The sequence below is a fragment of the Tinamus guttatus genome, unplaced genomic scaffold, assembly GCF_059628265.1.
Source record: "Tinamus guttatus ecotype Peru unplaced genomic scaffold, ASM5962826v1 Tinamus_guttatus_pri_ptg000364l, whole genome shotgun sequence".
Lineage (NCBI taxonomy): Eukaryota > Metazoa > Chordata > Aves > Tinamiformes > Tinamidae > Tinamus > Tinamus guttatus.
This window is the reverse complement of record NW_028288898.1, coordinates 4,203,972-4,257,952: the sequence shown is the minus strand read 5'-3', so window position 1 is coordinate 4,257,952 and position 53,981 is coordinate 4,203,972. Positions and strand designations below refer to the sequence as shown.

At 55.7% G+C, this 53,981-nt stretch overlaps 3 protein-coding genes across 3 annotated transcripts; 1 reads left to right on the top strand and 2 right to left on the bottom strand.

Annotated features, from left to right (window-relative positions):
- The first annotated feature begins 10,133 nt into the window (after window positions 1-10,133).
- TSPEAR (thrombospondin type laminin G domain and EAR repeats) lies at window positions 10,134-19,384 on the top strand. The gene is made up of 12 exons (XM_088530179.1): window positions 10,134-10,203; window positions 10,978-11,198; window positions 11,476-11,714; window positions 11,986-12,076; window positions 12,428-12,584; window positions 12,952-13,083; window positions 13,756-13,988; window positions 15,619-15,805; window positions 17,370-17,599; window positions 17,903-18,090; window positions 18,595-18,696; window positions 19,198-19,384. The coding sequence occupies exons 1-12, from the start codon at window positions 10,134-10,136 to the stop codon at window positions 19,349-19,351; spliced, it is 2,004 nt and encodes a 667-aa protein (XP_088386305.1). The 3' UTR covers window positions 19,352-19,384.
- Window positions 19,385-22,163: 2,779 nt separating this feature from the next.
- Window positions 22,164-23,061, bottom strand: LOC104573190 (leucine-rich repeat-containing protein 3). The gene has a single exon (XM_010220373.2). The coding sequence runs from the start codon at window positions 23,031-23,033 to the stop codon at window positions 22,275-22,277; it is 759 nt and encodes a 252-aa protein (XP_010218675.2). The 5' UTR covers window positions 23,034-23,061; the 3' UTR covers window positions 22,164-22,274.
- A 2,654-nt stretch (window positions 23,062-25,715) lies between these two features.
- Window positions 25,716-41,276, bottom strand: TRPM2 (transient receptor potential cation channel subfamily M member 2). The gene is made up of 32 exons (XM_088530284.1): window positions 41,012-41,276; window positions 40,596-40,681; window positions 40,004-40,172; window positions 39,346-39,526; window positions 38,795-38,961; window positions 38,174-38,354; window positions 37,731-37,792; window positions 37,271-37,471; window positions 36,783-36,885; window positions 36,255-36,376; window positions 35,721-36,071; window positions 35,125-35,262; window positions 34,510-34,639; window positions 34,051-34,196; window positions 33,568-33,680; window positions 32,920-33,133; window positions 32,226-32,344; window positions 31,757-31,889; window positions 31,442-31,613; window positions 30,719-30,902; window positions 30,281-30,462; window positions 29,986-30,118; window positions 29,702-29,789; window positions 29,385-29,472; window positions 28,860-29,011; window positions 27,938-28,014; window positions 27,758-27,859; window positions 27,333-27,419; window positions 27,018-27,123; window positions 26,683-26,784; window positions 26,163-26,279; window positions 25,716-25,859 (listed from the first exon to the last, which is right to left on the bottom strand). The coding sequence occupies exons 1-32, from the start codon at window positions 41,210-41,212 to the stop codon at window positions 25,734-25,736; spliced, it is 4,533 nt and encodes a 1,510-aa protein (XP_088386410.1). The 5' UTR covers window positions 41,213-41,276; the 3' UTR covers window positions 25,716-25,733.
- Window positions 41,277-53,981: the final 12,705 nt, after the last annotated feature.

Sequence of the window (53,981 nt, the reverse complement as noted above, 5' to 3'; positions counted from 1 at the left end):
AGGGATATGGTTGGTGGCTTGGTGTCACCATTGGCTGTAGGATGTGATGGCAGGGAAGGGATAGAAGGTCTGGGGTGGGAAGTTTGCTGAGGGAACTGGTGCATGGAAAGCCAAGGCTCTTTCCTGGCTGGAACAGGTCTGGACTAAGCCACGGGTGTGAACTTGCAGCTCTGCATGGCTGTGCACACAGGAGACGAGGGGAAAGGTCTGTCCCTGCTGTGGCACTCCGTGATCTTCTCTGTCCCTGTCCTACACCAGCAGGATCAGCACTGTCCTCCCCGGGACCCTGGTGGATCCTGCTCTTGGTATGCCGAGAGCCTCGGTGGTGGGATGTGCTCAAGGTGTCCCTGCTTGAGCAGGGGGGTTGGACTAGGGGTTCTCTAGAGGTCCCTTCCAACCTCAACCGTTCTGGGATTCCCATCCGCGTTTGGGTCTCTGCTCTGGCCCTCTTCCCTTCTGTCTGCTGGGAAGCACAGTCGGGATCACGCAGCTCCAGCGTGACCTCCCAGAAAGCCCCAACTTCAAAGGCAGGGACCGTTCAGCGCTGCGGCGCTGGGCTTGCTGAGGAAGGGCTATAATTAGAGCTGGGCTCGGGTGTGATCAAGGGCTTTGCTGGTCCTGCTGGTAGCAGCAGTCCCCAGCTGTTATCTCCCGGTCTGGTCTCCAAGGGGGAGGCCTGTGTTTAGGGCCGTGCAGGCCCATTAGCAACAAAGGAGGCTCTCCTTTTGATGTGGATTGTGCGGGAGCTGGAAAAGGGGGAGGAAGAGCCGGGTTTGCTGGGACGACCTGCTCTTTCCTTCTCCTTCCTCCCTGCTGGGAACTGTGGGCCGGGCTCAACCTGCCCCGCTGCAAGGAGAAAGTGCAGGACGTGGCCAGCTGCCTGACGGGGAAGAGCTGAGGGTGTCAGGGTGGTGGCATCTGAGGGGCTTCCCTCTAGGGTGCCTCAGTGCTGGTGCAACCCACAGTGAGGCTCTTGTGGCAGGAGAGGACATGGAAGAGCTAGTCCCAGGGTCCCTTCTGCTCTTGCATGGCCTCTGATGACTGGAAGGTACCCTCATTTGCCTCTGTCTGATTTCAGCAGTTTATGGAAGTCACTGGGTGCCAGTGGGTCAATGCAGTGTGCCTGGATGCCGGGGGCTTTCCTGGACTGAGGTGGACCACATCTACCTTCCCTTCAAGACATGTCTGGGGTAAATCCATGGGTCCTGGGACATGACTTGGTTCATGGGGAGCAGACAGGGCTTTGCTCATCTCCGTCTCCTGGAGCCAGACACATGGCGAGTAGGTCCTGAAGGAGAACTTAGGTTTAGGTGCTGGCTGCCTTCCCTCCATGTCTGAGCATCTCACCAGCATTGAACAGTGTTAGAGGCAGGGGGAGAGCCCAGCAGGACCACAGCTGCCTTCAGCACATCGAAGGACTGCTGAGGAAGCCGATTCCTCCCTGGTAGAAGGAGTCAGGCTCCAAAAGTTGGGTGGGAGATGCTTTGGGATGGAGGCTGTGCCTCTGCCTGAGCTTGTAGAGCTCCTAGTGCGGTGGGGCCTCTGTCCCGTAACCAGAGTCTCTGGGCAGCAACAAAGCGCTGGAGGAATCAGTCCTAAGAAAGCCTAGAGAAACAATAGCAATTGTTCTCCTGCTTTGTTCCCATCCCTCCCCGGATGTCGGAGGAGAAGACGGAACTGTGCCCCGGCTGCTCGCGGGTGGCCAGAGCGGGCTGCGTGTGCTCCCAACCTCGCGCTGGAGCCCGAGGCGGAGGCGACTTGGCCACGGGGATGCAGCCAGCTTGGCCACCCGCTCCCGGATAGCGGCGCGGATGGCTGCCGTGCCGGTATTTAGTGCCTGCTCCAGGCTTTTGTGGGGCCGGGCAGGACCTGGACACAACTGGACGTGCGCCATGACCTGTGGGTCCTCGTGTGCTGCTCTGCTGCTGGACCCGGGGGTGCTCTGATTGCACAGGGTCTGCGTGGCCTTCACCTTTTCCTAATGATCTGCAAGGAAGGAAATGGATTTTGGTAGGAAGAGCAGGCTCGCCGAGCTGTGCTGCCTGGGACTGAACCTCAGAGCTGTGAGCTCCTTCCCACTCTAAGCAGCCTTGTGCATCACCTCTCCCACCACTTCTCCCGTCCCTGCAGGTCCTCAGCTGGCCCCGGCGTGCGGAGGCAAGTCCCAGGGCTTCCCCAGCTCGGCTTTCCCTGCCGCAAGCTCGAGCACGTGGCCGGCCGCTCGCTGCCTGCATCAAAGCGGCGAGCGCCGAGGCTTCCCCGCGGGGCCGCGCGGGGCTGCGCGGGGACGCGGCTCTCCCGGCTCCGAGCCCCGCGAGCCAGCGGCCCCGGGCTCAGGCGTTGCCCCGGGACGGCTGCTCGCAGAGACGCGGCGTTTGGCACGCGGGGCTCGTGCAGCCAAACCCACTCCCGTTTCCCCAAGCAAGGCCCTCGGTTGGCATATTCCTCCCAGTTAATTGCTGCTAAGACGAGTGTTAAGCGCTCAGAAACCCTTTCCCTGTCTTGCCTTGCAGGCTGCAAGTGTGCGCCCTGCAAGTCCCCCCAGTCCTTGGCCAAGTGCCATGGCTGAGAAGATGCTGCAGAGCTGGGGAGCGGGGAGCAGACCCGAGTGCTCCAGGCACTTCCGAGCATTGAGCCTTGCTTTGCCTCCTGCCTTTGGGTCTTAGGAGCTGCGTTTATTCCTCTTCCTGAGGAATAAAGTGGGTCTTTCAGGTTGCAGACCAAGTGGGGAGTCTAGGCAGAGCTCCTGGGTTTCTCCATGCCACAGAACTGGATTTTTTTAGACCTTCCGCTATTCGTTTACTTCTGTGCAGAGCTGAGATCTACAGCAAGTACCTGGAGAACCATTTCCGTAGTCAGAGGCATTCAGTTTGGATGGTCTCTGTTGAGATGGAGCCCCTTCCTTGAGAAGTGTGTCAGGTCTCCACTCTATGGCGAGTGGGTTGGTTGTGGTTCCTTCCCCGTGTGCATCCTTAGTTGCAGTGATGGGGGCTAGGAGGGACAAAAAAAAAAGAAGTCATTACCAGCAAGGGTCAAACAGAGGTAAAAAGGCTATTTCTTGGACGTCGAGTAGAAGCCAGGGAAAAGGGGACCCCAAACATTGCAGTTAACTTAACCCTGGGGAGAACTGGTGCAGAAACCGGAGGGAAACACACATTTCTAATGTCCTTGTGCTGGATAAACTCAGCCGATGGCTTCTTGGAGATCTCAACCACGAGCACTGAGGCAGCCGTCAGTCCTGCCCGTGGCCAAACCAGGGAGCCTCTGTCTGGGATGCTTGTTTCCAGCTCCGTCAGCATCGCGGCCGGGCTCCTTTCTCCGGGCGCCGTGGGGCGAGCGGAAGGCGCGCGGGCACGTGCAGCGTGCTGGGACGGGAGCGATGCTGGTGGCTCTCTGCAGCAGGGTGGGAATCGCCCCCGGACGCCGCTCCCTGCCTGGGAAGCTGGTGGCAGGACTGGCAGCGTTGGGGCGGCTTTGTGCTTATTTGGTGGCATTCCTAAAAACAGTGGCTTTTGCAATCCTCACGCTGCCTGGACCAAAACTTCCTGGCAACCCCCTTTCCAGATTTTGGGGAAGGAAGTTTTTGAAAGGCGGCTGTGTGAAAAGCAATTACTGCTTTTGCACGATGCTGACGGGTTTACTGGTGTGGAGATTTCCTGTGGGAAGTCTGGCTGATGCCAGTGGGTCGTGCTCAAAACTGGAGTTACTCCAGGAAATACGCTGGAGACTTTCTGCTTAAACCAATGGGCCGAATCTGTGAAGGAGGAGGCCAGGCCTGGCTCCTTCCTCCCTTCCTGCCTGCTCCGATCGCTGATTTGCCTCCTGTGTTTACTCTGCGTTGCTCGTGGGACTTGCGGGCTGGAATTGTGCTTATTTGCGCAGTACCTCGGTGCCGCCTGGCCCCAATCTGCCTGGCCTCCGGGCACGGTTGCAACGGGGGGCGTTAAACTAACAGCAACCCCATGTGCTGAGCGGCCCCTTGGTGCTCGCGGGGCTCTTGCAGGCGGCGTTCAAGCCATCGCTGCTGTTTTTAAAGCTGCTTTGGGCACTGGGGAGTTGCAATGAAGGAACGCAGCGGAGCGCAGGGCGCCCTGCGGGCTCAGCGGGTGCTTTCAACCTCGCTGCGTGGCCGGGGTCCTCTGCATTTTGGGACTGGTGGCCACCTTTCACTGCCAAGGGGTCCTTGCCGAGCGAGGGGAAGCCTCCAAGGACTGAAGTTTCACCCACAATGTTGGAGGGGTCGTGCAATCACAGCAGATGCTGGCACAAGGGTCCCCCCAGGCTGGTCTCCCGCCCAGTGTCCCACTTGCAGAGGGTCTTTGGCCAGCCCTGGGTGACACTGGTGGTGACTTTATCTAGGTGAATCTTCAAAAGTTCGGTCCTTGGGATGCAGGTGAGACCAGCTCTGCATGCCCAGCCTCCCCTGGACAGGGCTTCCTTTCCCAGGAGGTCAAGCTTCCTTCTTCTCCAGGGAAGCTGGAAGCTCCAGCCTCCAGCCCTGGCGCAAGCCCAGCAGCTCCAAGAATGACTCGGGAGCTCTTCTTGCTGTACTTTATTCACTAGCACCAATGTGAGCTCTCCTTCTTTCTTCACTCGGAGGTTTCCCAGCTGCTGGGAGAGCAGCTTTTGAAGACGACACCTGCATAGTAACTGCCTGGGCTGTCACTGCAAGAGCCATGGGACACAGGGAAGACTCCGCTTGGCTGCCCACGGCACTTGCCAGCCTCTCAGGAGGACGGATGCTCTGCTGACCGCTGCCGGCCATAACCCATACCCTGCCCTGAAAGGACGGGCCCTTCCGTGCTGGCCTATGGGTTGCAAAAGCTCGAGATTGGGATGACTTTGAACTGGAGAGCAGCTGATGGTTGTCTGAGAGGGGAACATTGCTGGCCAAGGCTTGCGTCCCAGCTCTGCTTCACACCAGGGTTGATCCCTATGGCAAATCCTCCATTCTGAGGACTGGGAACCCACGGAAGATCCCATCTCATGGAGCGTGAGCTGATGAAGATATGACCTGGAAAATAGTCGACAGCCTCTTCCAAAATCCTAGTCAATGGAGCTGGGAGGCTGGATTTGTCCATGCAGCCAATGGAAGAGGGTCCCTTTAGGCTTTGCCACCAGTGGTCTATATGTGTGCGCGACATTTAATGTTAGAAAGCGCCTTTGCAAATTTCAGGAACGAAGGCTGAAATGAATAAGGCACAACAAACACTGCAAAATGACTCGGGTCTGCTAATAATAAAGGATGAGTTATGATCTTGGAAAAGTAGAAACATCGTCCTGTGTGCAGGGTCCAGCATAGCCCTGGTCTTGATTAGATGCCATTCTCACACCGTCCTCTGCATGTGAGCGCTGCTTGAAATGTATTGTCTACAGAAGCATTTCTCAACCCTTTCTTGTCCAGGGACAGCCAAACCTTTTTGGTAGAGACCCAGGGATCATTTTGTTCAGAGCTGCCACATGGTTTTATTTACAACCCATAAGAATTAGGCGAACGTCTGGCTGTTTGTCTCTTTTATTTCATCCTCTCTCACTTGCTTGTGCACATAGGAATGCGCGCGTGTGTGTTTAGGAACAATTTTTGTCGACCACTTCCTAGTGTTGCTGAGACAAGGAGCAGAGCCGGGACCGAGCATGACAGCAAGCGAAGCGATGGACCCGGTTGTCCTTATTTAACATTGCAGAGCCGTTCCCCTGGTAGGTCCAATGAGGGAGAAGAGCCACAGATGTGGTCCAAGCCACCTCACCAACCATTCTGCCAGGCCAGGATCCTAAGCTCAAGGATGCTGAAAATCCTTGAGAACCATCAACCATCCTCATATTCACCCTGCAAAGAGCTTCAACCTGAAGCTTTGGGGCCATCCCGTTCATTGATGCCCAAGACGCAGAGCACATTGCTAGACCAGTACCATCTTTCTCATCCTTTTATGCTGATTAAACAAGACTTTTGTTTTCTCCACCTTCTCCTTTGCCCTTCACAGGTTCCCCCACTTCTGGATGGAGCATCCTTACCTGGAGGCCTAGGTGTCCTTCAAGAGATGCTGAAGTTGCCCCTGGTGCTGCTCACAGGGTGATGCACTCATCAATGTCACATTGGGACCCAGCTGGGAAACAGAACGGCCCCTGCTCAATGTTTCTGGGCAGATTTCCACAACGTGTTTCCATTGCGGGACCTCTGCAGACCCAGGGATGCACTGGTTGGCATTAGTGGGTGCCACCATGCTCAGGGGACTTCCAAAAAAACAGGCCATTTATATAAGTCCCCCACTAAGGACAGCAGGGCGGTGCTGCCAGCTCTCAAAGCCCTGCTTGACTTGGCACATGTGTGCGGTCCTGTTAAATGTGCTCTCTCTGATGCTCGTTTGTGCCGAGTCCCTTTGCACCAACCTGCTCGAAGGGAAGGGGCCTTCCGATGGGTGCGCTTTGTGCCATGGCCGTTCCCTTCCCAATGTGCTGCTCCATCTGCCAGTAGACCAAGGGTTGGTTCCTGCTGGAGGCACCGAGGTGGCATCCTGGCGATGGGAGATGATCAGCCCCTGAGCTTGCCAGTGTCTGCAGGGTGTTGGGGAGCACTGCAAAGGGCTGAGACCATTAGGTAAGGCCATGCCCTACACCTTGGATGTCCCTTGTCACCCTGCAGATCCCATTTGGGGATGGCTCCTGGCTTTGTGCAGCCGGTGGACAGGGAGGTGATGCCCACAGTGGTGTCCCCAGCCTGGGGACAAGGGAAGAGCGTTTGGAAGAGGGATTGGGAGCCAGGGCACTCTTGAGATAGCGCTGCTTAGAGGTGCTCCATATGGATCCCCTGAATTGGGGGACAGCACTGGCTCTCCTCTGCCACGCACCTGTATCCTGCAGGGGTTGCATCCACTGCAGTCCTGCATGGATCTTCCCTGGATGGGCAGCTCTCAGAGAAGCCTGTTTGCGGATATGTCTTTGGCCATTCCTCACTGGCGATACCCTAGTATGCAAAACTTCTTGGCATTTTGTCCCGGCCATCCGCTTTCTATTCCGTAGTTTGCCCTGGGGAAAAACTTGGCGGGGGATACGGAGGGAAGCTAATTTCAATTGTTTGGAGAATGGAAGTAACTTGTTTTGTGGCTAGAGAAACCAAGTGGAGCTTGCTGTGTGTCGGGCGTTTTTCCACTGCTGTCTCCTGTTTGAATATTGTGACCTCGGGGGTTTCTAAGCTCACGCTTGGCACATCTCTGCCTTTCTTGGAGCGGATTCTGGCCTTTGGGCTGGGAGCACGGCCCTGGATGCCAGCGCTATGGCTCTGCATCATCTGCACAAGACATTATTTTGGTGGGGGGGACAGATGCACCTTGTGAGGTCTGACTTTTTGGGGGGCAGGGTGGAGCGAGCCAGAAGAGGCGCAGGATTCCCCCAGTCTGTTTTGGGATGATGCTGCCCAAAGCCAAGGGGCTTGTACGGGCAGCGAGCTCTTCACCTTGGGCTGCTCCTCACTGGGCAGGGGTAAATGTCCCACCTACTCCCACATGACCCCCCAAAAAAACGAATCACCATAAATGAAAGAGTAAAAAAAAAAAAAAAAGCAAAAATCCCTCCCCAAAGCCGCCTTCCAGAGGGTTGGGCAAAAGATAAAAGCTCTCCAAGGAGACGGGGCTCCTCCTCTCCCACCCTGACTTCGCATTTAAATGTCGGTGAGCGCCGGCCGCTGCCGCCGACGCTGCCTTGGCGGCCGCGGCGCGAGAGCCCCGTGCGCCCATGCGCCCGCCGCCCGCTCCCCGCGGGCCCCGCTGCCCCGTGGGGCCGGCAGCCCGCGCTGCGGACTAGCACCTCGGCACCCGCGGACAGGCCGAGCATCCCCGCGGAGGGTCGCTCTTGGCGGTGCCTTTGGGTGGCCCCGCGTACGGACTATGCAAGAGCCCCGCGGGGGAGATTGAGTGGCGCAGAGCAGGTCCTGGTGGATGGACTCAGCGAGGGCAGCTCCCTGATGTCGGCTCCGCTGCTGCTCTGGGCTGTCCTCCTGCACTGGGTCGCCCGCGGGGACCTCGGTCGAGGAGGGAAGACGTGGCAGCACTGCACAGGTAGGAGTGAGGGCTGGCGGGGAGGGACGCTGCCAGGGCTGTCCTCATCGTGCCGGGGATGCTCCTGAGCCCATGGGCTCCCGTGATCCTGATGTCCCCCAAGCCACTGGGCTGGCCAACTGGAGCAGAGCCTGGCAAGTGGGCTCTGCTCTGGAGAGGGGACGTGACTGTCCCTCGCCAGTGTCTTCCCAGCACCAGGGTTTCAATGGGGTATTGATGGACTGAGTCCTGGGTGGATGCATGGTGTGATGCCCAGCACCGCTAGAGCTACCTCCTTTCTCCGTACAACCCCTGGGATAAGCAGGGGCTGTCCCTGGGTCTGGAGTCCCTGAGTGCAGCGTAGGGTCAGGGGGAGCTGCAGGGGCCTATTGAGAAAAAAGCGAGCCCTTGTCCTTGTCAGTGGGGACAGCTTTGTGTCTGTCCATCCCCTGTGGTCACCTGTCCTGTTGCCACAGGAGAGACCCAGACCCAGGTCAAAACGTGGGAAGCAGTGGCCCTGATGGGTGGGGAAGGGCTGTAGGGGAATTTTCTGATTATTTTGGGAAGTATCTCCCATCCCAGCTTCTTTAATTGCTCCGCAGCTCTCTAAGAAACCCTTTCAGTAGCAAAACATCTAGGAAATTTACTGTCCTGTCTTCCTCACTTTGCCTTTGATCCTGCATCTCTTGGGTTTGAGCTCCCCTTGCTGCATCCCGGGCAGCACATGATCCCTGCTGAAGGCACCAGCCTCACTTCGCCTGGCTTGGGCAAAGCTTTTGGCTCTTTGGGCTCAAATTCAGAATGTCTCTGGCAGTTTGAAAGATGCCTCATTTATATTTTGTTACAGCCAGACTGGTTTTGAGAAGAAAAGCTAGAAGAAACCACCATTATTCTCCCCCTTGGAGAACATTTCTGGTCATCTTCTCTCCTAAATCCTCCAATCTTTCCAGGAACTCACGGGACAGCTGGAGTGGCCTCACCTAAATGGGAGCTCAGTTATTTGGAGTTAATTTGGAGTTTATCAGCTCCGTATTCCCTCCTTGCAGCACTTCTCCCCTCATCTCCAGGCCCAGCTTGGCCAACGGGGCGGCCCCGGCAGAGCGGACGGGCTCCAGCCCCTTAACGCTGGCCAACCTGCACTCAAACACTCCCAGCTGCTCTCCGAGTCACTAGGGGGTTTTGAGCAACCGCCAGCCGAGCTTTAATCGTTAGCAGCGACTCTGATGTGGGAAGCAAACTGGGACTTGTGGCTTTGGCTTTAATTAAAAACTGCCTTCGGTGGCGGAGGCTCCTTTGCTGAGCGCGGTGGCATGGGAGACGCCGAGCGTTGGAGAAGTCCCAGGCTGTGCTGGACTTAGAGGCTGCCACGTGGAGCTGGTTCCATCCCCGGGCCCCTGGGCTGTGCCCCAGCCCGGTCCCCTGCTGCGTGTCGCGCTTGGTGGGACGGATGCGCGGGGCTGCTGCCAAGGGCTGGGGAAAGCCGAGCGGGGCGAGGGGCTGAGTCACCGCGTGCGGACCCAGATGCACGCACGCCTTTGCACAATGTCACTCCGACTTCAGGCCATGTGTGCTGGAGATCACGAGGTGGCCGTTCCCTCTGGAAGAGGCAGGAGAAAGGCCTGGCCATGTGATGCTGGACAAGGCTGCGTTACTGTGCTGCTCCTGGGGTTCCTTCCTGGTTGTTTGTGCTGTTGCTCACGTTGGTCCCCATGTCCAGCCCCAGGGCACTGCCTGTGCTGGAGGAGAGGACTTCTCATTCCCAGCCAGCGGCAGAGCCCATGCATGGGTTCTGCTGTCCTCCAACCCACTGGGAGACGCGGAGGGATGGAGAAGACTTCAGGTTGGGCCAGAAAGAGGTGTATGGAGGTGGAAATACTTCCCAACTGCAACCAGTTTGAGTTGTTGGTCCAGCCTTGCCCACCACCCTCCCCTGTTTGTCTTTCCCTCGGTGCCTAAGCAGTCAAGATTTATGAGTGCCAACAGGAGCTCAAAGCCTACGTTAAGTTGGACGCGTGGGTATCCCAGCTGCGGGCTCCCAGCTGAGAGCAAAACCTGGAGGGTGGAAAGGTGCCGCCTAATTTCTGCACCTCCCCTTGCCCAGCGATGGCTGCATCTGGTCCCATAAATGAGGCCGTGGAAACGCGTTTGTGGGATATGGGGGATGAGGAGCTTGGTAAGCCAGGAACCAGCGCCGCTGCCCTGCCAAAGGGGCTGGGACGGGGAAGGGCTGCCAAGCACCTGCCCCAGGTCCAGCCCTCTGCCTGGGCAGCTCCTTGCAGCGTTTTTGGGTTTTGCCGGGCCCTGCGCGGCTGCTGCTGCTGTCCCGGGCTGTCTGCTTCCCAGATGTGCAAGCAGAGGGTTTCCACACAGCGCTGTTTTCATCCAGGCGATGCCCCCAGGGCGGTGCGTGTTGTTGTCTCCTCTGGGGAGAGGATAATTGTTTAATGAGGGCTTTTTTCGGGTGTCTGCCAGCAGAGTGCGTGAGCGCAAGCGATTAGGGCTGGGCTGGGGAGCGTGGACCTGGGCTAGAGGTAGGGGAGCGCTGCACTAGAGCACCCTGGGGACAATGACACTGTAGTCAAGATTGGCTGCCCCTCTAGGGAGCTGCACAGCAGAGCCCCAAGGATGCTCAGAGCTGCCAGGCTGCTGAGTCCCGATCCCAGTTGGAGATGCATCCCTGTGGGATGGTTTGTGCTGGTGAGCCTGCACTCTCAGCACAGAGTCCTGGCTCTGGGGATGGCAAGAGGCCAGCAGCACCACGCAGAGGGACCCACGGGGGTCCCAGGATGCAGATGCTCAAGGTCCCTATGGTGTCACCAGCCAAGGTTGGAGAAGGGTTTGCTACCCAAGGGCTCTGGAGCTGGTGGGAGGGCAAAGCCTCCACAACACCTGGGCAGATTGGGATTGGTGCTGGGGCCATCACATGCTCTGTCGTCTCTCCGCACAGACCTGCGCCCTCTGGACATCCTCGCCGAGGTGGTCCCTGCCAGTGGGGTGGGCCGCACCATGAGGGTGTTCCAGGTGCAGGGAGTGCGCGGCTTCCAGCTCACCGCCTCGCGGCCCCGGGCCTTGAGCTTCCCGGCCTCCCGGCTCTTCATCCACTGTGACCGCTTCCCCGAGGAGTTCTCCATCATCGTCACGCTGAGAGTCCTTAATGTCCCCGCCAAGGTAAGCACTGCTGGACAGGGGTACAGCCTGAACCTGTTGAGTTGGAGCTGGAGGTTGGGAAAGGAGTGGGCGCAACCTGGCCCTGGAGCTTGTGGCAGTAAGACTTGACCACGGTGTCTAAGAACCACGAATGGCCCCGTCCTCATTGTCTTTAGTGCCTATCTGACTGTGCTGATGGCCCACGTACCCCCGTGAGCGCTGCTCCCATCAGCTTGCTTGCAACAGCTCTTCCAGCCCAAATCCCATCCCGCAACATGCCATGTCACCTCTTTTGCAGAGAAATGAATACCTCTTTACCCTCATGGCAGAGGAGAGCCACAACGTGCTGGTGGGGCTCCGCTATGCGCCCAACAAGCTTCACTTCCTCTTCTGGAGCCAGGAGCACTCCAACGGCTGGCAGACCCGCGTCACCTTCCGCAACGTCTCCTTGTCGGACAACCAGTGGCACACGCTCGTCCTGGCTGTCTCCGGCCAGTCCTTTTCCCTGACGGTGGACTGCAACGTCCCCAGTGATGTGTAAGTTGGAAGGGACGCAAAGGGAGGCAGTTGCTGAGGGCTCGGAGAGGCTGGAGAAGGTGCCAGGTTCTTGGTCTTTCTGCCAGGTCCTTGCAGCGGGCAGGAGATGCTTGTGAAATTATCTTCTGTTTCCTCTCTGTCTGTTCGCAGGATGGTGGAGACGCCATTTCCAACTTCTCTGTCTGTGAAGAGAGGTCTTTCTGCCAGGTCCTTGCAGCGGGCAGGAGATGCTTGTGAAATTATCTTCTGTTTCCTCTCTGTCTGTTCGCAGGATGGTGGAGACGCCATTTCCAACTTCTCTGTCTGTGAAGAGAGCCAGCTTTTATCTGGGCAACAGGAGGAGAAGGAAAGGCTTGTTTACAGTAAGTGTCACCCATGGTGCCCAGCTGTCCTGGGACATGGATGTCACCATGGCACTGTGGGCCTCTGGGACAGAGGTTCCCAGGACAAGACACCTGGCTGTGGCGCAGGACGCACCTCTACAAGCTTCTCACCAGTGTTGCTGTGGTGCCACCTGCTAAATTGCCAAAGCCTTGAAGGCTGAAGATGTAACAAGGATCTGTGGATGAATCATGGGGAGGCTTTCAAAGCCCGACGGGGAGGGAGACGAGTAAGATTATGGGGGGAGATTCAGGCCATGAATCACCTGCAGTTTCCATCACCTCTTGGTCTTGCTGTATTTGGTCTCTGTCATGCTTTTTCCTCTTTTCCAGGGCTTGCTCAGACAGCTTGTTCTGTTGCCAGGGGCTGATGCCACCCCTCGAATATGTACGTCCATGAATTTTAAAGTCACAACACTCTCTGTGCCTGTTATTCTCCACGACCTGCCGGTGAAGCCAGCAAGCAATGAGGTGCTGAAATACCCTTATGGTCAGTAATACCCAGCAGTGAGGGCTTGGAGTTTTGGGCCTTTTCTGATTTTGTGGTGAAGGGCTCCTTGTTCATGACTGGGTGAAGAGCTGGGGCAGAGGGAGAGAGGATTTCCCAAAAAACTCATGTTTATGAAAGTATGTTTGGATGCTGGAGTCCACAGGAGGATTTTGTCCAACCTATGGATGCCTGAGGTCTATCTGAAGTGGTGTGAGCCCAGGAACATGGGGAAAGGTTGAGAAGCTGGATATCCCAGGGCATGGTGGAGAGCACGGCTGCTGAGCCCTCCCTGTGTGCTGGGGTGAGTCACACTGCCTCTCCTTCACAAGAGCTAAGAGTCTCCTGCTTTGCTTTTGCCCACGCACAGAGACTGACATGAAAGTAACCCTCGGATCCCGCCCGCCCTGCACCAAGCACGACAAGGCGCAGTTCTGGTTCAATGCCTCCCAGAGAGGGCTCTACCTGTGCAACGGCAGCGCCTGGATCTCTATGCTGGAAGGTAACGGTGTGCGTCACCCGTACAGCAATCTGGGCTGTGGAGTGGAGCTTGGGGAGCAGAGGTTTGTCCTGGCAGAACCTTGGGGCAGGAGCCAAGTCTGCAAGGAAAGGTCAGGGCAGTATGGTGAGGCTGCGGTGCCCCTGCTTGGCTCTGTCCTGCTTGGTAGGGTTTTGCTCTCTGTAGCCATGTGGACGCTTTTGGTGTAGCTCTTGACTCAAGAACATCCAGGAGCCAGACCTCCTTGGTTTCTCTTGTGCCTAGACCTCCTTCTTTTCTCTTGTGCCCAGACCTCCTTCGTTTCTCTTGTGCTGCAACCTCATGCTGGGTTTGGATGTACTTTTTTGTCCCCTGGGGGAGTTGCAAGTGGCTGGCTTCCCCCTCCTATCCCTTGAGGATGCCCTTTTGGCCATCAAGGATAGGTGCCACGTTTTGGAGTGCCACCCTGCAGATCAAAGCATGAGGATTCATGGCGCGAATGTGCTGCTCAGCAAGACAGAGCCTGTCCATTCACCAGCCCTTCAGGTCTGGGCCCTTCACTGTCCAGGATGCCACAACCTTTCTTTCCATCCTAAAGCTCCATGCAGAAACAAATGCCACCAAGCCAGCTATGCAACACCAGACATATCTGAAGACAGGAGAGCCTGACTCCTCATTTTTTATATCGTACCCTAGCCAAAAAAAGGCTTGACTATGTGGAGGAGTACCAGAATCTGGTGACCAACTCGGAGACAATGGGCCTCGAGGTCTTCACCATTCCCAAGGTGGGGCTGTTTGCAGCCACCGCCAACCGGTACACCCCACCTGGGTCAGCTATCTACAAGTGGACCGATGGGAAGTTTGTGCCCTATCAGAACATCCCCACCTACCAAGCTCAGTCCTGGAAGTATTTCACCATAGGGAAAAAGGTAAGTCTGTCTAGAAGGTTATTTCAATGCTATAACAAACTGCAAATGCCAAACACTGTCCCACACTGAACCTGAGTCTCAGGCATGGTTTTGGGGGCAAATCTTCATCTGTGCTGTGTTTGCTGGAGTTATGCTGATGCACATATTCAGCAGGTAATGGTTTGTCCTGGGGGCTGCCTGATGATCTGTGTGCACAGGCTGGACTGCACTATGTATATTAGTACTCTTGCCAAGACAACAACAGCATCCATTCCATGTTCAGCAACTGATGTGTGAAGCATAGAAAACCACATGTCCAGATAGCTCAGATCTCGTCCCTGAGCTGTGCAGCTCTCCAGGATGCACCATGGATGCTCTCCCAGAGCTCCACTGTGTCCAACCTCCAGCATTTTTAGGTTCTTCCATGAGTTTGGCTCCATCTCTCCTGCCCTAGGCAATCTGCCTCGTGACCTCTGCAGAGGATCTGCCTGGCTTCTCTCCCTGGGGAGCTACTCATCACCTTTCAGGGATCCCCAGGTCAGCAGAGCCAATGTTTCCCAAGAGCCAGCCCTGTGCAGAGCTCCCAGAGAAATCCCCACCACGTCCCCTCTAGCATAATGCGCCTTGGCTTGTGGCTGCACTAGCGCTGAATGTCCCCACGGGGCTGCAGGCTCCTCATCCACGAGCCACGTGTGCCAAAATATGGAGGGATGGGCAGAAATCCTGCCTCCAGGATTTTCTGGCACTGGAGAGAGCTCTGCTTTGTTGTGCAAAGCTCTGCATCCTCATGGGCAGAATGTGGAGACATCCTTGACTGCACTGGTGGGAGCCAACGTGGCTTTTCCTACTCTCCCTCTAAACCCACAGCACCCCCTCAGAGCAATCACTGCAGCTCAGGAGAAGGAAACCAGGCTGGTGGCTCCCAAGAGCAGCCAGAACAGGGCCAGAGCACCCAGGGCCTCTCCTCCTCCCTGTGCTTTTTACACAGTGAAGTTCCCACAGTTTCATTAATCAAGGCTAAGGTGCTTCTTTGCCTTCAGCTCTTCACAGTTTTCAGCTATCCTGCTGTGTCAGAGCTGTGTAAAACATATTTCCATGCATCCTTATATAGGATCTGTGCATCTGCATATCATGTTGGAAGCAGATTGGCCCTAGGTTTATTAGGCAGGGGAGCCTCCTCCCTTGACAATTTGGGGGAGATTTTCTAGCTGGGGCCTTGTCTGAGCACTCAGAAGCTGGAGGAGATAGAGGCACATGTAGCTGCAGCACCTTGTGCTCAGCTCAAAGCGCTCAGGGTATGAGATGTGTCACTGGAGAGTCTGGAACTGTCAGCTCCTGAGTCTCGGTGTTGGATCCGGGGCTTTCTCTTCTCTTTAAAGAGAAGGAGACGCCCTGAAGCAGGAAATCTTAAGGTGGGAGCTCGTTGGTGTGCACAGGAGACCTTGCTGGGGCTGTGTGCAGGACATACCTGCTTGGGCCGTGTGAGACTGGGGGCTTCATGAGCCAAATCTTCCCAAAGGTCCCAGGTGCTTCCTGAACACTGGGAAACCCTGGGCTCTCCCAGCCCTGCATCCTGCCTTCCCCTTGCCTGTGCTTGACTGTGCCCCTGCAAGAAGAGAAAAACAAGATGTCCTGGCTTGTTATTTTTCAGATCTTCCTAGCAGTGGCTAATTTTGAGCAGAATGACAGGGGTCAGGAGTACTCTGTAATATACAAGTGGAGCCGCAGGAAAGAGAAATTCATCACGTACCAGCGGATCACCACGCACAGCGCTAGGGACTGGGAGGCATTTGTCATTGAGGGAGAGGCTTTCCTCGCGGTGGTCAACCACAGAGAAGGTACCCAGCCCTTATTCCTTCCTGGCCCAGCTCCGGCGGGTGTGTGGCCAGGGCAGGGGGCTCAGCGGGGGCATCACAGGGGACCCACTGCAGGGATCGAGCCTCAGCGCATCCTCCTGCGGCTCCCCTGGATAACAGGCACATGGGGCAAAGCCAGGGAGTCGGTGGACACGGATTGGCCTGCGGTGTCCCCTGGGAAACTCAAACTGCCTCGTTTTAGGAGAGGAAAATATCTGGGAAAGTGGTTGATGCTGTCCCCCTCTCTGCTCCCAGCTGCAGAGGATGAGGACAGGAGCAGGGGCAGAGATTTTTTTTGCTGAATCTCTCTGCTTCTTTTCATCTCTTTGCCCAGAGCTAGATAACATGGTGGCATGGGAGGGGCAGGAGCCTTTGGAGCAGCCAGAGTATCAGCCTTGAAGGTTCATGGAGAAAACCAAGGGAACGATGGTTGCTGCCTCCAAATCAGCCTGCTTGGCATGTTCTCCCTCCCTGGCCATGCTGCAGATGTGATTCACCCTCATCGTCCCCGCAAGCTATGAGCTATTTGGGGTTGGGGGCTGTGTCACCTGCATGTAGCATGATGGGGATGACGCCATGGCCCTGGCTCTCCAGGGTGACCTCAGCTGGATTTGGAGCCTGGGTACCAGTTGTGACATCTCCTGTCCCACTCAGTGGACCTCCACCATAGCCAATGCAGACATGACCTACTCCTGCAGCAACAGGCAGGAGGGTCCTGTTGGGGACCATGCACATTGTGCAAAGGTTAAGACCATCCATGGCCAAAACAAACCTTGCCATGATGATTGCCCATAAACCCCATTAACACGTAGCCCCACTGCTGCTCAGACATCAGAAGCATCAGTGGGGCAGAGCTGATGTGAGTGTGGGATGGAAAGGGCTGAGGCCAGCTCTTTATTGGAAGAGCAGCTCCAACCAGCGCTGGGTGGAGATGCCAGACTGAAGGCACAAAAAGATTGTCAAATTTAAATGCCACCTGGAGCTGCCATGGGCATGAGGCCACAACATTTGAACAGAGATCAGAAATGGAATAGAGCAAGTGCTTCAGTACCTGATGGCCTCCAACGGAGTGCTCAGGGTCTTGCAGGACTTTGGGTTACTGTTCCGATTGCCCTTTCTGGAGTTGTGTGAGCTAATGCATGAGCTTGCATGCAGAGGGAGACAGCAGCCCCAGATGTTTGTATCTTAGGGGCTGGTTCCACCACACACAACCGCTCTATGGGGCAAACCACAGAGCTTGGTTGCCTTAAGGTGCTGGCACGGTGCCACCCGGTTTGCATAGTACTTGTGTGGGGTAATAGCATCCTTGCTTTTCTCTGCTGGGAAGGATGGCTGTGAAGCCGCCACCATGTGCTTGAGAACCTACTGCCAGTGTTTCGTAGGGGTGGAGGCTCTTTGGCTGATCCTTGAGCATCTGTCCCTAACAAACAGCTTTGCAAAGTGCAAAGTATTTGCATAGCTGCACCCATTTCTGGGTCTTATTTCTCATGTGAGCTAAGTATTCATTCCTTTTCATTGTCTTGCTTGTCTTTCTGTCTTCCTCCAGGGAATAATCACAACATAGACAGTGTGATATACAGGTGGAACCCTAGGACGGGGTTGTTTGAGACCAACCAGACCATCCCTACCTCTGGAGCCTATGACTGGGAGTTTTTCACCATCGGGCCATATTCCTTCCTGGCCGTGGCCAACACATTTAATGGCACATCCACCAAGATCTACTCTCACATCTATATCTGGCTCAGTGGCTCTTTCCAGCTCTTCCAGTCTATCCTGGTAAGGACTAACAACTAGTTAAACTCCGCTCCTCAGTGTCCCTTCTAAATCCATGTCACTGGGGTTCAGGTAAGGCCAGGGACTAATTACGGGGAAAGTTGTCTGCAAAGACAGCGATACTTTCCCAGGAATTCTTCCCTAGGGAGTGAGCAAGTAAGGTTTACTTCAAGGTTTACTTCTTTTCCGCTAGAGAGTTTTAAGAGCGGGTAGCCTCTCCCTGCACCTCCTGCCACACTTACCAGTGGGCTTGGCTTGCAAAGGTTTCTCTGCGTCCAGCTTCTCACGTGGCTTCAATCCCTGCAGACATTCGGGGCTGCTGACTGGGAGGTGTTTCACATCGGGGACAGAGTCTTCCTGGCTGTGGCGAACAGCCACAGCTACGACAGCGGCACATCGGTGCCTTCCAACTTCTATGCCATAAACTCCTCCATCTATGAGCTGAACGTCACTGCCCAGATGTTTGTCAAGTTCCAGGACCTCCTCACCTACAGGTACCTGTGCAAGAAGAGCTGAGGCACCCCATGTCCCTCCTATGAGTTCCCCAAACTGTCTCATGTTCTTTTGCTGGGCCCCAGGGCTACCTGCAAGGTTGTATATTGAGGGCATAAGGCTGGTGGGGAGGGCAATGGGGTCTTGTCACCTCTCACTGGAGTGGTGGTGGCATTCTTGTTGGTCTGTGCCAGCAACCCCGCTTCATATGAGCACCATGTGAAGCACAACACGTGCAAGCACCTACTCTGCTGCCCCAGGCTAAGGACTAGCATGTTGGGAGCCCTCAGCCTGGGGCTTTAGATCCCTCTCTCCCAGTGGGTCCCGCTCAGGGAGGATGAAGGAGGCCAAACGCTAAACACCTTGAGCAGAGTGGGCCCAACAGGCGTCAGGGCAGGCTGGGCTCAACCCTGTGGGCAAGGCGGATGTGTCTGCACGCAGCCCCTTCCTCAGCCTGGCTGTGGAGGGACCATCTCACCTCATCCTGTGCTTCCTTCATGCCACAGCGCCCTGGACTGGGAGTTCTTCTCGGTGGGAGACGACTCATTTCTGGTGGTAGCAAACTCCTTTGATGGCTTCACCTTCTCTGTTGACAGTATTATCTACAGGTACTGCTGCACGGCCTGGGCAGGGCGAGCTCTCCTGCAGGCCCGGCCCTGCGTGGGGAGGTGAAACGCAGACGTGCCCGCGGGAGCAGCAGTGGGGACGTGTGGCACCTCTGCTCGCTGCCATGGAGCTGTGGCAGGCCCTGTGCCTGCGCAGGCCCGGGTCACGCGCACTGGGAGGGCACAGGACAGCCCACCAGGAAGACATGGCTGGGTAGCTGTTCCCAGCCATCTTCCCACTCGTGCTTACCCCAGCAGTTCCTGGAAGGAAGGCGGAGTGGGAGTGATGCCCATAAACTCTGGGGCCTCTTCCCAGAGGAGGTAGATAGGAGCATTCCCAGTTTTTGTACGGGATGAGCAAGAAGCCCCAGCGAGGGGCATCCTCCGGCCCCAAACCACAGTGTGGACATGGAGGATGCCAGCCCCACAGCTTGTCTTTGCTGGGTCTATGCCAGGCGGGGTGCCCAGCCCATGTCCCGAGCGTTAACTCCCATCCCTGCACAGGTGGCAAGGCTATGAAGGCTTCGTAGCAGTTCATCACCTCCCCACGGTGGGCTGTAGAGACTGGGAGGCGTTTAACACTACCGAGGGCTCCTACCTCCTCTACTCCAGTGCCAAGGAGCCGCTTTCCAAGGTGCTCAAGCTGAAAACCACCTGAGGTGTCCGGGATGAGTTCAGCTCACCACCAAGACCAGAGCAAGTTGTGCACCAAGGCCAGGAGAACCTCCTGCCTGCAGTGGATGGACCATGGTGCCTCAGGACACCAGCAACAGTGACCTCGGCGTCGGCCCCAAGGCTGCTTGGCTGGGTGCTCTGCAGGATGAAGAGGAGGAGGGGAGCTCCCTGCAGCCCTGATCGTGGCCCTGATCCTGCTTTTGGGCTGTCTCTCCTGAGTAAACTCTCCTGACGTGCCCCAGAGCCATGCCACATGGACCAGGGCCTCCGTAAGGTGCCTGGATCCAAACTGTTTCCCCAGTTATGCGGCATGAGGGGCTCATCCAAGACCCCAGCATGGGGCATTCTCCAGCTAGGAGATCTCAGAGCTGCTGTAGGCCCTGCAAGAGCCTTGGGAAAGGCCAAGCAGAGCACACGCTATTGGGATGACTGTGTGGTGGTGGGGAGGAATTTGCATATCAGAGATTGGGGTGGGAGGGAAAAAGTGCCTTCAGGCTCAGCCTTCACAGTGGTTGGGGTTATGATGTTATCAAGGACCAGGCTGACCCATCAAACTTAGTGTCAGTTCTCGGAATGTCCCTGCGGGGTGCCCATCCGGAGACACCCCGTGTCTCCAGCCATCCATGCTGGCTGATGACTGTGCCAGCATCTTTGCACTACACCAGACCTCATTCCGGTGCCCTGCTGCTGCACGGTGCTTGCAGACCTGCCTGCTCCACCATGGCTGATTGCAGTTGCCCTCGCTGAGCAATTTGTGTGTATTGTACAACTCCATAGATATATTTTACAGGCAGATTTGGCAAAGGGAGTTTATCGCAGTTGGCATCATGCAGGTGGTGGGGCAGGGGATCTTCTGGAGCAATGACATTTGCACTCAGCTTGAAGGGTTTTACAGACTCACTTTGATATCATACTGGTGTCCACCACAGGATGAGTGACCTCCAGGCAAATCTTCCATGAATTAGGGTGGACATGTCCACTGCTGGGATGGGAAAGACCAAAAACTGCTCCAGATGACAATGTAGCCTCTTTACCTCACTTATCTGTGTGGTGGAGAAGGGAGGGGACCTCTACTTAACTGGAGCTCTAATAAACCATGAGCACAATAAACCAGCCTGCATCCCACAGACAGGCTGCAGAGCGGCTCTGCCCACAGGGTAGCCTTTTCCCTCAATCCATGCAGCCCTTTTGGGGAATCTCTGTGCACCTTAGCCTCCTCTGAGCTCTGGCAGGGCTTGGCAGGGGCTAGGATCAGGGAAAAGGTGGGAACAGATAATGCACCAGTGCCCCCAAACCCAGCCTAAGGTTGGCCTTAGCCTTGACCTGGGCTCAGACAGTAACCTCCATTGCTGAGGATTATAGCACACATAGCAGGGGGGGATTTTGTACCTGGCTGGCTTGTACAACCCCGTGTGGGTCTGTGCCCCCTCCAGCACCAGCAGTTCCCAGAGACCAACTCTAGAGCTGCCCACTGATGGCTCTGAACAGGGCCACCATTTGCCTATGAGGCTGAAGCAGTCCTGAGCACATCAGGGTGCTGGGGGTGAAGGAGACCCTCTGCCTCGACCCAAGGTGGCTTTTCCTGCCTCTCCCAACCGACCCATAGCATTGCTCAGCTATTCCCCAGCCTCTGGGCTTCTTACTCAGGCCTGAAGATCACAACCTGGACCCCAGACAGCTGTGGAAAGACCACAAGAGGTGCAAATCCCCAGGGAAGAGCGCACTGCCTGATCCGCCTTGGGATGCAGGCCAAAGCGAGCCCATTTCCCCGGCGCCGCAGGTCGCTCCATCAGCTCTTCCTGGCAGCGCAGGGCGCAGGCTGGGGGCAGATAAGGCTCGCTCTGCTGGGAAGGCTCATTTCCTCCTGCCTCTGAGGGAGGTAGAATTCAATTTGGTCACACTGCTCTGAGCAGCATCTGTAATTCAGCCTCAAGATGGAAGGCGGGTGAGACAGGGTGAGATGTCCCTGTGCTTACTCAGTGAGATGTGGAAACATGATTTTGTCTGCAGACAAGCCCGCTGGCCCCTGCTCGAAATGCGGGCAGAGAGGATTTAATCTAATGGGAGCTGAGCTGGTACATTAAATTCAGGGCTTCAGACAAGAGCACCATCACCCTCCCTCCCCACCTGTGGGGCAGGACCCCTGGTTTTTCTTTCCAAATGGGGTGTAGGTGGATGCAAAAGCTTGAGGACCATGCCTGGAGCAAGCCTGTGAGTGGGGACTCACCTCTGGAAGCAGGATGAGCCCAGGAAATCTTGCCTGGGAAATCGGAGAAGGTTCAGAGTCCGCAGCTCCCTATCTGCACGCTGTCTCCCACATGCCCAGCTCCCCGTGTAAGGAAACCCCAGGGGCTTTTCCCAGGTACAGGGCTTTATTGAGAAAACATAAGTTTAGGAGAACATCTGGATGCTGCTGGGAGCTATCAAGATGCTGTGGGTGCTGGGGACGATGTCCTGCTCTCTTCAAGGCCGATCTCTTGTTGGAGCCATGATGGGATGATCCTGCTGCAAGGACCAGCCTGTCCCTCTCCATCGCAGGCTTTAGGGAACAGAGCTTTCCTTTGATAGGCAAAGTGAACACCGTCTGTGTTCCCATGGACCTGTTGTCTCCAAACCATGTTCCTCACAAGTGGTGTGGCTGGGGTGTTTTCCCTGCTAGCCTGGCTGGCAGTGGGTCTCCTGTGGGGGAGAAGGTTGCTCTGCACCGGGGAGATGTTCTGCCCAGGCCCCTGTGCCCCATAGGCAGGTCTGCATCAGCGGCATCCTCTGCCTTCCCCATCACGCCGCTCTCCCACGCTTGCTCTGGGGCTGCTGGAGTTGGCTCCAGGCCTCCATCCCTGCTGGGGTGGTCACTGCTTTGCAGGCTCTCTGCAGAGGTGCTGGGAGCAAAGCGCCCCAACCTTGTACTACAGGACAGTGCTGATGGTCTCTGCAGGGTTCTGGGTGCTTGGTAACGATTTCAGGTACTCCACATGCTTGCGGGCATCCTCTCGATTGTGCCGGACATAGCAGACCACGTAGGTGATGACCATGGCAAACCAACCAAACATAGTGATGAACATGGCCACGTCCGTGGTCCTCTGGCGCACGCTGCAGAAGTTGACACCAGCATCCAGGACCTGGAGCAGCGGCTTCCCCACATACTCCTCCCGCGGGGCCGTGTGGCAGGTGATGTCCTGGACGGAGTCGGGGTCCAGCTGTGCCTCCCACAGGACCTCCTGCAGGGCGCACTCGCAGTGCCAGGGGTTGTTGGCCAGCCGGAGCTTGGCGTTGAGCATCAGCAAAGCCTCTTTAGGGATGCTGCGGATGCGATTGCTGGAGAGGTCGAGGGTGCGCAGGCCGGCAGCCACCCCTTTGAAAGCTGCCCCGTCGATCTTCTCAATGGCGTTCCTGGAGAGGTCGAGCTCCTCCAGGTGGGACAGGTGCCTGAAGGCGTTGCTGGGGATCCTGGTGATGCTGTTGGTGTCCAGCTTGAGGAACACCGCATCCTGGGGGATGTCCTTGGGGATCTCCTCCAAGTGCCGGGCACTGCAGAGAACGGCCTTTGCCCCTGCCCGCTCCGTGCACTGGCAGCTCGGGGGGCAGCAGCTGCCCCAGGACAGGCACAGGAAGAGGCAAATGGAAACCTGGGCAGCTCTGGCTGCTGCTGCGATGGAGAGCGTCATCGTGCACCCGGGCAGCTCGGCATGGCTGCTGGCAACGCCTCGGCCGCTGCACGAGCTCGGGGCTGGCCCGGCATCTCCTCCGTGCTCCTGCAAAGCCTCTCTCACTGCCGGAGGGAAGCGGAGGGCAGGAGGTGACGTGGCATTATTACTTCCCTCAAATGCCGCTTACATCTGAGGTACCCTGGAAAAGCAAGGAGATGTTGGGCTCTGGAACCCTACAAACAAACGCTTAATGATGCTGGCTTGTCCAGGACAGTTTAATTAGGCTCCAGATTAACTGCACCTGGACAGAGAGCTGCAGAGAACCTGCACCTCCCCTTCCCTTTTTCTCCACTTGCTCCCTGCGCATCCCACCTGGGTGGGCACAAGGATGCGGGTAGATGCGGGTGCTGAGATGGGTGCAGCCTGGGAGCTCGCTGCCGGCTTCCGCGCGGAGCATGGGGATTTGCTGCTGCAAATCACAGCAGAGGCAAATTCCCATCTCACCCCAATCCGGGCGTTAAAATAAAACCGATGACTCAGACTCCCCAGATCATCAGAGCAGCTTAATCACCCCCGGGTTTTTAAATAACAAGATCTGGAGCTGTTCTGCTTTCCTCATCTGTGAGCTGGTACAAGTCGCATATCTAAGGGCTTTTGCCAAAGGAAGGATTAAGAAGTGAGTGCTCTTTCATTCTTCATTTTTTTTTTTAAATCTAAGTGAACAGTATGTATTAATACCTGCCTCTAGGAGCTGGATCTTAGAGAGGAGCCGCTGAATATCACAGTAACGGGAGTAATCCAGGACTCATAAAGCTCACCCAGCCCTGCTGGATATGAGACAGGAGATGGAGCAGGTGGCCTTTTATCTGTGCATCTGATGCTGCAGCCGAGCCGAGGGGGGAAGAGACCTCCACGGCGGGGCTTGTTGGTGGGAAGGGACCCCATAAGCCCCAGGGAGCTTCTCCCCAGGGATGAACTTGCCTATGGTGAGCTCAGCAGATGAACTGGGCAGTGAGCAGCAGGTAGAAAGTCCTGTGGGAGAAGACACCCTCCCTTCGGTACCAGCGCTCGTAAGTCATCATCCTCCCTCGGTACTAGCATCCTCCAGGTACCCACATCCCGCTGGTAACAGCATCCTTTAAACGTCGGCATCCCCTGGGAATCAGCACTGCCCCCTGTGCACCTCTCACCCCGGGCAGCCTCTTACCTGCTGCTCCGGGGGCGTCCCGGCTCCGTGCGGCTCCAGCTCCGGCTCCGTGCGGGCGCCGGCAGCAGCCGAGGTGCTGTCCCCACTTGTTGCTGCGGCTGCTGCTGCCGGTGGCCCGGGGACGGGCGGTCCTTGGCTCGGTGCCAGGGCGGCACCCGGGCCCGGGGCGGCGCGGGGGGAGCCGGGGCGGTGCTGGGAGGTGAAGGTGGGAACGTGCAAACTGGGCTCACCCCACAAGTTTGCTCTGAGCGTGGCCTCTGGACGTGTCCAGTGGTTAAACAGCTATAACACCACAGCTGTTGGTTATTTAATACACAGTTTATTGAGCTGGGTTGACTAAATTGCCAGTCTGCCCCTCTCGCTGAGTCCCCGTGCATCACCGGTGAAGCTGAGGTTGTGCTGTGATGGCCATCAGCGTGGGAAGGATGGCTCCATCTGGCCAATGTCCGATCCTTTGGGAGTATTTAGAGGAAGGAAAATCCCTCCCTGAGCAGCCTGGTCATAGTAACAGTCCCCATGGGACTGTTCTGGGGTTATTAGGAGCCCCTGGAGACTGTCCCCACTCTGTTTTGTTCTTCTTGCACCAGAAAAAGTAAGTGAAGGACCCCTTAACAGCAGAGATGTCTGAGATGGCCCCACTGATGTTCTCACTTTGGGTCCTACTTGCCCGAGGGGCCACAGAGCACAGCCACCTGAGCCCCAGCAAGTTGTCCTTTTTCCTTCACACATGTGAGAAGTTGGGGCAGGCAGGTGACCTTTAGTACAGGGCATCCGTGCTTTGGCTCACACAGAAGGAAGGAGTTCAGCTACAACACGGCCCTTGGTGTATGCAGGCAGGCAGGGTCAGGCAAAACGATTGCATGTGTGGGCCACCTGCATGGAGGTACGAGGCTATAAGCACATAAGCTGCAAGGGAGGCACTCACACCTTCACAAGAAGCACTGCATCACAGGTTGGGACCACGGTGCTGGGTCTGGGTTGCTGGAAGTGGAGACAGGGCAGTAGGGCTGCCAGAGCATGGACAGGGGAGCAAAGATGCCTGATGGGATGTCCTGGGTGGAAGGGCTGCTGGGGCAGGAAAAGCTCCAGCGCTGGCACCAAGGCCAGCAGATGGTGGAGCTGAGTGAAGGAAATCCTTACAGGAATGGTCTTGTGAATCTGCTTGGTAATAGCTTGCCCCTGGGCTAATGACTTGGCTGATGTGGAAGCACCAAGAGATGGGCTGGGGTTGAGCTCTGCCCCTTCAAAGGATGGGGCCATGGGGTTCCTGCCCCAGCAGTGACCAGCATGCTGCATGGGCACTGCCTAGATAGCCCTGGCCCCCGAGACCTTGATGGCTGCAGTGAATGGTGCTGGGTAAAGGGCATTTCTTCTCCCAGGGACCTGAGATGTACATTCATGAAGGGAGAGAGAAACCTGGTCTCCATTAGCTGCCTCTGGTCTCACAGCAGCGCTCTCCCAAAGAGGGTCCTGGTCCAGGGCAGCATGAGCGCTGGGCTATGCTTGAGGACTCAGTAGTAGGACCCTAGGAGGGCTGAGACCTTGTGCAGGAGCTCCTTGTGGTTGGCATGCAAAGGCATCCTCTTGTCCAGGACCTGCCAGCGGATGCACAGCTCTGGGTCACAGCCTTGCAGGAACTGTGAAGGACAAAAGATACTGCATGTTGTAGGCAAGGGGCCATACCAGGCATATCTATCCAGCCCCCAGCCTCCCGCCTGTTCTTTTGGGGTTCTCCATGGCTAGGCCACCCCATGATTGGGCCCATGTTTCTGCTGCATGGAGAAAGCTCATGCAGCTGGAGAAATCTGTTCTTGATGAGGGTAAGATCTGGGTCTGGAACCAAATGGATTTGGTGGAAGGATCTGCCTTGCTTGTGGTCTCATCTGCTCCATGCTTGCTTGGAGCCAGGTCAAGGACCTACGGAGGCAGGAAGGCCTTACCGAATTCATCCGCTTCATCTCCACATCGTTCTGGTCATCAAAATGCACGCTGATGGCAACAGTCTCGACCCAAGCATTGTCCGTGTTGCGGGGATCATCGAGGTAGCCCTTATGTATCTGTGTATGGAAGAGGATTGCTTCATTAGTGGAGCCCTGGACACTTCTCTGACAGCACCGAGAGGTCCCAGGTGTCTCTTAACTGAGTGGGTGTGTGTGCTGAGGTGGGGGGATATTGCTTCACCACCTCTCTGTCTCTGCTGGAGAGCTGTGACCTGTTTGCACTTTGTGTCCTCTGAGCTACAGTCATGAAAAACGATTGCAATGGGTGCAGACACCCACCAGTCCGCTACGATGGGTTGGTACCCTTCAGACCTGGACATGGTCTCAGGCCATTCCTCCTCCATCAACTATTCCTACCCCAGCCTGAGGGCTCTGCATGAGCTTCGGCAAAAGGGTTTTTACCCTGCTGCCCTACCGCTGTGAGCCTTGTGTAGTGCCATGACACCGCGTGGCCCCGTACCTCCGTGCCTTGTTTCAGCAAGTTCTGGAACTGGGGCCAGAACTCCCGTCGCAGGATCCACTTGAGCTTCAGGGGTAGCAGCTCACCCGGCTCCAGTGACCCCTGCGCCAAAGCAGATGTCACCAAAGGGGCCTGACCATGGGCCAAACCTCATTGCAGCCAGCTTGGTGCATCAGAAACCCCGTGGTCAGACATTCTGCTCTGGGCAGAAGATACCTCAGAGAGAGCTGTGAAACCCACCTCCATTTCTGTTCTTTTGAGGCAGATCTTGGCCTCAGATGGGCACCTGGGCTACATAGACCCTTCTGAACCAGCGGATTTCAACTAACTCTTACCCCAGGCAGCGCCCAAACATCCGACAGCGGGTACTGGGCAACCAAGACTTCCAGCATCTTCTTCAAGCTCTTCCTGATAATGGATCCATCCGAATTCCTCCTCCAGCTGTGAGAGAGACCCCTGTGATGCTGCAGAAGACCTTGACTCCCTCCTCCCCAGCACGTTGGCAAAGGTTCCCACTTTGAGCAATGGGTTTTGCCAGACAGCCCCATGTCCCGGGAATGGTTTTCTGTCCCCTTTCCCACTTGCATCCCTGGCACCACTTCCCCACACCAGTCCTGGAGCAGGACACCTCGCAGTTTCCATGCACTCACCGGGTCACAACTGGGTGCAGGGCATGGTTGGGTCCAAAGCAGTGCAGGATCCCGCGGCCTCGTAGACCCGTTCTGCCCATGGGATTCCTAGCAGGAAAAAAGCACGAGAGAAGGCATCAGGATGCCTCATCTCAAACTGTGAAGCTGATCAAAGCCAGAATTTGCCAGCATATCACTGTGGGTGTTCTGAGCTTCTGGGGATGCTTTGGAAAGGCCCTGAATAAAATGTGTCATTTCCATGCTCCATCATTAGCTGCTTGGAAAATGGAAGGGATTTGATGCACCCAGGCCCTCCTGCCATGTGTTGCCAGGACAGCATTTTTTTGGCCTTGGTGGTGTTTCGCAAAGGTTCTTGGTAGCACAGGCAGGTTTCCCATCTCCCTATTCCCACTTCACCCATCCATCCCTGTGGCCAGCAGACTCACAGTGGCAGCCCATCCTGCACCTCGTAGAGGCCGTGGAAGCTCTGCCGGTTGATCAGCCCATCCATGGCATTGTAATTGATCTTCAGCAGCGACTCTGAGGACCTGGACAGCAGGACGCAAACAGTCAGGGCAGGGGAAGGGGGAAGGAGCTCCAGGCAAAGGACTGGGGAGGACACTCACAGGCTGAATGGGTCCTGCACAGACATATCATTGTGGTTGGCCGAGTAGGAGACAGGGTTGTAGAGCAGGAACTCCACCTGCAGAGCACATGGTGGCATCAGGCTCAGCTCACATCCCTGCTCTGGTGACAGCATCATTTGGGGGCAGGCAGGGACCAGAACTCATGGTCCCTTTCTATCCCAGTCCCTTTTTTACATCTAGCTCTTGGCATCATGCCTGGAAGCACGTAGAGCCCAGGACCCTGTTCTGTCCTCTCTGGGGCTGAACTCAGGGACTTAGCTGAAGGACCAGTGTCTCGCTTGTGTACTCACAGCAGCTGGTGCCAGATGCTGCTCCTGGCCCACACAGCCCCAGAACAGGCCCTGATTCAGGAAATGAGGTAGCAGATGTTTTTCCCCCTCTATCCCCTAACAGTGTATCCCTGACATCCCTGGCACTACAGGTCTCAGCAGGAATGATGCCTGCTTCTCCCTGTCTCTCTGAGGGCTCCAGAGGAGCTGTTTGCCTTTCCCCAGTGCAGAATTTTGATGATGGGGCAGCCTCATTAACAGTGAAAAAAAAGCAGGGCCATCGCCATTTGGAGCAGCCCTGGACATGCCAAGCGAGTCGCAGCGCTGTTCTCCTGCTCACAGCTGCAGCACTTCCCAAAGGAGGCATCTCAAGCCATGGATGGGCCCTCTGCCAGGCAAAGACTCAGCTCTGTGTTGCTGAGTCCTAGCAGCATCCTCATGAGGCTGCTTGTCCAAGGACTGCGGAGAACATACGCTCCCAAATTTGACTCTTCACTTTGGAGGCAGATGCAATGACACGACCGCTCCCCTTGACATGGTCTCATGTCCTACTGTCCGCTGGAGCAGCCCAAAGCCCCCTCCTGTTCCTGCTGAGCCTGCCAGGCCCTGCTCCCCAGGGTCAGAGCTCCTACCTCCCAGGGCACCTTCTCATCTGGCACAGGAAAGCGGACAGTGTGAGACCCTGGATATAGGAGGTTTCGAGCAAGCACATGGTATGGGGGCTTCGTCTCTTCTGTTTTCTCCTCCAGGTCAAACTCTCTCATCTCCGAGGCTTTGCTGGAGACTGCAAGGCAGAAACAGATAGCGAGATCCCACCAGACCGAGTGCTGATTCAAAGTGATATTGGTGCTACGGGTTGTGGCTCTGCTGAGTGGTTGCTGGTCATGAAAAGACTCAGTAATGGGCTCTATGGAGGGCTCCAAAGTGGGGAACTGAGGGTGAGAATGGCCACAGGACACGCTGCACCATCTCACAGAGACCTCCGTTCTGCAAGTGGTCTGAAGGATGAGGCAGGTCAAGCATCTGTCACATGAGGTGGCCCCCAAACCTCCCAGACCAAAGGAGCCCAGAGTCTGCGCTTTGCTGTTTAACACAGTGGCATGAGGTTCTGCTCTGCCCTGGTCACCAGCGACAGGCTGGAGACTAACTCTGCTTACCCAAGGGTGGCATGTCCTTGTCTAAACCAAAGCCATTCCCGTGTAGGGCTTGCATCATCCAGTTCAAGGCTCGAGCGCCCTGATGCATCTGTAAGGGATAGGAGAGGTCATCAAGCCCTTCCCACGACGCTGGAACCAGCAGGCACTGGGGCACACAGACCCTTCCCTCTCAGCACTGCACTGCTCAGCTTTGGACTAGAAATTGCCAAGAAAGATCTCTTTGGGAGAGGAGTGAGACTCTGGGCTGAGTTTTCTCTCACTGGTGTAGTCTCACCTAATCTCACCTATCCAGGGCAGTTGTTCAACTTCTGTCTCACCTGCTCTTCCAAGGCGACAAGTCTCTGCTCCACAAGCCCTGTCCTCTTCATCCGATCCAAGTCCAAGAAGTCTGCTAGAACGTCAACTCTGAAGGGGCAGCACAAAGAGGAGTCTCCTTTGGAGCTGGGTCTGGTGCAGGTGGCCAGCAGCCTACTCCACGTTAGTGCATCCCCATCCTCGGGGGTCCTGTGAGCATTCCCTCCCTTGCCATGATTACAACAGCCCAGAGTACCAGTGATTCTCTTTCCTGCCCAGGACATCCCTGCCTCGGGAGTGCTGGTACCTCTGCGCAATGTCTTGGATCTTCTGCTCCATGTTCTGCTTCTCCTGGCACTGCTGGTGCTGCAGGTAGTTCTCCTTCAGATACATCTCCCAGGAGAGAAGGGCAGCTTCTTCATTCTTCTCCAGCTTCTCTTCTGCCAGAGGAAGGAAATGGTGCTGCTCAGAGCAGGGAACTTCAATCTCTGAGCACCTCAGGCCATGGTACCACAGCCCAGAGGCCAATCCGAGTGCCTCGGTGAACTGCACCATGCCTCACAGAGGGAGGGATGGAAGGGAGGAGAGGGGTTGTTTCTCACTGAGCTGCTTGTGGTGGGTGGCTGGCCTGCGGAGCAGGATCCGCTGGACCACGAGCTGCAGGTGGTTGAGAAGGATGAAGGGGGGAGGCGCAGGAGGGCGGCCATGGTACTCCTCAATCAGATCATGTCGCTGAAACTTCCATATCTGATCCGTGTGCTCCTGGACCTGCTGGAATGTGTAGCTGCGGAGGCAGAGCCTGGACATCAGCCATGCTGTAAGGGCATACAGCACATCTGTATGCTGCCACAGCTCCTGCCCTACTTCCTGGCTGGTTCTGAACTTATACTTCTTCCCTCTGCCTACAAAGTGCCTCCAAGGTCCGGTCAGTGTGTTCCCAAGCCCCTCCTTGCACTCTCACAGCATGTGAGGCCTGAGTCTGCCTGCAAGCAAAGCGAGCTTGATGCACCATCAAGACCACAGGGCCAGGTCAGACTCACTTGAACATGGCGATGAGGAGGTTCAGGAGGAGGATGTTGGTGAAGAGCAGGTACAGGCACAGTAAGATGACGGTCAGCCACTCTGGGAAGATGGGCTCCTTGCTGTCCTCATTGGTTTCTGGGCACTTGGGCTTGTAGGGGTCGGTCCCGTTGGGGCTGCATTGATCAATGTTAAAGTTGACCCCTGCAAGAGAGCACAGCATAACTCCACCACTGCCAGACCTCATGGTATCTCCGGGAGCATGTTGTATTGAGAGTAGCCAGTGGCAAGGGAGCTCAGCACCTTGCAGAGATTTTTTAGCAGCTGCCATGCACACAGGGTTTCTAAGCTTGATCTGCAATATCTGCTCTGTCCCAACTGCTCTGCTTACTTCCACCGGGTTTATAGCTGTGACACTGAATGAGATCAACTCATGCCAGCTGGCAATCTGCTCTCATGACTGTCAGTGTGATATCTCAACCAGCTGGTCAACTTCAGCCCCTGGGTTTGGCATCACATGGATGCTCAGGACGCGCCAGAGCAGGACTCCAGCTCCATGCTCCATATTATTCTCTCCTGGTCTCCTGCCTACGATACGCTGGGGGAGGACAGTCCTCCGTGTGACTCCTGTGGGCAAGCAGGGCAGGAGCTAGACAGACTGCAGGATGAGCATGGTATCCCTCAGCCTTGTCACAGATCCACACTGCTCGTGCCACCTGCATTGACAAGCGAGTGTCCCTTACCATCAATGTAAGAGGGGATTTGCCCAAAGATGGTCAGGTAGGAGTGGTAGATGACTCCACGGAAAATCCATTCCACGCGTTCCTCATTATGGATCAGGATAGCCTGCTTGGCAACCCCAAAAGACACCACCCATACTGCAAGCAGGAAGAGGAAGAAGAAGACATCCTTCATCTGCAAAGACACAGGCAAAGCAAAATTGTGTCTTGGAGCAAACCACTCTTTGGGATAGCATAACATGGGTGGCACATCCCATGCAGGCATGTGGCTGCTTGAGCTGGGAGCCCTGGCCTGGTGGAGTGGAGGGAGACTCTCACCATGCGCTTCACAATGATGATCTTGGGCCCCAGCGTCTTACTGACGGTGAAGATGTGCATCAGGCGCAAGCAGAAAATAATAAAAGCCAGTGACAGTATGATCCGCCCAGGATACAGAGTAGATGGGATCAGTCTGAGCACAGAACAGAGGAAAGGAAACATCTCAGTGCTACCAGCCTGGATTTTCTTCTGAACACATAGTATTAAAGCTCTGCAAAACTACTGAGATTTCCCAGAGTACTGAGTGAGAGTTGCAGCAGGGAGAATATCACTCCTAAAAGCAGCTGAAAATATAGGGATGTCAGTAAGAATTAATCTTGTGACCATGAAAAACTTAATTGGCCTTTTGAAGAAGAAATTGCAATTTGGAAAATATGCATAATTCTATAGCCCCAGATTAAGGTTGCCTGAAGCCTAAAACAGCAGCTTTGCATCTTTGTGCTGCCAGGCAAACAGCCCTACAACTCACCTGCAAGTCAACCCTGTGATAAAGACCAGAATGGCACAGACATCCAACCTATTCCAGAAGTCCTTGAAGTACAGGGAAGCCTTTTTCAGGATCCCAAGCCCATCTGGGTCATATAGCAGCTGTTGGGAAAGGAAGTTGGGTTAGCAATTTGGTGAATACCTTGTAGGATATTCATGTGCAAGGTACAGAATGGGGACTGCACAGATCAGCCGACCATCGCTGGACTCTCTTGCTTACCTGGAGTCAGCCTTAGCCTACAGGGTTTTCTACAAGGGCATGAAAGGAGCTTGGGAAGAGATATCTGAGGAAAAAAAGAAGCTCCTTTGTCTAATGAAGATAGACAGAGAGAGGTGCTGAAACAAAAGCTGAAAAAAAGAAATGCAAAGCAAAGCCTGGAAGTGCTCCTAGCAACAAAAGCCCAAGGGAAGAAGTGGTCCCTTCATCTCCTGACATACTCAACGCTAGACAGACTCTCTTTCTGCAAGTACCCAGGGCCAGGCCAGTTGTAGCTGAGGAAATTCTGTGACACCTGGTAGTTTCTTCTGCCCCTCTCTGACTGGATGGATACACAAGAGGCAGCACAAGAGCTACATAGAGACTTTCCGAGAGCACCAGAGGCGTTGCTCTCCCTTGGGCTGCCGAGCCTGGATCCTGCCACCTCCTCGCAAGATGTCTCTCCCTGTCCACGCTGTACCTGGCGGGTCTCCTCACACACCAGGGAGAAGAGCCAGAAGTAGATGAGGTATTCCCGCCAGGATGGCAATGGCTGGAAGTCAACCATCAGGACGTAGGCGAAGAGCAAGAGGAAGGTGAAGTAAGACAGGATGTTCATGTGGAAGATGACGACGGGTGCCGTGAAGAAGGCCCGCAAACGTGCCAGGCAGCCCAAGGGCTGCAGCCTCTTCTCCCTGGAGGAAGAGATGAATGCTTGACTCAGCCATCTGAGACCTACGTGCTAGCAAAGCCCATGAGGAGCACTGCTCCAGCCTTGCGGTGTGTTGCTAATAATGAGCTCCCACAACAGCCTGCTGGGGAGATCTTGTTAGCACATCTGCTCCCAAGCCACACACTGCCCAAAGAGACCTTACAATAACTTCTTCCAACCTATGCAGTGCCCCATGTAGACTAACCCTCCTGAAGAGGATGTCCCCTGTGATCCTGGGGGCATTTCAACCGCCCAAGGGGCTACCACAGTGGGCCTGAAGGTGCAGGCACACAGGCTGTTCTTGGGTGCATGCAGGACTGGCTCTGTGAAGGAAAGGCTCCTGAGCGAGCCCGCTGAATGGTGATGCTTGGAGGAAACCCCTGGCACAGTGCACATTCCTCCAGCTGTGAGAGGTACCTGAAGGTGATGAGGTTGGTGTAGAGAAGTGGGAAGAACAGCATGCACACAATGACCCGCCAGAGCCCGTTATCCACACACATCTTCCCCCACCACACTTTGGTTAGAAAAGCCTGCAAGAAGGAAGAGGAGCACCAGTTACAGAGGGCCTCTCTCCACACAGGGCACAACTCATGCTACGGTTGGCTAGCCTGGCTCAGGGACAGGCGCTAGGCTGGGTCTAACCGCTGAGGGGGTGGGTACTCTGCAGGAGTACTGGGGACAAGTGATCCGCACCAGCACAGAGCAGGAAGGAGATCAACTGTGCAAACCTGGCACAGTTCACCATGGGGTGCAGGGTTGTATCAACCTCTGAGCCCTGGGAAAGGGGACGCAGAGCACAGCCCAGCTATCTGAGTCTCAGCTCTGCAAATGGTAAGCCTTTAATCTGGAGCAAGGGAGAGGTAAGTATGCCCCTCACAGGCACCACCACTGGAAACTCACCTGCACACCCCCATGAGATACAAAATTCATGTTCTTGGCCTCCAGTGCCAACTGCAGGCATGTTGTCTTCCCCCAGGCTTCAGACACACGGGTGAGGAGCTTCTGGGCTCTCTCTTCATCCTTGCGGTAACACTCTGTGAACACCCCTAGCCAAGCAGAGATCAGGGAAGCATGAATGAGCTCCAGGGCCAGCTTGGCACTCAGCAATATGCCTGTAGACTTGTCCTTTGTAGCAGGATCTGGACACTGCAGCACGGTCTGCCCTTGGCACTTCCTTCTCCACACTTGCAGTGTCAGCTGCAGCACAGCCCTCGCCACCACTGCCATGGTTAGGGGGCCCTTGTTTGGCATGTCCTCTCCACCCATCACCCCAGTGTACAGCCTGTGGAGATGGGCAAAGCCAGCTGGTGCTGCAGGACAAGGGAACAACCCTGTACTGCCAATCGCCCTCCCACTCACCGATGGCTTTGTGCTCATACTGCTCGGCCAGGGCCAGCATTTCCTCGGTAGTGTCGGTGTCGTCTTCTTCCTTGGCAAGCTCCTTCAGGATCTTGCTGCAGGCCAGACCAGCCGCCATGCAGTCCTGGCTCTAGAACAGAAGAGGCCAGAGGAAGGGTGGGATACTGGCCCCATCCTGCATATTCCCAGGAGACCTGTTGAGCCCTTCAGGTCTCCTGCAGCATGAGAAGAGGGTCTCTCAAGCTGATTGCTGCATGAGGAGGATAGATTTCCATGCCAAGGGTTGAGCAGCCTTCCCTTCTGGGAGCAGGTGCTCTGGGGTATCTGGGGACAACCATGCTTTTGTGCTGGCAGTTTGGGGGTGATGGGACAGGTGACCCTACTGCTGAGCCTGGCATGCTCATGGTATGCAGCTGGGACTAAACTTCAAGCACACATGGACAGTGGGGAGCTGTCACAGGGTGGCTCGCTGGCTCTCATTTGGCTTGGGCACTGGCACGGGCCTGTGGGTGACTCGCCTGCCATCCTGAATCCCAGGAACTGATACCTTGAGGATGGGAGGTTTGGCTCCATCTGAGCCTTAGAGCTGGGACTAAGAACTTTGCATTGTAGTACCTGTGTCCAGATGATTTCTGCCAGCTCCTTGCGATTCTGAACCACAGCCCAGAGGAGCAGGTCACGGACTGGGTCCATGGTGAAGGCAACTCGGTTGGCAGAGCGCTTGTAGAGGGACCGGAGACTCGATCCTTGAACCTGTAGGACATGGAGCAGTTTGACCCATTCCCCATGCTAACAAGCAGCCAAGAGCAGATGCAACCTCTCCAAACCCTCTGTGCCACCACCACCACCCGTGGAAAGATGTTTTCTGCAAACAGTGGCAGTGATCAAGGCTGGACTAGTCCTGGAAAAGCCACTACTTCTACTTCCTTGCACAGTGCACAAGGAGCATCTCTGTCCTATACCCTGCCGAGCCTTGCCCACCAGAGTCACACAGTGCCATGAGTGCAGGCTCACAAGGGTCATGATGACAGTGTGGGGTTTCCTCCTGGATATAGGGTAGATCACCTAGGTAGAGATTTAAGGGATATTAAATGAAGAATCTCGAGTGGGCAAGAGGTCAGCAAGCTGACTGCAAGCCTAGGGACCACTTTCTGAGCCAGACTCCCCCTCCCAAATGCAACCCTACCACCGCATTATGTGGAGATGCGTACGTTGAGCTTGATGTGCGGAACAGGGACGGAGAGCCGGGGCCGCTCCGTTTGCTTGGGCTTGGGGTAGAGCGGCTGCGTGGAGCGGCCCAGCAGCTCCTGCAGCACCTGCGAGACGTGGTGCAGTTGGACTCTTGGCATTTTGGAGCCAGCCATGTGCTCCTTCTCCTCCAGCAGGACCTTCTGCAGCTTGCTGTGGAACAGGCAGGATGGTGCTATGTTGTCATAGAGGTAAACCAGGACATCCCAGGTGACAAACTCCTTGAGACGCACTCCTTGCTCCAAGAACAGCTTGACAAACTCTGGCTTGTTGGAGATCAGGGCAGCTGCCATCATGGGGTGCAAATCTGTGGGCTGTCAGGCCAGAGGAAGAGATCAGGGACTCTGGGACCACAGAGTGGGACCACACCATGCTCCATGCTCATATAGGGGTACGGTGTTATTTCAGAGCACAGGGTATTGCCCCAGGCTCTTTGTCTCTCATGGAAGCCATGCAGCAGATAAAGTAGCACAGGCATGTGAGGAGGCCTGCCTCACCCTCCACTCATGGTCATCCGTGAAGATCTCACTCCGAGCAATGTCCACCCTGTTCCAGGCCACAGCTAACTTCAGCTGGTGGTCCCAGTTCTCGTGGCCAAAGTGGTCCCGGTTTCGGGATGCTGCATTCAAAGTGTATGGGTTAGAACATAAGGAAGAAGCTATTTGGAATCCCCTGTGGCAACTGGGCCCTTTGTAGAAAAAAAACATATATATCTCTTCACTCAATCCTTAATCCCCCATCTTGTTCAAGTTCTATGCAGACTAACCAAGCCAAGCACTTGGTCCTGAGAGTATCTTCACCTCACACCAGAAGTTCGGGTGGGAACACTGCTGAGGTGCCTTTGCCCTGCCTGCAACACACCACCACTTCTGCCTCTGGGGAAACCCCAGGAGCTGCCCGGCTCATCGTCACAAGGTCTGGGGAGCCTCTTGAGAGCCCATAAGCCAGGCGGCTGCAGGAGGTGCCTCATGACTCCTGTCCCATTCTCCTCTCCCCATGCACCCAAGCAGTGCTCAGCCCCTCACCTTTGAGCAGGGCCTGTAGGATGGCAACATCCACATCCTGCTGGCCACACTTGCCCTCTCTGAAAATTGTTAGGAGCTGCCGACTCCGCACTATGTCTTGGATCTGCAAGGAAAACCATGGGCAAATTACACTGCAGCAACAGCAACATCTCCTCCCTGCTGCTTCCTACTGCCTTCTCTGAATCCATGTCCTGCTTGGGGGAATGCCTTGATCCTCTTGGGCTGTCTGCAGGTTCTCTGGCCTGTGCGGTCCCCTGTCTGGATGGAGTTAGTCCCATCTGGCAGTTTTCTAACCAAAGTGGTCAGGCACTGGAGGAGTTGAGCTTGGGCCCACAGGGTGTCCACCTGGCCGATGCTGAGCATGACCAGGGGATCCAGGGAGCCTCAAACTTCATATGGGGAGACCTGCTGCTCATGGGTAAGAATTACTAGGTCCCTTTAGACCACCACATGCTCAGAGAGGGGAGCAATCTGCATGAAAGTCTCACCTTCTTAGTCCACTCCACCAGCTTGCTCTCAGTGAAGTACTCATAGGTGTCGTGGAAGAGCATGCTCAGCTTCTTCTGGATCAAGGCAATGGTTATCTTGGAGACAGGCAGGCTGGCCACCTGTGCAATGACATCAGCCACACGACCAGAGCCCTCCACTATCACACAGGGGGTCCCATTGTTGATGGCATTGTAGATGGTCTGCAACAGAGCAGGGATGCTGATTCCAATCCCGCGCAGAAACCAGAAGCCTGAAAACCCCACTGCTTCATCACGTCACTCCTATGCAAAGGCATTTCAGCTAATGAAGGTCACACCAACTCTTCACCAACACCAGGGGAGCAGCACCTCCAGGGAAGAGGCATCCTGCTGCTCTGGACCCTGGCTGCCCATGTCACAGGTTTTCCTTTCCATCGCACCCTCTCAGCTCTGCTGGGAGAGGGCAGGACAATATACTTACATCAAGTGTGCCAGGGCCTCCTTCTAGCACCACACATACGATGGGGATCTTGATCGCAACTCCTGCGGAAAAGCAGAGCCCAAGGTCAGCTCTGTAAAGACCTGCTGCTGAACTGCTGGCTTGAGCAGTAAAAGGTAAGAGTGGAGGCATTGCCCAGTGCATGCCAGATGCCAGAAGGATGAGGAAAAGTTTCCTGGCATGTCCTGAAGCCATCCTCTGTCAGAAAAATGTTCCTTGATTTGGGCCACTGAGGTACCTGACAGGAAATATGGTCCCTGTTTCATGAGCATCCTCTCAAACTTTGTGCAAACTCCACCCTCCAGGAAAGCCAGGTCACTGCCTCCTTTCTCGCCAGAGGCCGGGATGGGCAGCGCTTATTAATGGACACTGCATCCCATCTCACCCACTCCCCTGCCTCAGTCCTGGAGAGCTGCTGCTGTTACCTCCTTTCACCTTTGTCTGCTCCGAAATGAATTTCTCCAGCCTGGTCCTCAGGGCAATTTCCACACCATACCGCCCGTGGGTCCCGTCATCCACCAGGATGAAGTGGGAGTGGTTGCTATCCAGGCAGGACAGGCTCCCTTGGTTCTCCTCATCCAGGACATACTCAGCTGGAAAGCCACCCTGCAAGGTACAACAGGAGAGACACTGCACAAAGCCTGAGAGAGTTCATGTGCATCACTGCATGCCCAAGCAAGCACCACATGGAACAGGAACAGGTCAGCATGCTGGGCCAGCCTGGTCAAACAACTCTGCTCTCTCTTCAGTGTTCAAGTCAGCATTGCCCCAAGCCCTCTCTGTCTCTTCTCCACCTGCCCTCCCAGGCTCCTCCCTGACACCCAAGGGTACTTCCAGGAGGAGTAATGCACTTATGCAGGACACTGGGTATGGTGGAGGGGCTGCCAGGAGAGCAACAGCCAGGGGCCCTCGCTCCTGATCTGGCTGCGCTTTGCCAGCACTGCTGGCTACAGTCATTTTTGGAGCACCTCTTCCCATCAATTAAGACTTCCCTGGTGGCACAGGCATGGGCAAAACGAAGGTATCGGCAGCTCAGCCCTTCTCACCATGGGGCAGATGAGGGTGTCCCGGTTGTACACAGTCCCCCAGGTGGCTATGCCAATGGTGACAATCTCGCTCTCCTTGCAGTTGCCGCTCAGGATGAAGTCTCGTACCGCCTCTCCCACCTGTTTCATCACACCAGTGTGGGACCCCCCTGTGATGATCCAAGCCCCTGGGGGTCAGAAAGAGACTTGGGAAGGGAGGGGGTCTGCTCGCAGTGATCTGCTCACATTCCCCTGCATAGCAGTAAGAAGACCTAGTCCTCAGCAATGCTCTGTCCTCAAGAAGATACCTTCCCTTCCCTATACACCAGGCCCTGGCAGCACAAGAGGTGCCTTCTTCCACACAAAATAGGGCATCCCTCAGTCCCACTCCCTGTGAGACTGTCTGCAGCGAGGACGGACTATTCCTGATGCTAGTATTTCAGATAGGGACCTACAGTTCTTCTGAATCAGCTCATAGATCTCCACATCAGCCGAACTCACTGCAGCTGTCATGGTGACACAACAGGCCCCTTTCCAACTGTAGTCTCCAGGACCACCTGCGCATCTCTTACCAGTGGTCTGGGCCACTTTGACTAGCCCTTGCCGGAAGATGCTCTTCAGCCTTGGCTTCATGATGAAGTTCTTGGCTCCCCCAGTGACTGAGATGAGGAGGTTAGGCACATCAAGACCCCAGTGCTGTGTCATGAGGTGGTAGATGATCCGTGGGTGTGTGTCCAAGGAGACGCGCACGTACTGCAGAAAGGGAGCATACAGGCACTCAGGGTAAAATACACAGACACAGGGAAAAGAGTACTTCCAAACCAACTCTGCCTGTCCCTGTGGACTTTTCCCACCATTTTCCATCAAAGTCCCGTTGCTGCTGCCCCAGGCCTAGGTGCTGGGCTCTGTTTCTCTTCCCTTCTCTGGGCTCAACATGATTGAGACACACATAAAGACAAGAATAGTCATTCACTGGGGCATGGGCTTCACAAAATAAAGGCCAGTCTCACAGCTTCATAAAAGGGCTGTATACAGGGTAGGGAGAGAGGAGGGATCCTGTCACTCCTGTCTTTCTGTGCTCGGGTCAGTGTTGCCTTTGGGTCATTTCCATGCTTTCACCATCTCCTTTCACTAAGGAGGGAAATGCCCACATTTCCTCTGCCATGGACCCTAAGGACCAAGATATGAGCTCTGGGTCTCAGCACACCACAGAGGCAACAAACAGATCACCTTTCCCATCTTCTGCCCCAGGCCCGTGAAGCAGATGTCACCAAAGGCATCTGTCGGCACTTCCTGGACGTGTTTGCTGGGGTCCCATTCCTTCCCCAGGAAGATGGGTGGCTTGGCAGCATCTTCTCTGTGCTGTTCCCTGAGGTAGCCGCACTCGCACACAACCTTCCTGGAAAGTGCACAAGCAGCTTGTCCAAAAGGAAGCAAGACCCAAAGGGCAAAACCCAGGCGGCCCGCTTAGTTCGCTCAGGAGAAGGCAGTGGCGTTTGCGTTAAGAATGACCTGAGTACAAGCATCTCCCACCCAGCTTGCCTGCCAGCTCAGAAATTGCACAGAAATAAAAACAGTTTGGTGTGTAAAATCAACAAAAAATCTCATTCCCACTTGCTGAAGCTTATGATATAAATATAAAGGCTAGTGTGGGTGAAGCATGGATGAAAACATTTGCATGTGAAAGCATCAGAAGGGCTACACACTGTGAAAGTCCATATCAACCATGCGGTGAATGTGAGATTTTCTAGTGCTGTAGGTTTTTCACCAAATGCCCCTTCTTCCTACCGAGGGAGGGGAATGAAGGAAGAGTTTGACTTACCCAGAGTCCGATGTCTGGGAGCTTTCAACAAAGTACATGCACTCTTTCTTCCGGATGTTTTCAGGAATCCACGAGATGAGATTTTCCTGAGGGAGTAGAAAGAGCAGCAGATGTTCAGGGCTTCTGATATGCGAGGCCTGAGACACCTTGGTTCTTGGGTAACATCTGGATACTTTTTGTGATATGAAGGATGAAAGTTCATGACTGATGGCGTAAGGCAAGTGTCCTCCATGGAATGATGGTACGAGTGCTGGGCATGCAAATACACTTCGGGTGTTTGTCATTTTCTGCACATGCCTAAAACCAAAGTGATCTTTCATAAATGCCCCTCCTACCCTAACCAGAGATTCCCCAGTGATGTTTCAAGGGTTAACGTGGTGATGTGGCCAGCTCCTGCCTCTCCCCATGCCTCCTACCCTTGCCTTCTCATTGCTGCTGGAGAGGAAATGTGCCTTCCTCCTGCTCTTGGAGACGCTGCTGCTGCTTTGCCGGAGGTTTGGGACCACCTCAAAGTCGCTCATCCTCCTGGGGCGCGTGGCAGGGCTGTCTCCTCTCTCGGGACACACCTTGTTCAGTTCGGAAGGCAGAACTTTGCTGCGCCGGCTGCGCGCGGCCATGGCAGCGATGTCGCAGCCTGCTCTGCCCTCTGCCTGTCATTCCTAGGCTGGGAGGTCCTGAAAATCCCCATCCTGAGTGCAGTGGAAAAGAAAAAAAGAAAAAGAAAGATAATTGTGGACTGGAAGTACCAAGGCACCCTGCTTGGCACTCCTTTGGTGGTGGTGGCAGCTGTGGGATGCTCTTTGGCAACAGCCTCTCTCTAAACTGCCCTGCTGCTGTCCATGCCAGTAAGAAGACGGATATTTCCATAAAAAACCTGCAGGATGTGCTGCTTATGGACAAATGTGTTTGCTGCAGTCTCCACGACTCCGACAGAGAGTGAGGCTTTGTGGGGTTTAAACAGCTCTGTCAGGCGCCGTCCAGAACAGGAAGACACAACTGATGTGGCCACCTGCCATTAGATATGGACACAAATGCCTGCCTTGCCCCCAGGAAATCTGATCTGCTCTGCTCAGGGAAGCAGGACCCAGGACCTCAGATACCTACTACACTTTCCAGGCTCAGTCACTATTCCCAAAGCGTTAGAAACTTCTCCCTCCATGAGACCAGGTCTCCAGGGCCCGGAGCGTCTGAGCCTTTCCGTGTTCATGGCGGGGAGCAGGGACAACGCCTGCGTTAGGTTTGGGCAGGCGAATGAACTGCTTGGCCTGGTGGCCTCACTGAAGGAGGAGGTAGAAAGGCTAAGAAGCATCAGAGAGTGTGAGAGTTAGATTGGCACATCCTTGAGGGTAGGAAGGCCCTACAGGTCTGGGCAAACTGGATTGACAGAGGAGGCTCAGGAGATACTTGAAAGAGGTTGTAGTAAGATGTGGGTCAGTCTCCAGAATAAGTGTAACTACCGATAGGGCAAAAAGAAATGGCCTCAAATTGCACAGGGGAGGTTCAGGTTAGATACTAGGAAAAAATTCTAACAGAGAGTGGTCAAGCATTGGAACAGGCTGCCCAGGGAAGTGGGGAAGTCATCATCCCTGGCAGCATTCAAGAAATGTGTGTAGATGAGGCACCTAGAAACATGGTTTAACAGGCACGGTGCTGAAGGGCTTGCATTTGGACTCAATGATCTCGAAGGTCTTTTCCAATCATAATGATTCTATGCTTACATGGCCAGGACATGTCCCCTGGGCCACCAGGGGATGGGAATGTTGTTGCACCCTAGTTAAGACCCTAATGCAGTGGGCAGAGCATTGCAGGCCCCACAGAGGACTAAGGGGCCGTGTCCTGTGCATCTTGGTGCTCTGAACCACTGCCAAGCTACCCGATGAGCAAACCAGCCTCAGCACATCCCCGGGCCTACAGATGAAACACCTCTCTGCAGGTGGCTCCTGGCACGGCTCCAGCTTTATCACTTCCGTGCCTCGCTGCCTTGTGGTCGAACGAGCCCATCCAATGGGTTGAATGAGCGTCCCATCCAAGCGCTGCAGACACGCGCTGTTGTCCTGTGCTCGGCCCGTCGGTCTCTGCCTGCCGCGTCCTGCCCGCTAGCGCAGAGCTCCCCAGCCTGCCCGCTCCGCTGCCCGCTGCAGGAGCAGCCTGCAGCTTTCCTTGCCTGCTCTCTGTTCCAGGCAGCTGGGTTATTTCTGGCAGCCGGGAAAGCAGGTCTCTCGTACAAGCACGCACAGCTCTGCGTGGAAAGCAGTGCCCTCGCTCTGTATCAGCATGCTGGCTGCACGCCTCTGCATGGGGGGCCTTGTGTCCTTGCAGAGGTCACCCCAGGAGCCCAGAGTTACAAGTGCACAGAAGCACGGTGCATAGCGAGGGGTATGAAACAGCAGTGTCACATCTGTATGAAACCCTCCTGCATGCCCAGCCACACCACGCGCTGGGTGGGCTGGCAGGCAAGCCAGGCTACAGCGTGGTGGGTCCTCGCTCTGTGCCTTGGAAAGGGTCTGGATGGGGCTTCCCCAGTGACTGCTCTCCGGGGAGCTGCGATCAGGCAATGAAGGAAGCAAAGCATTCAGGTGACGCACTGGTACGTCTGTGTGGGTTTAATGAACACTGGGGCTCTCTGCAAACCAGACTCTGCATCGTAGCCAAACTTATAAAGGTCAGAGGAACAGCGGGGGCTTCCTGTTGTGAGAGGAGCAGCAGAGCAACATCATGGCTAATACTGTGCTTCATTCCGGTCTTGACCTGCTGGTGGGTTTCCCCCAGGTTCAGCACTGCCCCAGCCAAAGATCGGGGAGAAAAGGGCTTTTTTTTTTTTTTTTTCTCCCCTCCAGTCTCACTGGTCTTTTGCATCAGCATTACTGAAAGCAGGTGTAATCATCTGAGAAAAAGCTGCCTACATAACAGCAATAACACCCCTAATTTTTATTTCCATGTCTCCTGGCCCCATAAGGTGGGCTGGTGGGGATTTATGGCATGCCCACAAGCAGTTCATAAGCACATGCAGGAAGGGCTCTCCCACCAGGTCCTCCATGGGCACCCTGCAGTGGGCTGAGTTGTGCTGAAAAAAATGCCCAGAATACCTGCTTGTAACGAGATCCATGGCCAAATCCCATCCCATTGCACATGCTGTGCCCCCCCCCAACTCTGTTGGGAAGCACCCCGGGAAGAAAGGGTGCACCCCCAAAGCCCCCATCCGCCTGCCCTGCTGCAGGCAGCACAGAGCCGTTCAGCCCAGCTCTGGGCATCAGGTCACCTCTCAGCTCCAGCCGGGAGGTCACAGCACGCACAGGGACAGAGAGGTAAAGCCCTGGCTGTGGGTGCCAAAAACTGGCTACCAGCTACCTCCGCCCTTGTGCCCGACCCCCAGCTTGGCCACAGACCCAGCAACCCCTACCTTCCCCGCAGCCTCCTCGTTCTGCATTGCGCACTCCTCTGCCTTGCGCCTCTCGCGAGCAGCTCAGCTCGGCATCTCCCTCCAGCAGGTCATTTCATCCCTCGAGACGCAGGCGACGAGAGGAGAGGGCTGAGCTGCCTGCGCGCTGACTGCAGCGAGGAGGAGGTGGCACCGCAGCTGGCAGCCTCCCAGCTAATCAGACTGCAGCAGCAGTCCCTGCACCTTGCTGGGAAGCGGTAGCACAAAATGCAAGCCTGAGTTTGCTAGGCTGGCTGAGTCACGCTCCTCAGGCCGCGGCGTCAGCTTCCACCCCCATTCTCAAGGCATGGGGTCTTCCCTTGCTGTCACTTCAGTGCAGGGGGGCAGAACTGCATGTGGACTGATGATTACTACCTGCCCATTTCAGATGCTCTCCTCTTCCTGTTATGCCCCATAGGCAGCGACTTCTCAGCTGAATTTGCAGCCCCTTAACTTGCAGTGACACAAAATTTGCTTAACAAAACCAGCCTTCTGATTCTTAAGTCAGCTCCTTGCAGCTGCAAGCACCCCCCTGCCATCATCGCTCATCACTTGCTGGAGAAGATGGCACATCCTTAGTCTCTGGGAGGATGGTAGAAGAGCATGGGGCAGTGACTTAGATGGGAGAAGAGGTGTTGCAGGTTGTCGGAGCTGAGCACTGAACCTGTACCTCCCCACAACCCACACCACATTGTGATGCTGGGGGGCAATGCATTAGCCAAACAAGTATCTTCCAAATGAAAACACACTGTTTTGATCATGTCCTTGAACTCCCTTTCTAGCCAAAGCATGTAAGCTGACATAGGCCACCTATGCAATGAGTTCTTCTAGTCTCCTTGAATAAGGGCAAGCAGCCGAGACATTTGGCTGGGAAAACAGATGCCATTAATAAGCCAGTAAATAAAAATCCATGTTCAACATTTACAGCTCAGGTTTCAATTAACTCTGCACTGACAAACGAATATGAGCCAGAAAGGCATTATACACCATTACTCAATAACGCAGACACTTACCACTTTCCGTTACCCAGCTCTCTGGAGACCTCTTTTATTTCATTTGTGTGTGGGCCAAAACCACAGCAGCCTGGTGGGAACCCAGCATGGAGCTCAGGTGTGCTGGGATGGTTCCCACCATACCTTCTAGAAGACCATCCATAACCCAGGCAAAATGAACATTGGTGCCCACTGCCTCTTGGATATATCCACTGGATATACCACTGGATATTCCTGAGAAGAGTCTGTCTTCAACTGTTTTCGGAGTAAATCTGATTCACTAGCAGCTTCCCAGAGCCATTCAACCAAAAGTTTCCAGCCCAGCTGCAACTGCAAGCACAGCTGAAGCTGATGGGCCATCAGGATTTCTGCTGCAGAAAGAAATCTGTCAGCAACCCACTGATAATCTTATCAAGTAAATAGCATTTGATCCAGCAAAAAAGGGCCATCAAAATGACAACAAAATTAAGTCTGGAGGAAAATAAGGAAACATTTTGACTTGGTGGCCCCAGTGGCATTTCTCCAATACAGTTATTCCATATTAAACATTTCATTCAGAGAATAGGGAGCTGTACAGAAATTATGGCAGTGTATGTACTGCGTACTGCTAGGCTACTAGTAGTGAAGGAAGAAGAGTGTGATTCAGAGCAGCTAAGCTAAGATGTGAAAATAGAGAGATATGTTCTGATATATTAATCTGAACTGGGGGTTTCACCAGCATTAACAATGGAGGAGCTCAGAGCCTACACCATGTCCAGGTCCTTGGAGAAGCCATCAACTCCACCAGATCCCGAAACTGCAAGGGTTGCTTGAAATTGCCACCTCTTCCCTCTCAGAGCACTGACCACAGGAGAGAAGCACCTAGCCAGGAATTGGGGCAGTGCCCGTAAGTTGAGAAAGGTCTTTGACATTGGCCAAATTTACTTCCTCTAAGGATGCTTCTCCTCTAGAAGGGGAGGAAACTACACCTGAAATTGGATTTGCAAACTGTAAAAGTTTTTGTGATGAAAACAAGTCAAAAATGATGCCCTGTGCCTGCTTCTTTGACAATGCATGTTCAGTGCCAAAGGCTTTGGGGTGGGTGGAACTGGAATATTTTAAAATAAGGGTAATTTGGGAAAAGTCTCAGGCATATTAAAACACAAGTGGAGTAGACAGGAAGGCTATAAAATGCCTACAGGACAGTGAAATGTAAAGTGAAGCACCCCAACAGACAGTCAGTGTCACCCCTGATTATATTTGGAAGATCATCATGGTCAGGCTGAGGTTCCTGAGAACTGGTATAAGGCAAATGTCACCAATTGAGGTGACAGGCTCAAGGCTTCAGGCATGCAGGGCAGCATTGGAAGTATCATCATGGGGAGGGCAAGGAAGGGATCCTTGTCCCCTGCTCAGTCCTGGGGAGCCCTGTCAGGAGGGCTGTATCCTGTGCTGGGCTCTCCAGGCCACCCAGACCTGCTAGGAGTGGAGTGAGGGCAGCCACAAGCCATGAAGATGGCTAAAGGTACTGCAATCCAGGCAGTTCAGCTGAAACAGATTTTTCTTAGTTCTTAGTTTTAGTCTTAGTTTTCTTAGCCTTTTTATTCCAAGGGTGATCAGATGGGAGTGTCGCAGCTTGAGCTGGCCGAGTCCCCCTGCTCGGAGCCCCCTGGACGAGGTGCAGGGCAGAGTGCACCAGCCGAGCCTGCTTGGAGCGGCCTGGGTTACACTAGCACCTCTCCAGATGTCGCTGGGCAACGGCCACACGTGTGAGGGGCTGCCAAGAGCGGAGCTTCGACAAGGCCACTGGGTGACCAAAGCAGGCCCAAGCTGTGCTGGTGAACTGGACAGCTTTCTCTACCAAAGCGACCAGCACAACCTTCCCTCTCTTTCTTCCACCCGCCGCCCCGGTCTTACAGAGACGCCTGTTATACATTGAGGATTTGGGGTTTGGTAGCTGGCCCATGTCCTGGGAAAGACAGGGCAGGCCTCAAAGTGATGGGGAGGGTGCTGGGAGGCACCTTCCTGGACGGGCCTGGTCCTCTCTCCAGAAGCTCACACTTCTCTGGGCAGGTCCAGCTGTGACTGTGCTGTGGAGACCTAGGGGGAATCACCCCATACAACATAGGTTGAGGGTGGACCTACTAGAAAGGAGTTCGGTGGAGAAGATGCTGGGAGTCCTGGTGAACAAGAAGATGATGGGTCCTCATGCACCAGATGGTCTGTGGCTCCATTTCGAAGAGCAGCTGTAAGCCCACAGGTCAAGGGATGCGCTCCTTGCCCTCTCTTCCGATCTGTGGAGGCCGGCCCTCACATCCTGTGTGCTGTTTTGAGATCCAAATTGCAAAAGAGACGTGGAGGTGGGGGCGAGAATGCAACATACAGATATGAAGACGAAGAGGACCCTGGAGCATGTCTCCTGTGAGGAAAGGCTGGCAGAGCTGGGCCTGTGGAGCCCAGAGAAGGGAAGACTCCTGGGATCAAAGTTACCAGTGGCAATAAATATCTGAGCGAGTGTCCAGAAGATGGTGTCAGGGACTTCTTAGTGGATTCTAGTGATATAATGGGGGACAACTGGCACCAACTGAAACTCAAGAAGTTCCATCTGAAAATGTGGAAAATGTCTTTTCCCTGAGAGTGACAGAGCACAGTAAGAGGCTGCCCAAGGAGCTAGCGGAGTCTCCTTCTCTGGAGATCTTCCAAACTGCCTGGACGCGACGCTGTGTAACGCGCTCTGGGTGTCCCTGCTTGAGCAGGTGGGTGGGACTTGAAGATCTTAATTGTCTTTTCCAGTCGTAATGATTCTGTGATCTCTAGAGGTCCCTTCCAACCTCAACCATTCTGTGACTCTGTGATAAAAACCTGCTGGGGCCTGCGGGATGAGGCAGGTGGAGCCGAGCTCTTGCCAGTGGGCCCAGTGCCACCATGTGAGGCACTGGGCACATGACAAAACACAAGCAACTCCTTTGAAAGAGAAGAAAACCACCTTTCATTCTGCAGCAGTAGCAACCTCATCTCAAGGCTCCTGTCCTCCCCGTGCTCACAGCAGTGCCTTGGAATGCGCTGGCAAGGGGCGAGCTTGGTGGTTGCTCTTGTGGCAGTTTGTTACCAGCCCCTGCGACGAGAGCGGCTGCGGGACCTCCGCCGGGATCGGTGTCTTGATCTCTGCCCCATGCTGTGGCCACTCCTGCGAGACCTGTAGCGTGAACGGCCCCGAGATCGGGATCTTCTGCTCCGTCGCCGCCTGCTCCTCCTGGCGGAGTGGTGGCCGCCTGCACTGCGCTGACGATGCCTGTGGCCATCACGGTGGCGCCTGGGTGATGGGCTTTGGGCCCCCTCAGGGGATCCAGTGTGGCTGCTGTAGCTGCTGTCGCTGCTGGAGGAGCTGCTCTGTCGGCGTGCTCGTGGCCCTAACCTCTGCCCTTGATGGCTGTTGGAGGAGCTGCTGTTGGAGCGCCTCATGATGTGCTCCTCATAGTCATTGTCCGCTCGCACCGTGTGGAGGATGGAGGTGAACGGGCTGCGGCAGAGCGGGCACTCGGCTCTGGTGGCTGACCACTGGCGGATGCAAGCAAAGCAGAAGCGGTGCATGCAGTAGGCCACGTAGGCGGCGTTGTGCACTGTGCCCAGGCAGATGGTGCACAGGCAGGATTCAGAGGCAGCCGCCGGGGTTGCCTGAGGCAGGCGGCTCCTGCTGCCCCCACGCGAAGAGCCACTGCTGCCTGGGAAGTCGTCTCCCGACGACGTCATGACCTGCAAAGGATAGAGCGCTGGAGCTCATCAGCTGTCCAGGAGACGAAGCATGGAGAAAGCAGAAAAGTCGTGCTCGGGGAGAGCCCCAGAGCTGCCCGGGGCAGGTTGACCACCCAGCCAGGGCAAGGAGGGCTGCGGCAAGGGGAACTCATGGGCTACAGGCTGGGAGTTATGGATGGGGGACTTCTTCTCCCCCTTCCTCCCTATGGGGTGTTGGAGGCAGGTGGCCCCAAACAGGGCTCGCATCACCACTGCTGGCCCTGCTGCCTGCATGTCTTGCGGCACAACATCTCATCCGCACACGTCAGGTCCTGCACCACAACAATGATCTCGTGCGCCTAGAAGGGTGTCCAAAAAGATGGCACCCAAATCGGGTGGCCCGGACACTGGACACGAGATCTACAAATCTCTGATCAGCCAGGCAAGGGAACTGCTGGCTGCAGAGCAAAGCCCCAACGCGAAGCAGAGACCCGCACGGACCCTGGACGCCTCGCGTGCCACCCAGCGGGGAGCCTGGGGCTAAGTGAGGGCTGGCGGCTGCGCGGCCGCCTTTAGGCTGTGACGTCACGCGCGTCACAGGACCTCTGTGGTGACGTCACAGGGCTCCCGGGGCCTCGTCCAGGAGCCCCCGGCCTGCGGGAGCAGCCCCGGCCTTGCCAAGGTCATTGCAGAGCAGCTCCAGCCCCGCGGCTCTGCTTGGGCTCTTGGTGCCTGGGGCTCCTGCTGCCTGGGGCTGGGCCAGCCTTTGCCCTGGCTCCACTGGCAGTCAGGGCTGAGTGTTAGTGCAAAGCTCCCTCTGGCCTGCTTATTTCTCCTCCTCTCCTTGTCCTTCCATAAGGGTGACCATCCTTGTCCAAGCCCTGCTCCAGCATGGTCACCTAGAGCTCATTGCCCAAGAATCTGTTCCGTCTGTTTGGTGCAGGAGGATCAGGTTAGGGAGCATTTCACCAGGCAGAACGGACAGCAATGTATGGAGCTTGACGGAGCGCTGACTGCCTTGGTGAACTGCACTGGTTTCTGCCAGAGAGTCTACCAAAATTCCTCTCTCCCTTTCATGAGCCAACCTGGCACCAATATTTGCACGTTCTTCATTGAGGAGTTGGGCTTTCTGGCTAGGTGTCCAAAAACACAGCTTGGCACTGTGTGCAGGTGTGCTGGGCGCAAGAGGGGAAGACTTGGGGCCTCCCTAGGTGAGGTGGGGCTTGGCCTCATCTCCAGAAGCTCACAACGTCTGGGGGAGCTCCAGCAGTGGCTACACAGTGGAGACCTAGGGAGGAATTACCTCATGCAATAGCAGAGGTTACAGTATGACCTTCAGGAAAGGAGCTGTGCAGAGAAGGTGCTAGGACAAGCAGCTAATGTGCTGTTGTGGCCCAGAAGGTCCATAGTATCCTGGGCTGCCTTTGGGAGAGCTGGTGCGAGCCAGCAGGCCAAGGGAGGTCCTCCGTGCCCTCTCCTCAGCCCTGTGGAGGCCAGTCCTCACATCGCGAGTGCAATTCTGGTCTCTCCAGGAAAAGAGACGTGGAGGTGGTGGAGAGAATGCAGCGTAGGGGTTTGAAGATGGTGAGGAACCTGGAGCATGGTCTCCCCAAACCACACAGACCTGCTGGGAGTGAAGCGAGTGCGGGCACGAGCCAGAGAGGCAGAGAGCTGGCCCGGTTTGGCATGAGGGAGGCTCAGTTTGGCTTTGCTCTGCGGGCACAAACACCTGAGGGCAGGGAGGTGAGGAAGAACGAGCCGTATTCCTCTCCGTGGTGCACAGTGACAGCGCACAGGGCTCAAAGTGCAATCCGGGCAACTCTGGGGAACTCAGAAGAAGCCTTTTTATTCCGAGGGGGATCAGATGGGAGTGTCGCAGCTTGAGCTGGCCAAGTCCCCCTGCTCGGAGCTTCTCCCCAGCTCCCTGGACGAGGTGCAGGGCAGAGTGCACCAGCCGAGCCTGCTTGGAGCGGCCTGGGTTACACTAGCACCTCTCCAGATGTCGCTGGGCAACGGCCACACGTGTGAGGGGCTGCCAAGAGCGGAGCTTCAACGGTGCCACCGTGTCCATCAAAGCAGGGAGAAGACCTGGGTGTGTGCTCAGGTGCATGGGAGTTCTGGGAACTATGCCCAAAATGCTCCCATCTGGAGCAGGAATAACCCGAGGACGTGCTTGGAGATGTGCACATGGGTTTGGACCTGAAAGCTGTGGACAAAGCATTTCTGAGGGGAACTTTAGAAATAGAGCCCCTTTCTACCCAAGCCCTAGCTGAAAGAGGCTGGAGCTTTTTAGCCCCCACAGAACTCGGCACCTCCTCTCTGCACCCTCTTCCTTTCCTTGCTCAAGGCCGGGCTGACATAGAACCCCGCAAACACGAGGCTTGCACAGGCATCGACACCCTCACCAAGCCTTCCCAAGGCCTCTGTCTCTTCTCTGCCAGAGGGGGGTTCTTGTCTACCCACTTTTGTGACGGATAGAAGACAGAATGGAGTGAGCGACACTCCAGAAAGCTGGACTGCCATTCAGAGGGACCTAGACTGGTTGGAGAGTTGGGCAGAGAGGAAGCTCATGAGGTTCAACAAAGTCAAGGGTCGTGCACCTGTGCAGGAATAAGCCCAGGCACCAGCACAGATGAGGGGTTGACTTGCTGGAAAGCAGCTCCATGGAGAGGGATTTGGGAGTCCTGGTTGACACCAAGTTAACCATTAAATACTAATGTGCCCTGGTCGCCAGAAGGCCCATGAGATCGTGCCATCATCAGGAGGAGCATTGCCCGGGGGCAGGTCGAGGGAGGGGATCCTGCCCCTCTGCCCAGCTCTGGGGAGGCACCTGGAGCACTGGGGGCAGTTCAGGGCTCCCCAGGACAAGAGGCACGTGGAGCTGCTAGAGAGGGGCCAGCGCAGGGCCACAAAGATGATGAAGGGACTGGAGCATCTGTCGCATGAGGAAAGACTGAGCGAGCGGGGCCTGTTCAACCTGGAGAAGAGAAAGCTGAGAGGGGATCTGATCAAAAACATGTAGAAATACCTGAGGGGAGAATGTAAAGGGGATGGGGCTAAACTCTTCTCGGTGGTGGCCAGTGACAGGACACGGGGTAATGGGTACACACTGAAACACAGGAAGTTTCATCTTCATATGAGGAAGAACTTCTTTGCTGTTGGGGTGCCAGAGCACTGGCAGAGGCTGCTCGGAAAGGCTGTGGAGTCTCCTTCTTTGCAGATGGTCAAAACCCGCCTGGCTGCACCCCTGTGCCCCGTGCTCTAGGCGTCCCTGCAGGAGCAGGGGGTGGGACTAGATGATCTCTAGAGGTCCCTTCCGACCTCAGCCATTCCGGAATTCTATACAGGGTTGAACAAAGTCACTACAGAGACCAGAACAACAGGCAACAGGTGCTCTCTGTCCTTTATTAAACACAGCGCCCTGCAAAACACATTCACAGATCCCCCGGTTGTCTGCCCAGCTCTGTGCTGTCCTTTCAGGCCTTGCTTTCCTTTGCAAAGGGAACCACAGCCAAATTTTGCTCGTCCATCTCTGCCCCAAGCCCCCGGGAAGCTCCTGGAAATGGGATCCTAGAAGAGCACGTGGCAGTGGGACCATAACAGGATGTTGCAGAGGAAGATGAGGAGTAAGGTCACCACTTCTGTTTCAACGCTGGGAGCTGGCCTGTCCTCACGCTCCCTGCGCCTCTCCGTGCTGCGCCGTGCTGGGCTCTCGCAGAGCATCACCATGAATCGCTCGCGGCTCTGGTCGCCTCTCCTGGGGGACCTGCTGCGGTGGCAGCCGCGAGAAGCTGCTTCCCCTCTGCTGCTGTCGGGGCTGCGGGACCCGTGTCGTCCTCGGCCGCGGGGTCTTGCCAAGCGGTCCCTGCGCGCGACGGCCTGATCCCTGCTGGGGCTCGGGCTGCTCCTCTGCGGGCAGTGGCGGCCCCTCTGCTGCAGACGCCTGCTGGGGCCATCGCGGTGGCACCTCGGGGAGCGGCTCCGGTCCCTCCTTGCTGCAGAGCGGCCGTGAAGTCTCCTGCCGCGCCGGCTGGCACAAGAGCGGCCGGTGCCGGGTGCCTGGGGATGCTCCTGCGCTGGCGCCGTGCGGTGGGAGCTGAAAGCCCGCAGGCAGAGCGGGCACTCGGCTCTGGTGGCCGACAGCTGCCGGACACAGGCCAGGCAGAGGCTGTGCGGGGGGACGGTGACGTGGGCGCTGCTGTGCACGCTGCTCTGGCAGCTGGAGCACCGGAGCTCCTGCAAGGGCAGTGGCGGCACCTCCTGCTGCTGCCGGCTCATGCCGGCGTGAGGGGAAAAGCTGCCGTCCGCAGGAAAGGCCTCCGGTGGAGATGGCGTCTGCAAAGGAGGAGACACGGAGCGGGGGTGAGCGGCGCTCGCGGCGAGGGAGGAGGCAGCAGGAGGCCGTGGAAGTCAAGAGTCACCACTCACCTGCACACGTGTGTGTGCACACAGCGCAGAAGGCCCCGCGCCCCTTGGGGGCTGCCCAGGGCGCTGGCACCCAAAACGGGTGCCCCCGGGCGCGGGACAGCAGTCTCTGGGGTGCTCAGCCCCGGATCAGCCGCGCAGAGAAGCTGCTGGCTGCAGAGCAAAGGACAGGCCAGCTCCCAACGTGGAACTGGAAGTGATCCCTTATTCCTCACATTGATGTGTAACATCCTGTTATGGTCCCACTTCTTCATGCTCATTTAAGATACCATAACAAGGAGCTTCCCGAGCACTCAGGGCAAAGACAGATGAGGAAAGCGGGACTGTGGTTCCCTTCATTGGGGAAGGCAAGGCCTGAAAGGACGCGGCAGAGCTGAGCAGACAACCGGGGTCTGTGAACATCTTTCATAGGGCGCTGTGTTTAATAAAGATCAGGGAGCACCTGCTGCCGGCAACCCACATCCTGGTGTCCGTAGAGAGTTTGTTCAGTCCTGGGCTGGCAGGGAAGAGCCACTGTCCTTGGTAAGGCCCAGGGGGTCATTGCCTGTGCAAACCTCGCAGTTACTGGGTTCAAAACCAGCCCTGCCTTGAGCAGGAGAGAAAAGAGAGTACAGGCAAGGAGATGCACGGGGCTTGTTGCACTCTTAGGCCTCCATGGGTCACAGCTACCTCACCTGGGCTCTCCCCATGGACCCTAGACCCCCTCTCCAGCATCCCTCCTCACAGGATAGTCTGAAAGAGCTGGCATTGCTGAGGGACTCTGGGAAGAGGATGGGGCCAGGTGCTTTTCAGTGGGACCAGGCACAGGTCAGGAGGCAGCAGGATCCACCAGAAACACAG

Bases quoted from the DNA above. Each gene is read 5' to 3' on its own strand.
- TSPEAR (XM_088530179.1), top strand. From the start codon at position 10,134: ATGGCTGCATCTGGTCCCATAAATGAGGCCGTGGAAACGCGTTTGTGG. The intron at 11,715-11,985 runs GTAAGTTGGAAG...GTCTGTTCGCAG, and splicing joins TGCAACGTCCCCAGTGATGT to GATGGTGGAGACGCCATTTC. The intron at 12,077-12,427 runs GTAAGTGTCACC...CCTCTTTTCCAG, and splicing joins GAAGGAAAGGCTTGTTTACA to GGCTTGCTCAGACAGCTTGT.
- TRPM2 (XM_088530284.1), bottom strand. From the start codon at position 41,212: ATGGCCGCGCGCAGCCGGCGCAGCAAAGTTCTGCCTTCCGAACTGAAC. The intron at 35,263-35,720 runs GTACGCATCTCC...CATGTCCTACAG, and splicing joins TTCCGCACATCAAGCTCAAC to GTTCAAGGATCGAGTCTCCG. The intron at 26,785-27,017 runs GTAAGAGTTAGT...GCTTTGGCGCAG, and splicing joins ATGTTTGGGCGCTGCCTGGG to GGGTCACTGGAGCCGGGTGA.
- LOC104573190 (XM_010220373.2), bottom strand. From the start codon at position 23,033: ATGACGCTCTCCATCGCAGCAGCAGCCAGAGCTGCCCAGGTTTCCATT.